Source organism: Mus caroli, unplaced genomic scaffold (genome assembly GCF_978045245.1).
Source record: "Mus caroli unplaced genomic scaffold, Mus_caroli_1 scaffold_34, whole genome shotgun sequence".
NCBI classification, from domain to species: domain Eukaryota; kingdom Metazoa; phylum Chordata; class Mammalia; order Rodentia; family Muridae; genus Mus; species Mus caroli.
Genome location: NW_028227289.1, coordinates 1,419,451 through 1,491,539, shown reverse-complemented (window position 1 = coordinate 1,491,539; position 72,089 = coordinate 1,419,451). Strand labels below are relative to the sequence as shown.

The window sequence follows — 72,089 nt, the reverse complement described above, 5'->3', positions numbered from 1 at the left end:
ACATATAAACTTAGTTTTGGATTTACTAGTCTGGGTTATCCTGGTAAAAATGTACTCTAAGAAACTCTCCACCCCCAAACATCCTTCTGTAATGATGGGCTGGCTATTTGTTAAGAAAGCAAAGAAGCCATTGTGAATACGGCATAAGTTTAACTATTTCTAGACATTTCTGCTCCACTTTTTGAGAATTCCTTCATGGAATTCATTTGTTCCTCAGTGTCCTCTACTCCTTTGTGTGTCCTTTATTCTTTTTCAAGATCACCATTAATTTGATCTTTCTTACCTTCTTCCTGGTCTCTTTTCTGCATGTGAATATTGGATTTCTTAAAAAAGGTATATTTATGGGACCAGAGAGATGACTCAGTGGTCAAGAGCACTTTTGCACTCCAAGAAGACTGGATTTGGTCCCTTAAATTCATATCCAATGGCTCACAATCATCTTTAATGCCAGCTCCAGGGGACCTGACAACTCATGTCTCTGTGGTCACCTGTACTCACAAGCACATGCCCTACACCCACCCATATAAGTAAAAATAATAAATCTTAAAAAGAGAGACAAGTTTCATTAGGCTTCATTATTTAAATGAAACCTGATTTTCTCTGATTTCTGAGTCTGTTTGGATCAGTTTTTTGGGTTTCGCCTTGTGTTCCAAGGTCACATTCCTTTTATCTGCCAGTCGTTCCCCAACTTTATGTTTCTCCCTCAGATTCACATCAGAGATTCTACTTATGTCTTGTCCTTCTCCCCTACTTCCTAAACATCCATCTTTTGCTGCCATCCCTGCTCCTCCAATTCCAATCTCCAATTTCTTGCTCTCTATGCAGAACAGAGAAGCTAAGTCCTGTTCATTTTAGCATGTGTGATATTAGATGTATGTACTGTTCCCAAACTGAATTGAAACTTTGGTCTTCCTTTGATGTTCCTTCCACCATAGGCTCTCTCTTCCACCAAAGTGTTCACTCACAGCATGTCATGTAACACGTTTTAATTTTTAGAGGCAAACAAATTTTATTGGCAAAGATACTGGGGTTGTCAAAGACCCTTAGATAACAAACACACTGGAAAACAAACATTTATTTTCCAATCCTATAAGTTTACGTATCTGTACATTGTGATTTTGACCTTAATGAATCTTTTGTACCAGATTATAGACATAGATATGGAGGTCACCATCAAATTTTATAAAGTACACAGAACGCTTGGCTAGAAGTTGGTTAAAAACCTTGCCGATTTTTTTGGAATCATTGTCTCTGGTGTACTGCACCCATTTACCTATTAAGATGTCACTGTTATCATCTGATATCACCTCAGCTGGAGGAGTCTCTGGAATGATGTGGAGGTTACCTTCCTTGTAGTCATCCAGGAACTGATAGACATAGAGGACCAGATCCTTCTTGTAGGTAATGTAAAACCAGTCCTTCATGATTGGCACATGGTCTAGTACCAACCACCTCTAGTTTTCCTTAGAGCTATGTTTGTCCTCAAATTTGTGTTCTTCTGCTCTGCTAACCAGGGCGCTGGCAAGGTGGGAATTCCTCACCTGAGGAAACACTACTTTGTGAGGCAAGACCTTAAGATTTAAAATCCTCAAATCACTGTGGAGCTCCTGTCTGTTGATGCTGTCAATTCCGTCATACTTCACCAAATAAAGAGAAGGGTTTGTTGGCAGTTGACCTAGAATGATGGCCTTCCATTGGGTGACAGACTCATTACCTTCCTTCCAACAATGAGAAATTCTGCAGCTGACAATATTCCTCCGGGTCTGGGAATAAGGCTTCCTCCTCCTCTTCTTCTTGAGGGATGTCATGCTCAGCCTCTTCAGAGGTATTGTCTTTTACATGGCTGTAGAACTGGTGTGGTAGGCCACAGCAACCCTGGTCCACTGTCTTGTGGCTATCACTCTGTGTTCAAGTATCATACTTGCCCATTGCCTGGGTTTGAAGATCTTGCCTGTTTAAACCAGACACAATGCTGTTCATATATATGAGTTCCTGAAGGGCAATGCGTGTGGGGTGGGAGAGAATGCTGGACCAAGGCTCTTCTCTGAGAGAACTTCTGAGCAGGTGAAGAAGGCTATGCTAAACAGGTTTGGGCTTCTACACTTAATTTTATCATAATGAGAAGTAAATAAGCCAGCCATTGTGGTGCACACATTTAATTCCAGCACTCAGAAGTCAGAGTCAGGCAGATTTCTGAGTTCAAGGCCAGCCTGGTCTACAGAGTGAGTTGCCTGACAGCCAAAGCTACACACAGAGAAACCCCATCTCAAAATAATAAAATAAAATAAAATAAAATAAAATAAAATAAAATAAAATAAAATAAAATAAACAAATAGATGAATAAATAAACAAACAAAAAAACAAGGGTAACAAGGAAATAAACATGTGGAAATTAAGAAGTAATTCTCCAGAGCTCGGTATAAAATACTCAGATACACATTTCTTCAGCTGTGAACTAATTTGCCTCTGCGGAGGAACCTCTCCTTGAATAAATCAATGTGGGAGTTGGTATGCCTTTCCCCCACAATGAGCTAGCAGAACAGAAAAAAAGAAATGAGCCAGAAAGGTCACCACATCTCTCTTCTACCTGCAAGCTCTGAGCTAGGTGGCCACATTCACAAATATCTTCCTAGGGACACAGCACACCACTGGCCTTCTGAATTGTGTCTCCTGACCCAGCCTCAGGATTATGTGGTAAAGCCATTGCATCTCCTACCTCAACAAGACCTCAAAAAGTCTAGGCAATATAAGCCATTTAGTACTAATATCTTCTAAAATGCACACAGACAAAGTGGAACTTTGAAATTTTAATGGAATTGTGAACTAGATATTGTGAGCAAGGGTAATAAACTCAGGAGATCGACTAGCCTCAACCATCCATCCCCCTAGCTCCCAAATATGGGAGAAATTAGAATGTACAGTTATTCACTGTAGGAGGGAAAACTTATAGCTTTAAGGAGCTATGAGGGTCTGAGTTACTCCAAAAATGTACATACCCCCCAAAAATGTCCTAGTCATCAAGATTCTGTCTTCTGAAACAGGCCAGGCAACAAAAGCCTCTGGAACAACTTTGTGGTTTGGGAGCTGACCTGGCTTTCACACACTACTGTGAAGATACTGAACTCACTTTCAAGGGATTCTAGTGCCTCCAAGTGGAATATATGTGCAACCTCTGGCCAGTGCTCTGTGACATCACCCTATCTCAGCTTACATAATAGAATCCCTCTCAGACTGGTTCCTTCCCTAGTTACACTCAGAAACTTTCAGCATCTGGGCTTTATCTTTTCCTAGAAATCCAAAATAAAATCCCTACTCAAATGTCCTGATGACCTGAGTCACATTCTGTCCAAGTAGATCGCTCTTGCAATCTTTTTAATTGTTTGTTTGGTTGGGATTTTTTTGTTTGTTTGTTTTTTTGATTTGGTTTGTTTTTGTTTTTATTTTCCTTCTGTGAAAGTTTTTGGTTTCTGACTCACCAACATTCTTGGTGGTTATTTTCCCTGTTCCAATCTTTCCCTTGGTTATCTTTAAGCTGTTCTTCTTATCAGAAATGTTGCCAGACTCTTTGAGGCAGCACATTGTATAGCACACCAAAATTCACTTTATGAAAAACCACAGTTGGAGGAGAACCATTTTTATTCAAACAAAGCTGGAATCTGACAGAATTAAATACCTTGTATTGAAGCCAACGGCAATCAGGGATTATGGATTCTTTGCAAAGTGTGAGGAAAAATTTGCTCTTGGGCCTGCTTACAAGGTTGAGATAAACTTAAACAAACCCGATATCTACCAGTAATATTTTAAAGGTCTTTAAAATTTACCAGCATTTATGGTTACAAGGAATTTCATAGATTAAATGCAGTAAAACAGGATGAAATAGATGAGGTAATTTTACTTTTGAAACATGGGTAGACAGAATACTGGACACAGGTAAGTATGGAATTTACTTACAAATTAGAGGGCACTTTAATTGTTCATGATAAATAGATCTTTAGTTCCTTAAAAAAAGCCTTTTTGGCCCCCTCCACCATCCCCACCATACTCTGTACATCCTCTTCATAGGGGATGACACTACCTATAGTGGGCTAGACCCTTTCACATCAGCCATCAAAAAGAAACCATTCCTTACAGATTTGGCCACAGGCCAATGTGATGGAGGCAGTTCTTCATCTGAGGGTCTATCTTCCCAGGTTTAGTTAAATTGACAAAAAAATCTAACAAGGACCACTAGTCATCCATATCATCAATGTCGATGGCCTCACTGTGTGAAATAAATGATCCATGGAGTAACTTTACATGTCAAACACTGGATGAATGGCTTAATAAATGAGAGAGAAATATTAATGTATTTCTCATCTATGTGTAATAGTAAAGAGTTTTGTTTTCAGAAAAAAATGGGTGGAACTGTAAAATACAATATGTTAGGTGAAACAAGCCAAACTAAAAATGACAACTGTGAAATTCTAATTTTAATAAGGGACGTTAAATAAAAGGAGGTATTTTGGACCCTTCTCAATAGTCACAAATAATATAATATAAAATATCTTGGCGTGACTCTAACTAAGGAAGTGAAAGATCTGTATAATAAAAACTTCAAGTCTCTGAAGAAAGAAATTGACGAAGATCTCAGAAGATGGAAAGATCTCCCATGCTCATGGATTGGCAGGATCAACATTGTAAAAATGGCTATCTTGCCAAAAGCAATCTACAGATTCAATGCAATCCCCATCAAAATTCCAACTCAAATCTTCAACGAATTAGAAAGTGCAATCTGCAAATTCATCTGGAATAACAAAAAACCTAGGATAGCAAAAACTCTTCTCAAGGATAAAAGAACCTCTGGTGGAATCACCATGCTGGACCTAAAGCTTTACTACAGAGCAATTGTGATAAAAAACTGCATGGTACTGGTATAGTGACAGACAAATAGACCAATGGAATAGAATTGAAGACCCAGAAATGAACCCACACACCTATGGTCACTTGATCTTCGACAAGGGAGCTAAAACCATCCAGTGGAAGAAAGACAGCATTTTCAACAAATGGTGCTGGCACAACTGGTTGTTAACATGTAGAAGAATGGGAATCGATCCATTCCTATCTCCTTGTACTAAGGTCAAGTCTAAGTGGATCAAGGAACTTCACATAAAACCAGAGACACTGAAACTTATAGAGGAGAAAGTGGGGAAAAGCCTTGAAGATATGGGCACAGGGGAAAAATTCTTGAATAGAACAGCAATGGCTTGTGCTGTAAGATCGAGAATTGACAAGTGTGACCTCATGAAATTGCAAAGCTTCTGCAAGGCAAAAGACACCATCAATAAGACAAAAAAACCACCAACAGATTGGGAAAGGATCTTTACCTATCCTAAATCAGATAAGGGACTAATATCCAATATATATAAAGAACTCAAGAAGGTGGACTCCAGAAAGTCAAATAGACCCATTAAAAAATGGGGCTCAGAACTGAACAAAGAATTCTCACCTGAGGAATACCGAATGGCAGAGAAGCACCTGAAAAAATGTTCAACATCCTTAATCATCAGGGAAATGCAAATCAAAACAACCCTGAGATTCCACGTCACACCAGTCAGAATGGCTAAGATCAAAAATTCAGGTGACAGCAGATGCTGGCGAGGATGTGGAGAAAGAGGAACACTCCTCCATTGTTGGTGGGATTGCAAGCTTGTACAACCACTCTGGAAATCAGTCTGGCGGTTCCTCAGAAAATTGGACATAGTACTACCGGAGGATCCAGCAATACCTCTCCTGGGCATATATTCAGAAGATGTTCCAACCGGTAAGAAGGACACATGCTCCACTATGTTCATAGCAGCCCTATTTATAATAGCCAGAAGCTGGAAAGAACCCAGATGCCCCTCAACAGAGGAATGGATACAGAAAATATGGTACATTTACACAATGGAGTACTACTCAGCTATTAAAAAGAATAAATTTATGAAATTCCTAGCCTAATGGATGGACCTGGAGGGCATCATCTTGAGTGAGGTAACACAATCACAAAGGAACTCACACAATATGTATTCACTGATAAGTGGATATTAGCCCAAAACTTAGGATACCCAAGATATAAGATACAATTTGCTAAACGCATGAAACTCAAGAAGAATGAAGACCAAAGTGTAGACACTGTGCCCCTTCTTAGAATTAGGAACAAAACACCCAGGGAAGGAGTTACAGAGACAAAGTTTGGAGCTGTGATGAAAGGATGGACCATCTAGAGACTGCCGTATCCAGGCATCCATCCCATAAGCAGCTTCTAAACGCTGACACCATTGCATACACTAGCAAGATTTTGCTGAAAAAAACCAAAAATAGCTGTCTCTTGTGAGACGATGCCGGGGCCTAGCAAACACAGGAGTGGATGTTCACAGTCAGCTATTGGATGTATCACAGGGCTCCCAATGGAGAAGCTAGAGAAAGTACCCAAGGAGCTAAAGGGATCTGCAACCCTATAGTTGGAACAACATGATGAACTAACCAGTACCCCGGAGCTCTTGTCTCTAGCTGCATATGTATCGAAAGATGGCCTAGTCGGCCATCACTGGAAAGAGAGGCCCATTGGACTTGCAAACTTTATATGCCCCAATATAGGGGAATGTCAGGGCTAAAAGAATGGGAATGGGTGGGTAGGGAAGTGGGGGGCGCTATGGGGGACTTTTGGGATAGCATTGGAAATGTAATTGAGGAAAATATGTAACAAAAAATATTAAAAATTTAAAAAAGGAGGTATTTTGGAAGAGTAAGGGGAGCAGCATGGGGGTGAGCAGATGGAAATGGAGGATAGTGGGGAGGATGAAGATGGTTAAAGGACACTATAAACCTGTTCAAAGAGTCACAACAAAGCCCAGTGACTTGTACACTTAAAGCACATTGGTATAAAGAAACAGAGCCTAAATAATGTTTATCTGCTCTAGTTGTCTTCATCTTGAATTTCCAGGCTCCTGAGAACAGAAGTCATACAAAATATGCTTCATTATATACTAGCCAATCAGTGTCATTCTGTTTGTCAATACAACTTGTATGATTATGCCTCAGAATCATGAGCAACTGGGCCATATGGGAAAAATAATTAGGCTATTTGTGCTTACTGAAGATGAGATGGGTTCAGTGTTTTCATGTATGCTCTTCATGAAAGAAAGCAGCATAGAGGGTGAGTATATTTCAGAGAGGTACAGCCCAGGAGGGACTCAGCCACCTACTGTTGGCCTTGGGGATATAAAGGGATACTACATAAGTGATCCCTAGGAAGTGTGACAGCCACTGCTTTTAGCTAGTGGAACCATTTTTAGAATCCCCATTTTCTAGGGTGTAAAAGAAAACAGTATTACTCTAATTTACTAAGTATGGTCAATTGATATATCCGTGATCATCAACAAGGTATACATGTGTAAACACAGGTTCGGGGATGCGGAAGAAGCCTGTTCTTGGAACACACTTTGCCTTCAAGGAATGGAGACTTCTGCCCAGCAACACTAGATAAACAATCTACATTTGTAACGGTAGCCCCATTGTGTCCAGATTAGTGGTTTTCAAATCATGGGTTGAGATGCCGCTGAGTGTTCAAACAACCCTTTCACAGTGTCTCATATCATATATCTTGTTTATAAGATATATGCATTACAATTCATGACTATAACAAAATTATAGTTATGAAGTTGCAATGAAATAACATTATGGTTAGGGAGCTGTGTTTTAAAGGGTCACAACATTTGGAACATTGAGTACCACTAGTCCCGACTCCTCTAAAGCATGCCTGTCAGTATGGTCCAGAGGAATAATGCCCTTTATTCAATCAGGCAAACCCAGAAAAATCAAAACATCACACAAAAGTTATGAAAGTTAAACAGCTGTGGTACCACAGTCTATAAGCAGGGCATGCTGACAAGTGAGGTCAAATGGAAATCACTGTGACACCATGACCATTCCTCAAATGAGAAGCAGAGGAGAAAAATCTCAGGGTTGTTTTGATTTGCATTTCCCTGATGATTAAGGATGTTGAACATTTTTCCAGGTGCTTCTCTGCCATTCGGTATTCCTCATCTGAGAATTCTTTGTTCAGTTCAGAGCCCCATTTTTTAATGGGGTTATTTGATTTTCTGGAGTCCACCTTCTTTAGTTCTTTATATATATTGGATATTAGTCCCCTATCTGATTTAGGATTGGTAAAGATCGTTTTCCAATCTGTTGGTGATCTTTTTGTCTTATTGACAGTGTCTTTTGCCTTGTAGAAGCTTTGCAGTTTCATGAGGTCCACACAAGCCATTGCTGTTCTATTCAAGAATTTTTCCCCTGTGCCCATATCTTCAAGGCTTTTCCCCACTTTCTCCTCTATAAGTTTCAGTGTCTATGGTTTTATGTGAAGTTCTTGATCCACTTAGATTTGACCTTAGTACAAGGAGATAGGAATGGATCGATTCGCATTCTTCTACATGATAACAACCAGTTGTGCCAGCATCATTTGTTGAAAATGCTGTCTTTCTTCCACTGGATGGTTGTAGCTCCCTTGTCAAAGATCAAGTGATGTAGGTATGTGGATTCATTTCTGGGTCTTCAATTCTATTCAATTGGTCTACTTGTCTGTCAGTATACCAGTACCATGCTGTTTTTATCACAATTGTTCTGATGTAAAGCGTTAGGTCAGGCTTCGTGATTCCACCAGAGGTTCTTTTATCCTTGAGAAGAGTTTTTGCGATCCTAGGTTTCTTGTTATTCCAGATGAATTTGCAGATTGCACTTTCTAATTCGTTGAAGATTTGAGTTGGAATTTTGATGGGGATTGCATTGAATCTGTAGATTGCTTTTGGCAAGATAGCCATTTTTACAATGTTGATCCTGCCAATCCATGAGCATGGGAGATCTTTCCATCTTCTGAGATCTTCTTTAATTTCTTTCTTCAGAGACTTGAAGTTTTTATTATACAGATCTTTCACTTCCTTAGTAAGAGTCACGCCAAGATATTTAATATTATTTGTGACTATTGAGAAGGGTGTTGTTTCCCTAATTTCTTTCTCAGCCTGTTTATTCTTTGTGTAGAGAAAGGCCATTGACTTGTTTGAGTTAATTTTATATCCAGCTACTTCACCGAAGCTGTTTATCAGGTTTAGTGTGGTTTCCCTTCCCCCACCTGCTTGAACATGCTTGCTCAAGGGTGGAGTTTCCTGCTCATTCGTTCTGCCATGCCCACTGCTGGACCCTGTCAGCTTTGCTGCTTGGAGGCACACACGTGTTTGTCCTGCTACTGGATCCTGAGTTACTTGGCGGGAAATTGGGATCCCTCCCCCTTCCTTTATAACTGAATGTTGAAATTAGTAAAGGTGGGCCTTGAACATGGAATCATCTTGGCCCCATTCTTTCTTCTGCCCCGTCTAGCTTCCTCTCTTTTCAGCTCGAACTGCTATTCTCAGTTGAACCATTCGTGTTGCGGACTGCGGGCGGGCCGCAACAGTTTGGCGCCAGAACTGGGACCTGAAGAATGGCAGAGGGATGCTAAGAGAAACGGCTGCTGTGTGGAGCTCCACAAGAAAGGAAAGGATCTTCGTATCGGGCATCGGAGCAACGGACAGGTGCAGGTGCTAGCGCTAGCTTAAAATTTCAGTTTTGTAAAATGTTGCTGAGAATGCAGTAGGATACGAATTAAGTTTGAATCAGTGCTAACCCAACACTGGTTCTGCTTGGGTCAGCAGCGGAACTAGATACGGAAACAGGTGGTGTGCTGCAGCTTTTTAGAAAGCTGCTTAGGTGGAAGAAGGAAGGGTTTAAAGTCATGGATCAGGCGGTTGTTTTTAGTTTTCAGGAGTTGTTTCAGGCCAGAGGAGTAAGGCTTGAAGTACAATTAGTAAGAAATTTTTTAGATAAGATAGATAGCTGTTGTCCATGGTTCAAGGAAGAAGAAATGATAGATTGTGGAACCTGGGAGAAAGTTGGTGAGGCCTTGAATATCGCTCAGACAGATAATTTTACCCTAGGCCTCTGGGCGCTTGTAAATGATGCTATAAAAGATGCAACTTCTCCAGGGCTAAATTGCCCTCAGGTGGAGCTTGTGGTATCTCAGGAGGAGTGCCTATCAGAGAAGGCCTCCTCAGAAAAAGATCTTCTTAACTTAAAAATTGATAAATGTGGAAATTCTGATGATGGACTGAATTTTAACAAAAATCACTCAGATAGAGGAATTGCCCATTACCTTAATGAGAATTGGTCCTCTTGTGAATCTCCCACTTCACCTATAGTCACCACTTCGGGAGGTGCTACTCATAGGGACACACAGCTAATCGAGTTAGAGTTTGAGATTAAGCTTCAGAGGCTGACTAATGAGCTTCGGGAACTAAAAAAGATCTCAGAAGCGGAGAAGAGTAACTCTTCTGTAGTTCACCAGGTGTCGCTAGAAAGAGTTGTGAGTCAGGCTCGTGGGAAAGGACAGAATTCATCTAATACGCTAGCCTTTCCTGTGGTCGAGGTAGTTGATCAGCAAGATACTAGGGCCAGACATTACCAGACCTTGGATTTCAAGTTGATAAAAGAGTTAAAGGTGGCTGTTGTGCAATACGGTCCTTCAGCCCCATTCACTCAAGCATTACTGGACACAGTTGTGGAGTCACACTTAACCCCCTCAGATTGGAAGACTCTTTCCAAGGCTACCCTGTCAGGAGGAGATTTTTTGCTTTGGGATTCTGAATGGCGAGACGCCAGTAAGAAAACTGCTGCTTCTAATGCTCAGGCTGGTAACTCAGACTGGGATAGCAACATGCTTTTAGGAGAGGGTCCATATGAGGGACAGACAAATCAGATTGATTTTCCCGTTGCAGTGTATGCGCAAATTGCAACAGCCGCACGCCGTGCTTGGGGAAGGTTGCCAGTTAAAGGAGATATTGGTGGAAGTTTAGCTAGCATTTGGCAGGGTTCTGACAAACCCTGACTTTGTGGACAGGATATTGATTTCAGCTAGTAGAATCCTTGGAAGTCCAGACACGGGTAGTCCCTTCGTTATGCAACTGGCTTATGAGAATGCTAATGCAATTTGCCGAGCTGCAATTCAACAACATAAGGGACAGACAGATTTGGCGGGATATGTCTGTCTTTGCGCAGACATCGGGCCTTCCTGCGAGTTCTCACAGGGAACCCACGCGCAAGCAATGTTCTCGAGGAAACGAGGGAATAATGCATGCTTTAATTGTGGAAGTTTGGATCATTTTAGAAGTAATTGTCCTAAGAACAAGGGCACCAAGGGTAGACAAACAGGCCGTACCCCAGGAATATGTCCCCAGTGTGGGAAGGGCCGCCACTGGGCAAAAGATTGTAAGCATAAACCAAGGGTTTTGAGCCGCCCAGTGCCGGGAAACGAGGAAAGGGGTCAGCCCCAGGCCCCGAGTTACTCAAAGAAGACAGCTTATGGGGCTATAAATCTGCTGCCCAGCCAACAAGATCAGTTCTTGAGCTTGTCAGGTCAAACCCAGGAAATGCAAGACTGGACCTCTGTTCCACTGTCCACGCAGTATTAACCCCAGAAGTGGGAGTCCAAACTCTGCCTACTGGAGTCTTTGGACCACTGCCCGTAGAAACCTGTGGCTTTCTCTTAGGACGAAGCAGTTCTATTGTAGAAGGCCTGCAGATTTATCCAGGTGTTATAAATAATGATTATGAGGGAGAACTTAAAATCATAGCCACTTGCCCTCGTGGTGTTATAACTATACCCACTAATCAGAAAATTGCTCAACTTACTTTGATCCCTTTACGCCAGTCACTGTATAGATTCCTTGGAAATGAGGAAGGACAAAATAACTTTGACTCCTCGGGTGTAAATTGGGTGAAATCTATCACTAATCAGAGACCTAACCTTAAATTGACTCTTGATGGAAAAGGCTTTGAAGGATTAATAGATACCGGGGCCGATGTAACGATTATAAGAGGACAGGACTGGCCCTCAAACTGGCCCTTGACTGTTTCCTTGACTCACCTTCAAGGAATTGGGTACGCTAGTAACCCAAAACGTAGTTCCAAATTGCTAACCTGGAGAAATGAGGAAGGGAAATCAGAAAAGATTCAGCCGTATGTTATGTCAAATTTGCCTGTGACCCTGTGGGGAAGAGATCTGTTGTCACAGATGGGTGTTATTCTGTGCAGTTCTAAGGAGATGGTGACTGAGCAGACATTCAGGCCGGGACTCCTGCCTGGTCATGAACTAGTAAAGAAAGGACAGGGAATTAAGACCTTTGAGGATCTTAAACCCCACTCTAACATGAGAGGTTTAAAGTATTTTCAATAGCGACCACTATCTTGCCTGCATCCCACTCCGAAAAAATTCAATGGCATAATGATATTCCGGTGTGGGTGGATCAGTGGTCTTTACCTAAAGAGAAAATAGAGGCCGCTTCTTTGCTAGTGCAGGAGCAGTTAGAAGCAGGACATTTGGTGGAGTCTCATTCTCCCTGGAATACACCCATTTTCATTATCAAGAAGAAATCTGGAAAATGGAGACTATTACAAGATTTAAGAAAGGTTAATGAAACCATGGTACTTATGGGAACCTTACAACCAGGGCTCCCCTCCCCAGTAGCCATTCCTAAGGGATATTATAAGATTGTTATAGATTTGAAAGATGGTTTCTTTACCATCCCTTTGCATCCAAAGGATGTGAGAGATTTGCTTTTAGTGTTCCTTCTGTAAATTTCAAGGAACCCATGAAAAGATATCAATGGACAGTTCTCCAGCAGGGGATGGCTAATAGTCCCACATTATGTCAAAGGTTTGTGGCGAAAGCAATTCAGCCTGTTTGACAACAATGGCCAAATATTTACATCGTTCATTTCAAAGATGATGTCTTGATGGTGGGAAAGGACCCCCAAGAATTGCTTTTGTGTTATAAAGGTTTACAAAAAGCCCTAGCTGATAAGGAATTGCAAATTGCTTCTGAAAAGGTACAAACTCAGGATCCTTATAATTATTTGGGTTTTAGACTCACTGATCAAGCTGTTTTTCCCCAGAAGATCGTTATTCGTAGAGATAACTTAAGGACCTTAAATGATTTTCAAAAATTGTTAGGTGATATTAACTGGCTTCGCCCCTATTTAAAGCTTACTACAGGGGAGTTGAAACCTTTATTTGATATTCTTAAAGGGAGTTCTGATCCCACTTCCCCTAGATCCCTAACCTCAGAAGGATTGCTGGCCTTACAGCTAGTGGAAAAGTCTATTGAAGAGCAATTTGTTACCTATATAGATTACTCCTTGCCGCTGCACCTGTTAATTTTTAATACGACTCATGTGCCTACGGGACTGCTATGGCAAAAATTTCCTATAATGTGGATACATTTGAGGATTTCTCCCAAACGTAATATCTTGCCATATCACGAAGCAGTGGCTCAGATGATTATCACTGGAAGAAGGCAGGCATTGACTTATTTCGGAAAAGAGCCAGATATCATTGTTCAGCGTAAGTCAGGACACTTGGCTGAAACAGCATAGTACAGATTGGTTGCTTGCACAAATAGGGTTTAACGGAACTATAGACAGCCACTACCCCCAAGACAGATTGATAAAATTTTTAAATGTACATGATATGATATTTCTTAAGATGACTTCTTTACAGCCTTTAAATAATGCTCTATTGATTTTTACTGATGGCTCCTCTAAAGGGCGAGCTGGATATCTTATTAATAATCAACAGGTTATCATAGAAACTCCTGGTCTCTCGGCTCAGCTAGCCGAATTAACAGCAGTACTAAAGGTCTTTCAGTCTGTACATGAGGCTTTTAATATCTTTACTGACAATTTATATGTTGCTCAGTCAGTACCCTTATTGAAAACCTGTGGTATGTTTAACTTCAATACGCCGTCAGGATCCTTATTTTCAGAATTGCAAAACATCATCCTTGCCCAGGAAAATCCGTTTTATATTGACCATATACGGTCTCACTCTGGTCTTCCTGGGCCTCTGACCTAGGGTAATGATCGCATTGACAGAGCTCTAATAGGAGAAGCTTTAGTTTCAGATCCTGTTGCTCTGGCCCAACGTGATCATGAAAGGTTTCATCTCTCTAGCCATACCCTAAGGCTCCGACATAAGATCACTAAGGAGCAAGCAAGAATGATTGTAAAACAATGTCCTAAATGTATTACATTATCTCCAGTGCCACATCTAGGAGTCAATCCTAGAGGCCTTATGCCTAATCATATTTGGCAAATGGATATAACCCATTATGCAGAATTTGGAAAACTAAAATATATACATGTTTGCATTGATACCTGTTCAGGATTTCTCTTTGCTTCTCTGCATACAGGGGAGGCTTCAAAAAACGTAATTGATCATTGCCTACAAGCCTTTAATGTCATGGGGTTGCCTAAACTTATTAAGACAGATAACGGCCATCTTATTCTAGTAAAAACTTTATTGCATTCTGTAAAGAATTCGGTATCAAACATAAAACTGGAATTCCTTACAACCCCATGGGACAAGGAATAGTTGAACGTGCTCTTAGCACCTTAAAGAATTGGCTTTTTAAAACAAAAGAGGGGCATCTATATCCCCCAAGGTCACCAAAGGCTCATCTTGCCTTCACCTTATTTGTCCTAAACTTTTTGCAAACTGACATTAAAGGTCAGTCTGCAGCGGACCGCCATTGGCATCCAGTTACTTCTAATTCTTATGCATTGGTAAAATGGAAGGACCCCGTGACTAATGAATGTAAGGGTCCGGATCCGGTTCTAATCGGGGAAGAGGCTCGGTTTGTGTTTTTTCACGAGATGAAGATGGAGCACGGTGGCTGCCAGAGAGATTAATTCGTCAGGTAAACACAGATTCTGTCTCTTCTCCTAAGTATCATTCTAAAGACCAAAATTCCTCTTGTGCTTAGAATTCAGCTGGGAATGGAAGCTCCCAGAAACACTGTTTTCCTCTGAGCCAAATCCCCTATAGGAGGCCGGAGACTAGCTTTAGCTTTACAATTTGCATCTGAATAAGTACCTGGATTTCTCCAAAAAGAAAATTTACATTGCTACTCTCTCGTTGTCTAGATCTCTTTCTTTTTTTCAAGTAGGTCAATCTACCTTCTCCGTGCCTTCCCCTCCCCCAAGAGCACACAGGTGGCTACTGCTATCTCCCTTCCAAGGACATTCCAGCACGTGGCTTTCAGTCTGAGATAGAACTTAGATTTACCAAGAGAGCTAGGGAAGTAGAAATTTCATATATTTACAGAGATTAGTTCTTATTTTGATAGACGGGCTTAGTCCCTTAGCTGGCCTCTGGCTTTTCACCCTTGCTGTTACTGCAAGGTGTCCTTAGTTCCTCAGGCTATGGGAATAACAGGGATGAGGAGGAAAGACTTCCAGCTCCTATTTTAGCCACAATTCGTGGTGTTACTAATGACATAATTCTTGTCTAGGCCTTGCTAAATCTGAGGTTGACAAGTCTCCACTAGAGACCGCGCAGAACTCAGACCTGTGTGTACTGATTCGTGATCATACGAATACAGTATGGCTACCACTTGGCGTAGGAGATTACTGCGGGGGAAGGTCCAGTTTGACCGTTTCTGAGTTCCCTGTGCGACACACCTGATTTGAAGGAGGTTGGTATCTGATTCCAGCTAAAAACCAAAAATACCTAAGGCTCTGCCTCCCCTCCCCAAAAGATACCAAGAGCCACAGATGTGGGTCCTGACAACACCCACGGGAGGAATCGGGTCAATGTCCACCCAAGCCAAGGTTAAAGGCCCACTCATCTACGGATGAGAAAATCATTTGATCACCTCAGTTAAGCATTGCCTATTTAGACTTAATTAATAGGGGGGAGAAAGGTTGGAGACCGTACTGTCCAAAGGGCAAGCCCTTCACTGCCTCCCACCCAAATAAAAAAGCCAATTGGCCTTGTGCTAAGGAGTCAGCCGGTCTTGCCCCTTCTCCCTGTTTCCCTGCCTGTCATTCAAAATTGCGGAGGAATATCAACTCAGTGTTATTCTAAATTTGTTCTGTCAAACTTAGCCAGGGTTCCAACGCCCTACTTAAAATGCAACCAGGTAGTTACCTATTCAGCACTAATTAGCATTATAAAGTCAGAGCCTACAGCTCAGCACTATTCTGTTAGTGGTTTACTAGGATAATAAAGACAGTCTTAGCCAGATACAGTTTACCATTAGAAAAGATAGGGAATCCCCCGGAAACAGGTTTTTTCTCTAGCCCTAAGAACACAGGCAGAACTATTTAGCATAGACAATTTTTTCTGCCTCAGGCCAGCCTTTTCTTTTTTTATTTTTTTGTTAACTAATGGGAGGAGATGTGGTTTCCCTTCTCCCACCTGCTTGAACCTGCTTGCTCAAGGGTGGAGTTTCCCGCTCATTCATTCTGCCACGCCCACTGCTGGACCCTGTGGGCTTTGCTGCTTGGAGGCACACACGTGTTCGTCCTGCTACTGGATCCCGAGTTACTTGGCAGGAAATTGGGATCCCTCCCCCTTCCTTTATAACTGAATGTTGAAATTAGTAAAGGTGGGCCTTGAACATGGAATCGTCTTGGCCCCATTCTTTCTTCTGCCCCGTCTAGCTTCCTCTCTTTTTCAGCTCGAACTGCTATTCTCAGTTGAACCATTCGTGTGGTGGACTGCGGGCGGGCTGCAATAGTTTAGGAGTTCTCTGGTGGTATTTTTAGGGTCACTTATATATACTATCATATCATCTGCAAAAAGTGATATTTTGACTTCATCTTTTCCAATTTGTATCCCCTTGATCTCCTTTTGTTGTCGAATTGCTCTGGCTAGGACTTCAAGTACAATGTTGAATAGGTATGGAGAGAGTGGACAGCCTTGTCTAGTCCCTGATTTTAGTGGGATTGCTTGCAGCTTTTCACCATTTACTTTGATGTTGGCTACTGGTTTGCTGTAGATTGCTTTTATCATGTTTAGGTATGGGCCTTGAATTCCTGATCTTTCCAAGACTTTTATCATGAATGGGTGTTGGATCTTGTCAAATGCTTTTTCCTCATCTAACGAGATGATCATGTGGTTTTTGTCTTTGAGTTTGTTTATATACTGGATTACATAGATGGATTTCCATATATGGAACCATCCCTGTATCCCTGGGATGAAACCTACTTGGTCAGGATGGATGATTGTTTTGATGTGTTCTTGGATTCGGTTAGCAACAACTTTATTTAGGATTTTTGCATCAATATTCATAAGGGATATTGGTCTGAAGTTCTCTATCTTTGTTGGGTCTTTTTGTGGTTTAGGTATCAGAGTAATTGTGGCTTCATAGAATGAGTTGGGTAGAGTTCCTTCTGTTTCTATTTTGTGGAATAGTTTGTGAAGAACTGGGATTAGATCTTCTTTGAAGGTCAGATAGAACTCTGCACTAAACCCATCTGGTCCTGGGCTTATTTTGGTTGGGAGACTATTAATGACGGCTTCTTTTTCTTTGGGGGATATAGGGCTGTTTAGATCGTTAACCTGATCTTGATTCAACTTTGGTACCTGGTATCTGTCTAGAAACTTGTCCATTTTGTCGAGGTTCTCCAGTTTTGTTGAGTATAGCCTTTTGTAGAAGGATCTGATGGTGTTTTGGATTTCTTCAGGATCTGTAGTTATGTCTCCTTTTTCATTTCTGATTTTGTTAATTAGAATGCTTTCCCTGTGCCCTCTAGTGAGTCTGGCTAAGGGTTTGTCTATCTTGTTGATTTTCTCAAAGAACCAGCTCTTCATTTGGTTGATTCTTTGAATAGTTCTTCTTGTTTCCACTTGGTTGATTTCACCCCTGAGTTTGATTATTTCCTGCCATTTATTCCTCTTGGGTGAATTTGCTACCTTTTGTTCTAGAACTTTTAGGTGCATTGTCAAGCTGCTAATGTTTGCTCTCTCTAGTTTCTTTTTGGAGGCACTCAGAGCTATGAGTTTTCCTCTTAGAAATGCTTTCCTTGTGTCCCATAAGTTTGGGTATGTTGTGGCTTCATTTTCATTGAACTCTAAAAAGTCTTTAATTTCTTTCTTTATTCCTTCCTTGACCAAGGTATCATTGAGAAGAGTGTTGTTCAGTTTCCACGTGAATGTTGGCTTTCTATTTTTTATTTTGTTATTGAAGATCAATCTTAGTCCATGGTGATCTGATAGGATGCATGGGACAATTTCAATATTTTTCTATCTTTTGAGGCCTGTTTTGTGACCAATTATGTGGTCAATTTTGGAGAAGATACCATGAGGTGCTTAGAAGAAGGTATATCCTTTTGTTTTAGGATAAAATGTTCTGTAGATATCTGTCTGATCCATTTGTTTCATAACTTCTGTTAGTTTCACTGTGTCCCTGTTTAGTTTCTGTTTCCATGATCTGTCCATTGGTGAAAGTGGTGTGTTGAAGTCTCCCACTATTATTGTGTGAGGTGCAACGTGTGCTTTGAGCTTTACTAGAGTCTCTTTCACAAATGTGGCTGCCCTTGCATTTGCAGCATAGATATTCAGAATTGATAGTTCCTCATGGAGGATTTTACCTTTGATGAGTATGAAGTGCCCCTCCCTGTCTTTTTTGATGACTTTGGGTTGGAAGTCAATCTTATCAGATATTATAATGGCTACTCCAGCTTGTTTCTTCATACCATTTGCTTGGAAAATTGTTTTCCAGCCTTTCATTCTGAGGTATAGTCTATCTTTTTCTCTGAAATGAGTTTCCTGTATGCAGCAAAATGTTGGGTATTTTTTGTGTAGCCAGTTTGTTAGTCTGTGTCTTTTTACTGGGGAGTTGAGTCTATTGATATTAAGAGATATTAAGGAAAAGTAATTGTTCTTTCCTGTTAATTTTGTTGTTAAAGTTGGCATTCTGTTCTTGTGGCTGTCTTCTTTTAGGTTTGTTGAGGGATTACCTTCTTGTTGTTTCTAGGGCGTGGTTCCCGTCCTTGTATTGTTTTTTTTCTGTTATTATCCTTTGAAGGGCTGGATTCATGGAAAGATAATGTGTGAATTTGGTTTTGTCGTGGAATACTTTGGTTTCTCCATCTATGTTAATTGAGAGTTTGGCTGAGTATAGTAGCCTGGGCTGGAATTTGTGATCTCTTAGTGTCTGTATAACATCTGTCCAGGATCTTCTGGCTTTCATAGTCTCTGGTGAGAAATCTGGTGTAATTCGGATAGGCTTGCCTTTATATGTTACTTGACCTTTTTCTCTTACTGCTTTTAGTATTCTATCTTTATTTAGTGCATTTGTTGTTCTGATTATTATGTGTCTGGAGGAATTTCTTTTCTGGTCCAGCCTATCTGGAGTTCTGTAGGCTTCTTGTATGTTCATGGGCATCTCTTTCTTTAGGTTTGGGAAGTTTTCTTCTGTAATTTTGTTGAAGATGTTTGCTGGTCCTTTGAGTTGAAAGTCTTCATTCTCATCCACTCCTATTATCCGTAGGTTTGGTCTTCTCATTGTGTCCTGGACTTCCTGGATGTTTTGAGTTAGGATCTTTTTGCATTTTCCATTTTCCTTGATTGTTGTACCGATGTTCTCTATGGAATCTTCTGCACCTGAGATTCTCTCTTCCATCTCTTGTATTCTGTTGCTGATGCTCTCATCTATGGTTCCAGATTTCTTTCCTAGGGTTTCTATCTCCAGCGTTGCCTCACTTTGGGTTTTCTTTATTGTGTCTACTTCCCTTTTTTAGGTCTTGGATGGTTTTATTGAATTCCATCACCTGTTTCGTTTTGTTTTCCTGCAATTCTTTAAGGGATTTTTGTGTTTCTTCTTTAATGTCTTCTACTTTTTTAGCCATGTTCTCCTGTATTTCTTTAAGTGAGTTATTTAAGTCGTTCTTGATGTCCTCTACCATCATCATGAGATATGCTTTTAAATCCAGCTCTAGCTTTTCTGTTGTGTTGGGGTGCCCTGGACTGGGTGAAGTGGGAGTCCTGGGTTCTGATGATGGTGAATGGTCTTGTTTTCTGTTAGTAAGATTCTTATGTTTACCTTTCGCCATCTGGTAATCTCTGGAGTTAGTTGTTATTGTTGTCTTTGTTTAGAGATTGTTCTTCTGGTGGTTCTGTTTACAGTCTATCAGCAGACCTGGGAGACAGGCTCTCTCCTCTGAGTTTCAGTGGTCAGAACACTCTCTGCTGGCAAGCTCTCCTCTTACAGGGAAGGTGCACAGATATCTGGTGTTTGGACCTCCTCCTGGCCGAAGAAGAAGGCCCAAAACAGCACCTTTCCCAGAAGCTGTTTTGCTTTGGCAGGTTCCAGAAGCTGTCAGCTTCTGTGGTGCACAGTCTCCCCTGTGCAGACTAAGTTCCTAAGTTCAGCGGAGTCCTGGAACTAAGATGGCGCTCCTTGCTCCTGAGGCAGAGGACTCCCGAGCTGTTCGGACAACTGTCCTCTGCCTGGGTGGGTGGCCGGATGTCTGTGGCCCGAAAAGGGTGCTGCCTCAGTGGCTCTGTGACTCCTGCCTGTCCCAGAAGCTGTCAGCTTCTGTGGTGCACACTCTCACCTGTGCAGACTAAGTTCCTAAGTTCAGTGGAGTCCCGGAATTAAGATGGTGCTCCTTGTTCCTGAGGCAGAGGTCTCCTGAGCTGTACGGACAGCTGTCCTCTGGCTGGGAGTGTGGCCGGATGTCCGAGGCCCGAAAAGGGTGCTGCCTCGGCGGCTCTGTGACTCCTGCCTGTCCCAGAAGCTGTCAGCTTCTGTGGTGCACACTCTCACCTGTGCAGACTAAGTTCCTAAGTTTGGCGGAGTCCCGGCTAACATTATGTTTTTGTTTGATTTGTAGGGTACAGCTTTTTTTGAGACAGTCTTACCTAACTCATGCTGGCCTCAAACTCACTATGAAGCTATGGACAGTCAAAGACCTTGATCCTCCTTGCATCCAACTCCCAAATGCTGGGATTATAGACTTACACTACCATCTCTATTAAATGATTTGCTATGACTGGTATAAAGAGGTGAGGATTTGACTTTAGAATTTCATTTTTTTTCTAATTGTAGTCATAGTTTACATTGAATAGAGTCATTAGGTGAAAGGGAAGAGAGAATCTGGTCAGTCAGAGTTCTACTTATTAGTAGATCAGTTAATGCACTTAAATAACTACTAAAACTGTCATGGCATACAGGAGAATAGCTGTTTAAGATCTTGACTAGGGAGGTTTCTGACTTTTAAAATAGTCAATAAATAGGAGTAGATTCATGAGTTTAACATAAATAAGCACATTTTCTCTAATTTGCCAATGCTATACATAATAATACAAAACATACATTTTAAGTTCTTAGAATTGTTTTCCTAAAAACATACACATTCATGACCAAATGAGCTACAATTACTCATAACAAATATTTAAGATTATAAAAAGCCTAAATTTATGTTGAAAGAAAATGAATCTTGATCTGTTGAATTATTATAGTCTGGTTTTTTGATCAGTATTTCTGAGGTTTTTAGAGAACTAAAGACAAAATATTCAGTGTCTTTTTAAGATAATTTCCCAGTAAGATAGGATACTGATAATAGGCTGGTAATCCCAACGCCCATACTACAAAGAGGTTATAGCTTTGGGTCTGTAAATGACTACAATGTTTTCTGCCATGCTATGAAAGTGGCTATGGGAGCAATTGGTGTAAGAATGCACTAGGTGTGCCCATGAAACCGACTAAGTCTGTTGGAAGAAGAGAAACTCCTAATTATCCATCAGTCTTATCTCGGTAAACACAAGAAGCTCCTTAAAAGTTATATGAATGCAGTTATACTAGGAATCTCAAGATGATAAGGCTTATTCTTTTTGAGACAGTCACACAGCATAGCTCAGGCTGAGCTGGATTTCTGTCTTCCAGACTGGCCTTGAAGTTGTGACAATTTTCCTGATTCACTCAGCCTTCTGAGTGAAAGGAAGATATCTTATGGGAAGAAAAGATGCTTTGTCTGCCCTGAAGTACAGTGGTTTACTGCTCTAGAATGAGAAAAGGGAAGAATGGTAAATGACAAATTGGACCATTATAGAAAACTGTAAAACGTCTATGGAAAAGGAATCTAAAAGAGGAACACAAATAGGCACTAAAATTTTGCCAAACCTGTTTTAGTCTGTGTATGTGTAAACAAAAGAATAAAGTCTTATTTGTGGTACCGCAGGTTAACTTACCAGTGTCTAAATTACTGAGGTACCTGACTTCCCCCTCCTGAGGAAGAGTTAAACACCTGTATTTCCTCAGGGAGGGGGAGGAGTGTTCATCCTGCTAAACTGCCTATAAGACCTCAGAGAGGGATCAGGCCTCAGGCTCCCTCCATGAGGAGATAGTGATAGACTAATCTTGTACAGTTCTTGTATCACAACCACTAAGAGTTGAAAAGGGCAAAACTAACTTTACTTGCATTAGGTTTATTGGTAAGACAGTCAAAAGACACATTTGGTGATTTTATTCAAAGAAACCTTAAACTGGTTGCCTTTCTGAGAAAATGACCGTTTTGAACTGGTTTTCTTTTTGTGAAAATGACAGTTTTGGGGTTAGTAATCTGCTCTTATCATAAAGTACTAAAACATAATTTATATTGATTTTCTATGACATGAAGTTAAAATTTATATTGTCATTCATGGCTAAACTTGTCTAAGATTTGCGAAGGATGCTTGGAAAGAAAACATTTGTTCTTTCAACTTGTAAGGGGCAATGTTAGAGAAATTAACTTTGCTACCTCAGTATTAACGAGTCACAGGGAGAAAGTCAAAGCAAAATAGGTGCTCAGCCTTATCTTCATTAATCTTAGTAGAGGAAACCATGCTAACATAAGTATGGTTATGATTCTTATGTGCAGGTTCTCCATCTACAATTCAACCACCTGCAGATTTAAAATGTTAGAATACTGTGTTTGTACTGTAGAAGTATAATTCTTTTCATCCTTCCCTAAACAATCAAAAAGAAAAGCTATTTACATTCCATTTACATTGTGCTGTTTATAAGTGACCTGTAGCTGGCATGAATTATAGGGATGAGCCATGTGTAGTGGTACATGCCTGTAGTCACAGATAATTAGGAAGCTGACGTAGGAGATCACTTCAGCTACCAAATATGATATCAGCCTAGGAAATATAGCAAATTCCTGTTCAAGTGACATATTAAGATAAAATGTAGGAAAAATGGGTGTATATTATAAGTAAATATAACACTACTCTATGTATTGGACTTAAGCGTGAATCATATCTCCATATCTACAAGGGCCTGAGAACCAATACTGGATACTTGGGAACAGATTATACAGGCCTACTTTTAACTATCAGGATCCTGTTGGATGGTGCCTTCACTCATGATATTAGGTAATAAAATTATGGTGTTGCCAGTTGTTATTTTAGTAAATTAAAAAAAAAAGACTTCAAATCTTCTCTTTTAAATTTTTATTAGGTACCATATAACAGTAATTTTTGGATGCATATTACACTTTTCTATGTAGCTTTATTAGCACATACACACCTAAAAATTATTGCATATGTCTTTGAAATGTGTCATTATTAGAGCTATTTTGGCCAAAATAATCTTTTTATATTAGTTTTGCTATCTTATTTTGCATATCAATTTTTCTATTCCTACTTCCAGTAGTATATTCAGATGTATTATATCTATTATGCTGTCTCACCTGATTGTTCACTTGTGAAAATTATTAGAAGTCACCAGTGAACTACAAGGACTTAGGTTCCAGTCTTTTGTCATTTTTTAAATCTATAATGAACCAACAAGTGTTTCAGAATCCAGTAATAATTGAGTTCACTGATTTTAGAGAATAGGATCTCAAGCACAGGCTTCTTATGTCATAATGTGAGTGCTTTTCAGACCATGTAAGTTGTCAGTTTAAGATCAGGGCCTGGAGAGATGACTGTGAGGTTAAGACCACGTTTAGAGGATCAGGCTCATTTCCCAACACCCACATAGCAGCTTACAACCAGCTATTAACTCCAATCAAAGAGGACATGACACTCCTTTCTTGCCTCCAGGAGTAATGTACACATGTAGTACACAGACTAACATGTAGCCAAAACACTCATATACATAAAACACATTTTGTAAATTGCAGAACAGTTTAATACTATAAAATTAGCATGATATTTAACAGAACAAGATTTTGGTTAACAAAGCCCAACTCAAGTTCCAGTTTCCTAACCTGTTGCGTCCCGCCCGTGGTCCACAACACGAACGGTTCACTGAGAAAGGCAGTTCAGGCTGAAAGAGAGGAAGCTAGACGGGGCAGAAGAAACAATGGAGTCTAGACAACATTCTGATCAAGACTCAATTTAATATTTCCAGACACCCAGTTTATAAAGGAAGGGGGAGGGAACCCAATTTCCCGCCAAGTAACTCGGGGTCCAGTAGCAGGACGAACACGTGTGTGCCTCCAGACGGCAAAGGCAGGTTCCAGCAGTAGGTAGGCGTGGCAGGACGAATGAGCCGGTAGCTCCACCCTTGAGCAGGCAGGTTCTAGGCTGGGGGAAGGGAGGCCACATTTCCCCCCATTAGATAACAAAACAAAAATAAAAAGGGGGTGGCCTGTGGCAGAAAAATTATATATGTTCAATAGTTCTGCCTGAGTTCCTAGGGCTAAAGAAAAAACTTGTTTCCGTGGGGTTCCCTAACTTTTTTAATGGTAAACTGTATCTGGCTAAGGCTGTCTTTAAAGCACTGACTGAATAGCAGCACTGGGCTGTAGGCTCTGACTTTATAATGCTAATTAGTGCTGAATAGGTAGCTACCTTTTGCATTTTAAGTAGGGCGTTGGAACCCTGGCTGAGTTTAACTAAACAATTTTAGAATAACACTGAGCTGAAAATTATCCACATTTTTGGGTGAAAGGCAGGGGGACAGGGAGAAGGGGTTAAGACCAGCTCTTTAGTACAAGGCCGATTGGCTTTTTTATTTTTTGGGTGGGAGGCAGTGAAGGGCTTGCCCTTACGACAGCAAGGTCTCCAACCTCTCTCCCCCCTATTAATTAAGTTTAAATAGGCAATGCTTAACAGAGGTGATCAAATGATTTTTTTCATCCGTAGATGAGTGGGCCTTTAACCTTGACTTGGGTGGACATTGGCCTGATTTCTCTCGTGAGCATTGTAACAACTCACATCTGTGGCTCTTGGTATCTTTTGGGGAGGGGAGGCAGAGCCTTAAGTATTTTTGGTTTTTAGCTGGAATCGGATACCAACCTCCTTCAAATCAGGTGTGTCGCACAGGGAACTCAGAAACGGTCAAACTGGACCTTCCCTCTGCAGTAATCTCTTGCGCCAAGCGGTACCCATACCGTATTCATATGATTATGAATCAGTAGCGCAATTCTGAGTTATTGCGAGGTCTCTATATGAGACTTGTCAACCTCAGATTTAGCAAGGCCTAGACAAGAATTATGTCAGTATTAACACCATTAATTTTGGTTAAAATAGGAGCTGAAAGTCTTTCCTCTTCATCTCTGTTATTCCCAGTAGCCTGAGGAACTAAGGACACCTTGCAGTAACAGCAAGGGTGAAAAGCCAGAGGCCAGCTAAGGGACTAAGCCTATATCTATCAAAATAAGAACTAATCTTTGTAAATATATATGAAATTTCTACTTCCCTAGCTCTCCTGTTAAATCTAAATCTTTTCTAGACTGAAAAGCCACATGCTGGGATGTCCCTGGAAGGGAGATTAGCAATACCACCTGTTTGCTCGTAGGGGCGGAGAACCGGAGAATGTAGATTGACCTGCTTGAGAGAAGGAAGAATTCTAAACAATGAGAGTGTAGCAATGTAAATTTTCTGTTCGGAGAAGTCAAGGTACTTTATTTAGATGCAAATTGTAAAGCTAAAGCTAGTCTCCAGCCTCCTGTAGGGGATTTGGCTCAGAGGAAAACAGTGTTTTTTGAGAGCTTCCACTCCCAGCACAAGAGGAATTTTAGTCTTTAGAATGATACTTACTAGAAGAGACAGAATCTGTGTTTACCTGACGAATTAATCTCTCTGGTAGCCACCGTGCTTCATCTTCATATCGTGAAAAAACACAAACCAAGCCTCTTTCCCAGATTAGAACTGGATCTGGACCCTTTCATTTATTAGTCAGGGCGTCTTTCCATTTTACCAATGCATAAGAATTAGAAGTAACTGGGTGCCAGTGGCGTTCTGCTGCAGACTGACCTTTAATGTCAGTTTGCAAAAAGTTTAGGACAAATAAGGTAAAGGCAAGATGAGCCTTTGGTGACCTTGGGGGAAATGCTCTGAATTAACTTTACTAGGTAATTTAGAATATAGGAATCTCTAATAATTGAACTGAATATTAGACCAGTCTAAGATTGAGTTAGAATGGCTGGTCACACTGAAGAAAAGTGAAAAATCATTATGACTCTATTAAATGACTAATTTTACTAAGTCTGAATATACAGTCTCTGATGTACTATTGCCATAAAGTTAAAAGGCTAGAAGCTAGTCTAAACTGGAAAAATGACAAGCAAGGATGGATCTAAAACATGAATTTAATCTTTTAGTCCTTTTAATTAGGACACTGAGTTAACTTACCTGTTGGCTCGGCACACGAATTACCAATATGCTTCTGTAGAGTTCTGTGGAGAGAACCTGTTTTTCTCTTTTCTAATAAGGTAGCTGTTTTAGGATCAATTTATAAGCCAATAAGTAGATCCTTTTAAGATACTAAAAAGCATTTATTAGATTTGACATTTTAATTTCAAATTTTGAAAATAAAGGTATGTTTTAAATAGTGTGCATGGAAATGCACTAAATAGTATATATGGGGATACAATTTCTCTCTTTTGTCTTTTAAGAGGTTAAAGTTTAAAATTTTACAATATCTAACCTTTTGAATTAATAACTTGTTGGACAAAACATTTAAATATTTGGCTGTAAAGGGGCAGTGACTAATTGTACTTTTAATTATTTTTTTTTAAGGAACGGTTGTAACTAGAAAGTTTGAAAAGTTATTAAGAGTCACACGTGCATAATTTATTTATTTATTAACTAAAAATATGTATAAGCAATTGTAAATTTGAGAATTAATAGTATCTGAGGGACGAACAATTTTAAGTAATTATGAGCTCAGAGATATAGCATTGACTATTAATATATAAATTAAGGTTTGATTGTTCAGCATTTTAAAACACCATCTACAGCACACAACCAGATTATTTGTGCTGGAATAGGGGCAACTGTGTGTCTTAAGACTCTGCCCCACAGCAGCTAGTTGGGCCCACGTGGCCAACGATCGGCTGGGAGGATGAGAAAAATGACTTTACAATAATGTTTTTTCTGGCCAAAGAATTGTCTTGGGCACAACTAATTTTTAATTACCAATTAACAACAATTATAAAAGCTTTCTTTATTTTTTGTAAAACCTTTTGTAGTAAACTAAAACACTAAGTAATAAAAGGATACTGTCTCTGAATCTTTTGGGTGAGAGCAAGGATTTAAGGTAAACTTCCCTTGAGAAGCATTAGTTAATAAAATACTTTCCACTTAGGAAACAATATATACTGAAAGATTAAAACTTTTGGCTTCTTGTAAAGAAGCAGAAACAATAAACATTTTTCTTACATAATGTAAAGCTATATTAGCCATACATAGAGGCAAAATTTTCTAGTGATTACCAGTTTACTAGAAGCAAAAATCTTTGAATTTAAGCATTATTTTAAACATCTGAATAGATTTGTAACACTGTTAAAAAGAAATTTTCTTGAACACAGGGAAAAACTTTTTTAGGCATTGTTTGCAAAACAAAAGAAAGGGCCACAAGCCGCTCTGGGACTGCCCAGAGCCCTGTATTGACTCAAAGGTAAAATACTTTTTAATCTGAGCATTAATCTTAAATTTGCAATCAAACTGCAAGCTGTAGTCAATGGAACAATGGCAGTTTTAACCATAATTTTTAAGTTTTTGTGCAAGGTTAGGATAATACCTACAACTTTGGGAAAGCAAAACCTATGTTTAAAACAATTTATCACTGTTAAAATCAATATTAGAAGCATTACTATCATATTACGAAGTTTGGATATCAATTAATACCTATGAATACCTATTAAGGCAAGCTTTAACGCTTTAATAAAGAGGCATTGCTTTATATCTTATCTTAAATTTTACTATTTAGGATAGAAACCACATTAATCATTATCTAAACTAGAAATATCTTAAGAGACTCAGCCTCTGAAGCTTAATCTCAAACTTTAACTCGCTTCAGGGCCTCACCAACTTTTTCCCAGGTTCCACAATCTATCGTTTCTTCTTCTTTGAACCATGGACAACAGCTATCTATCTTATCTAAAAGATTTCTGACTTTGAACCCTTCTTTCTTCCACCTAAGCAGTTTTCTAAAAAACTGCGGCACACCGCCTGTCTCCGTATCTAGTTCCGATTAACGAACTGCTGACCCCAAGCAGAAACAGTGTTGGGTCAGCACTGCTTCAACTTGATTCGTATCCTACCGCATCCTCAGCAACACTTTACAAAACTGAAATTTTTTAGGCTAGTGCTAGCATGTGTACCTGTCCGTTGCTCCGATGCTCCTCCGATACGAAGATTCTTTCCTTTCTTGTGGAGCTCCACACAGCAGTCATTTCTCTTAACATCCCTCTGCCATTCTTCAGGTCCCAGTTCTGGCGCCAACTGTTGCGGCCCGCCCTCGGTCCACAATACGAACGGTTCACTGAGAAAGGCAGTTCAGGCTGAAAGAGAGGAAACTAGACGGGGCGGAAGAAACAATGGAGTCTAGACAACATTCTGATCAAGACTCAATTTAATATTTCCAGACACCCAGTTTATAAAGGAAGGGGGAGGGAACCCAATTTCCCGCCAAGTAACTCGGGGTCCAGTAGCAGGACGAACACGTATGTGCCTCCAGATGGCAAAGGCAGGTTCCAGCAGTAGGTAGGCGTGGCAGGACAAATGAGCCGGTAGCTCCACCCTTGAGCAGGCAGGTTCCAGGCTGGGGGAAGGGAGGCCACACTAACCTATATGGCCTACCCCAATTAAGATATAAGTGTTTTTTGTTTTGTTTTGTTTTGTTTTGTTTTGTTTTGTTTTGTTTTGTTTTGTTCTTTTGTTTTCTTTTTGTTTGTCTGTTTTTTGTTTTGTTTTCTTTTGTTTTGTTTTTCGAAACAGGGTTTCTCTGTGTAGCCCTAGCTGTCCTGGAACTCACTCTGTAGACCAGAATGGCCTCGAACTCAGAAATCTGCCTGCCTCTGCTTCCCAAGTGCTGGGATTAAAGTTGTTTGCCACCACTTCCCTGCAGTTGTTCTTAAAAGGGAGTTCTTGAGTATGCCACCTCTAAGACAAGAGAGGGTGCTGATCATAGCTGGTAGTCCCAGTTCCCAACAGTTACCTGAGCATCAGGCAGAGCTAACTGCTCTTTAGAACGTAGCCAGAGCATGTGCGGACAGGGAAGAAAAAAGATGACATTGTTCTCTTTTGGATGGTCATTTGTGATTCACTTCACTCTAGATCCCCTGACACATATAGTGGAGGGTTTGTCGGATTGGTAAGTCCAGGTGCCTGGTTGTGTATTATCTTTTTCATGTCTATGTTTCTATTACTCAGTTAATTCTGTTTCCATTTTAATCTGAAGGCCAAGAGGAACAAGGGTGAGTTGTAGTTACCTGGCCAGGGGTAATGGAAGACTCTCCCCAGTTCCCTACCAGAAGCAGGAGAACTTGCTAGTTCTCATCTGGATCTGGATCTGGCTGTGGGTTTATGGGCCTCCCATGAGCAGGGAGGAAGACCATGTGAGATAGCCTTTTGGTTTTGTTTTTGTTTTTCTGGGAATGCCCTTTTCTGTTTGTGTGTATTCTGTTTGTGTGTATTCTGTTTGTGTGTATTCTGTTTGTGCTTTTTGTTGTCTTGTACAATTTTTTTTTAATTCCTAGGATAGAACAGGCATAAAGCAGTACACTGGACCTGATCCTGAACCGTTTCAAGGACATTGACAGAGTCATAGAAGACTCGGGTCTGGTTGGTTGTCCCTACAAACTAACCATCTTTTGGAGAAATGAATGGACCACCTATGGTCTGAGGAGGGGACTTTCCATCTCCCCATCATTTTCTGATTGAAGACTTGGGGCCACCTGCACCAAGTGCCATACATCACCATGTGGCAATACCTGGTAGAGAGACCCTCTATTTGGATGAGACCTTTTTTCTTATAGGCCTTACCATCTCACACACTTCTTCCTCTAAAGGAGGGTCAGCCTTGGCCCTTGTCCAACCAGCACAAGCAGAGGAAAGAACAGCCCCCTGACTCCTCTGACTCCACTTGGAGTCCACCCCACATACTGGCCCATACTCCCCCAAAGGGTCGATTCTACTAAGGCCTTATCCCTCTCACCTTATCCCAGGTGCTCAGGGGAGAAGGTTCATGGCATATGTGTCATTTTTCAGGAAGTTGCAGAACCCTCACCCCATGTTTAGATAGAGCATCGGCTCTCACAGGTCTTCTCGATTCAATCATGGTGACTTGAGATGCCAATTTTATTTTTTTAAGTTCAGACTCCTTTTTAGAGAACCTGACCTAAGTTTGAACTCAGGTAAATTAACAGGCTGATACCTAGCATTGGTTTCCAAGTTGTCTCCCAACAAAAACTGAGCTTAGCTCCAGTCTCTAGGCTAATCCCCACCAAGACCAGAGTTTCCAGGTTACACCCTCAAGAAGATCAGCATCTCCGGGTTATTTCCCTCCAAAAAAAAAAACCAAAACAAAACAAAAAACCTGCAGTCCAGGTTACAGGCCCACCCCTTGACCAATGATCACCAATGTAGAGGAGAGCAGAAATTAAGCTTATGATATAACTCCCAGCACCAGCACTGGATTTCCAGTTAGACGCTTGCACACGTTTTCCCAGCTTGCTGCTCCTCTGCTTGCACATGTTTTCCCAGCTTGTTGCTCCCCTACCACCAAAACTGTCCTGTGTGACAGTGATGCGTAGAGGGGGCCCGAGCTATTCAAATACAATAAAGACACTGCTGTGAGTTTCATCAGATCGGCACGTATGTATGTTTGGGGGGTGGATCACTAATATTTCCATGGCACAACAGTTTCCTGTCTTGCTTTGGGAATTACGGTTAAGTAATTGGATGGATCTCAGAAGAGACTTTGAACTTTGGACTTTTAACATTGTCGAGACTGCTATAGACTATGGGGACTTTGGAAGTTGAACTAAATGTACTTTTTTAATTATGCTATGACTAGATATGCCCCCTCCATAGACTCAGGTGTTTAAATAAGCCTATGGGGGCCAGGGAGTTGAATGTGATGGTTTGTATATGCTTAGCCGAGGGAGTGGAACTATTAGGAGGTGTAGCCTTGTTGGAGTGGGTGTGTCACTGTGGGTGTGGCCTTAAAACCCTCATCCTAGCTGCCTGGAAGCCAGTATTCTGCTACCAGCCTTTAGATTAAGCTCTTCCTGTAGCATGCCTGCCTGCATATTGCCATGTTCCTACCTTGATTATAATGGACTGAACCTGTGTGCCAGCCCCTATTAAATATTGTCCTTTATAAGACCTTCCTGTGTCAAAGTTTCTGCTCACAGCAGTAAAACTCTAACTAAGACAGGTGTGAACCATAAAATTAGCTTTTGTTAAAATGAAGAACTGAAAGGCAGAGAAGAGGGTATGGTCAGTTGAACTAGCATGAAGGTCCCATACCAGTCCAGTGGTAGGCTTAGGTACCAGGTTCCACTATTTATAGCATCCTCAAATGTCAGTGTAGGAGACAGTGAGGGAAGCAAGGTGGATAGGATGTAGGTCTGGGAACAGAGTTCTGGCTGCAGAATCCATCAGGATCTGCCACTGGAAGATTTCTAACATGGAATAGTTGATGAATTTAGGATGATAGATTTCACATAATGTCTTACATACACACACACACACACACACACAGAGAGAGAGAGAGAGAGAGAGAGAGAGAGAGAGAGAGAGAGAGAGAGAGAGAGAGAGAGAGAGAGAGAGAGAGAGAGAGAGAGAGGCTCATTGCTTGTTTTCAGACACATAACATGGAGTGACAAGAAGGCATAAGGTGAGAAGCTGGACAGGGAGGATCAAAAGAAAGTCAAAAATAGAAAGGGGAGGATATAGCAAAGAACTTCCTAAGTTTCTACTTCATACACCCCCACCCTGACCCTGCTTTCATTATACCCTCCTTCCATAATTGTACAACCTTATCTCCTGTTGCTTTTGTTTTCTTCCTTAAATGAATGGACCAACACTCCACTTTCTTTGAAGTTTAAGCATTTCCTACATAATGTACTAATTCAGGTATGCAGATTTACTTGAAGGAATCTTGATAATGGAAGACCGCAGAACACAGCACTTCTGCAGAATAGAACTCTCTTTGTGGTTACATACTGTTTGAGTCTGGGGTATCATTTTTCTTCAAATCATGGATGCTTACAAATGGACTGAGGGACAGGTACATTACACTATTTTGTTTGGTTGTTTGGTTGGTTTTTTGAGACAGGGTTTCTCTGTGTAGCCCTGGCTGTCCTGGAACTCACTCTGTAGACCAGACTGGCCTCAAACTTAGATATCCCCCTGCCTCTGCCTCCCGAGTGGGTGCCTGTGTGCATGTGTGCTTGTGTGCTTGTGTGCTTGTGTGCTTGCATGCATCCATGCTTGCATGTGTGTGTGGGTGGGTATGTTTCACACATTCTCCATAATGTAGCTAAGGCTAGGTTGGTTTGAATACAGGGGAAACCTTCTGCCTCAGCTTCCAGGATGGTGAGACCATAGCATGCCATACTTTGGGGGGCTTAACTCTTAATTTTCTTTTTTCTTTTTCCCCAACTAGGAGAATCCAGGGATTGTCACCTGCTTGGAGGACTCCAGGCATGGAGTTGAAAGTGGTGAGTTTGTCTCTCTCACAGAAATTCAGGGCATGAGTGAACTCAATGGCATTGGTCCCTTAGAGATCAAAGTTCTGGGTACAGGAAGGCTGGGGAATGAGGGTGAGAAATGGTAGCACAGAACAAAGGGAAGGTTGGCTCTGTGATATGGGCTGCCTCAGAAGAGAACCTTTCACAGCAGACTAGGCTGGTCTCCAACTTGTCTTAGTCCTCTTGCCTGAGTGCTGCGATTAAAGCCATCATGCCTTGACAGAACAGGGCCTAATTTGTGTCTCCCACCTCCAGTGCACCAGCCCTTTCTGTGACACTGGACTGATTCTGCAGTATTGTCAGGCAAACCACTTATTCCTTGGTTCATTCCATTTTGACTCGGCCCCACCCCCTTCCCCTGTTTTTGGTTTTATTTTAGACAATTAGATTTTTCCTTTTAAGCTCTAAAAGGACAGAGTGACTAGGCCCTTTCTAGTGTGTGTGATTGGTAAGCCGGTTTCTGGTAGACTAATGGCTGGAAAGATGGCTCAGTTTGTAAGAGCCCTTGTTCTGTGAGTGTTATGGCCGAGTTTGAATTTAGAATAACCATTCAAAATGCTGTTATACAGTCAGGAAGGCAGCACATGGAGGTAACCGCTACACTGGGGGTTGGAGGAAACAGATAAAGATGGTTCCTGATGAGGGCTCACCTCAGTCGTCCAAACTGCCTCATTGAGAAAATGTATGAAGACAGTGTGGTAGTGATGGAAGAGTTAAGGAGGGGAGTCTACAGTAATTTAAAACACAGCAGTTTGTGTGTTCAGTAGGCCAGTGAGTCCCAGCAAAGGTGTGAGATTAACCAAGCTTCTGTAGAGATGATATCCCTTAAATTAAGACACCTGCAGAAAACTAAATTGAGATGTGTGAGCTCAACCACAGTTAAAGTAGCATGATATTTCATAATCTGTTTGATAGAAGTGAGGTGCTTGTGAGTCTTACGTATTTGATGCTGGCTTCATTCGTCTTAGCATGTTGAACTTTACTCCTAAAAGTTAACCCTGGTATCAACTCCTTTGTATTGTCCAGACTTGATCGAGTGTGAAGCTGAGTACTCAAGGTGATGCCTGTTTGCTAGGAAGTCTTTCTGCATCATGAGCTGACACTGATCAATAATGAGAGGGGACCAAAGACTCCCCCCCCCCTTTTTTTTGGATGTTTGTAGTCTTCTACTCTTGGGTTCTGTCAATATAACCTGTGTGTAAGAAAGGTGCCATTGTGGATGACGGCATGCACCTGTAATCCTGACACTCAGAAGGTGGATGCAGGAGGATTAGAAGTGCAAGCCCAGCCTTAGTTATGGAGCAAGAGTCCAGACTGGGCTATGTGAATCCTTGTCTCCAAGTCAACAAGCACATGAAAAAGAACTGCTTTTATTTTCAACATGTACAGACTTTTTCTTCTCTATAGTCACTAAATATTAGTAACATATTGAACATTAATATAGCAAGTCAGTTGGTAAACTTCTTGCTGTGCTCTCACAAGTTCTTGAGTTTGATCCCCAGAACCTCTGTAAGAAAAGTTAGGTCCTATGGCTTGTATCTTTACAGAGCTTGTGCGTAATATTTGGGAGATAAAGACAAGTAGATTTCTTTTTGTCTTGTGTATTTATTTTGTTTGTGTGTGTCTATGTTTTGGGATATGTCTGAGAGCTGCAGACATTTTTGAGCTGCCCAGCATAGGTGCTGGGCACTTAACCAAACTCCTGCTTTCTGAGAGAGCAAGAAGCACTCACTCTCAGCCACTGAATCAGATCTTGGACAGAGGAGACATCTGTTCCCTACCCCAGTTTGTTTTTCTGCATTGAAACAGAAGCCAGATGTGGTGTCAGCTTCCTACCACTCAGAGTCTGAAGCTGAATGAGTGAGACTGTGGCCCTTTTGTTTGGTGTGGGTAGCCCTTGGCTAGCTTTGAACTCTGAATCCTCGTGAGTTGATTTCTGAAGGACTGGGATGAGAGTTGTGTACTGTACGCCTGTGCTTTTGATGGATATGATTTGGTTTGTTTTCTTTTCCTTTGTGTGTGATTTTTGTTTGTTTTTTGTTTGGTTGCTTGCTTGGTTGTCCCTCTCTGAGTAGAGCTTGCAGTTGAAAGAAAGCTGAAGTTTCTTAGGGTTGGACTGTGAGGTTTTTGTACTTGATCTTGGAAGGGTAGCAAAAACACAGATTGGACTTGGCAGTCTTCTCCATCTTTAGTAAACCTTTAGTATCTGTGATACCTCCAGCTTCTCTGAGGTGAGGGCTCACCTCAGTCATCCAAACTGCACATCCGTGGATGCACTGTCAGACAAGTTTTCAGTACCTCAGAAGATCAGTTTTGTGCGTAGGTGGTGAGGGGCTGTGAGTAGAAGGACTCCTGCTTTTGAGATTTATAGGTTGATCATATCTGGTCTTGTGATGCAGAGCCAGAGTTTGTGGTCACAGATTTTGCTAAGTGATGTCATCCTGCTCAGCTCTACATTGGCTTCCAGGCCCTGCATCAGTTCTGTACTCAGCACAGCAGGCCTCCTCAGCCCCATAATGAGGTAAATGAGTGGGAAGCTAGCCAGGAACCTCTGATTTGTCTTTTTCCTATCCCTGTTCTTCCTCCAGTAGGGCCTGATAGGCTCTATCCAGGTTCCTTTTGTCCAACCAGGAGGATGCTGAGGAATTGGTGACCTTAGCCCAAGCTGTGAATGCTCAAGCTTTGGCAGCAGTCCAACAGGATTGCCTGGACATAGACCTTATCCGGAAGTTGGCCTATGTAGCAGCTGGGGATCTGGCACCCATGAATGCCTTCTTTGGTGGTTTGGCTGCCCAGGAGGTCATGAAGGTCAGCCCTAGCAGGGAAGGGTGTGGCTGCTGTGTGTTTCTGATGCCATCACTGCCTTTTAGTCCAGTTAGGCTACTGCTACTGACAGCCTTCTTTCCCCAGGCTTGTTCTGGAAAGTTTATGCCCATTAGGCAGTGGCTGTACTTTGATGCCCTTGAATGTCTCCCGGAGCACAGAGTGGCCTTCATGGAAGATAAGTGCCTGCCAGTAAGTCTGTGGGGGCAGTGGGAAACTTTGGGATCGTCTTGAGGAATGTGTCGCTCTAACCTGTCTGTACTCATTCACATAAATCCAGCGCCAGAACCTTTATGATGGGCAAGTGGCTGTATTTGGATCAGACCTACAAGAGAAGCTTGGCAAGCAAAAATAAACTTCCTGGTGATTGACACTAATGGCCTCTGTTCACCCTTTCTGAAAGGATCTCTCTTTCCCTGATCCTTTTGGGGAGGGGTCTTTTGGTTTTTCATGACCTGATTACATCACCTATTCTGTTTTGTGTTTGGTTGAGAAAAGGCTTCAGGTATCTCTTTCTCTTTCCCTCCTCTCAGTCACCCATAGGAATGTGCATCCCTGTGAACAGAATGTTTGTTACTACACAATCTTGTGTTCAGTTGGTGTTTTCTTTGGGAGTAAGGAGTGGTGGGTTAGCTTATGCCATCCCTATTCACTCTGACCAGATGGTTTACCAACTTCTAGGTAGGCACAGGCACCATTGGGTGTGAGCTGCTCAAGAACTTTGCCATGATTGGCCTTGGCTGTGGCTGTGGGGAGGATGGAGAAATGACAGTTACAGACATGGACACCATTGAGAAGTCAAACCTGAACAGACAGTTTCTCTTCTGTCCCTGGGATGTCACAGTGAGTAGAATGGCAAGTCTTTCTCTCTCCTATTTGATTCTAACCTAAATGGCTCAGATATTTCTTCCCTCTCCTCCCATCCCCCTCTCCTCCCTTCCTTTTTTTTTTTCCTTTAGCTCCCTCCTGTTTTTCAGGCATTCAGGTGTGAGGTCAATAGACATTTTTACCTGTCACAGTTTTTTCATTTGCCTGGTTTTCTCTCCTTACCTAAGCTTGGATGCTGGAGCATTGAACATGTGACATTGTGAGATGGGTAATAGAGTCATAGCTGGGCATTCACTCCAGGTCAGTGTTACCTTGATTGTCTTGCTGAGATTTCATCTTTCCTTTGCTTTGTTTTTCATCAAGCTAGGATGCTAGATTTAGAAAACATAAGGTAACAAAAGAAATGTTCCTGGCTTCCTCTAATGTGAAGATCGGAGCAAGTGAGACACTTTCTGACTGCATTTTGGTGTCCTCCACCTGTAACACTGAGTCTGTAAGACTCAATAATAACTTAAATGGTATTAAATAATATTTGTCTTTCCTCTCCCAGATTGCTCTATCAGTGGAAAGGACAAATTTCTTCCATAATTTTAGGAAGCCAGTTCAGGGAAGCTGGAAAGCTGTTTTCCAGATAACTAGAATCTGATGACCAAAAAAAAAAAAAAAAAAAAAAAAAGGAAGAGAGCTGAGAGCTGCACATAGTGTATACGGACTAGTACTACTAATACACTAGGATCCCACTCGTTCCTACATGTACTACGCATTGTATATATGCTTGTGTGTGCCTATATACACCTGTACTTGTGTGTACACATACAGACAGACAGACACATACACTCAACTGTTGTAAGAGAGTATGTAACCTAAAACATATTTATAAAGATGTGAGTATGGTCTGAGTCCTCAGGGGTGTTCTGTACTGGAAGTATTTTTGCTGGTAAATGCTTATGCTTATGCTTATCTCATCTCTTCTTGACACAGTGTATTAAGTGAACTAAAACTTTTAAATATTCTGCTTAAGATACTAACATAGGAAGGTGTGGCACTTATGACCTATACTCCCAAAAGCTCTTGGGAGACTCTTCTTTGACCATGTTGGGCTACTGTTGCAGTAAGTGGCATATGGTTAATGTTAGAATTTCAAGTGTGTAAGAGAAGTAAAGAGGAACAGAAAAGTAGCAATTGGAAAATGTCAGGAGGGTCCTTGTTTTCAGTGCTTATGAAGGCTTTCTCCTAGGGAAATGGACCTATCCATAGTGAAACAGTACCAGTATGTGGGCAGACAGTTGACCATGCAAAAGTAATAGAAGCCTGAGGGAAGATATGACATTTGGGTGTGTGGTATTTAAAGAACAGAAGGTTCTGGTGGAGGAGGCCACAACCCATTTATATCACAAGTGAAAGTAAAACTAGAGGAAGTTCAGTCTTTCTCTGCAGATGTGGGAAATTGTCTCTCCCTCTGACCTCATAGTGTATAAACTATCGTACACTATGGAAGAACAGTGTGTACATCCCAGCAAGACATGTTTGCGACAAATACAGATTTGAGTTGGCCTCAGTTTATATTTGCTTGTCATAATCCTTCAAACCGTCATTAGCTGGGGTGGTTATCAGCAAACAATCACACAGGCTTAACACACACACAGCTGCCCTACATTCCCATGTGGAAATGTGCAGTGCATATTTGGGCCTGACCTCCACAATGATCTGCTAGCAAATATGGCTAGGAAACTCAGGGAATAGGCACGGCATGATTGGTGTACCTAGTAGACATCACAACTGAACATCTCAGAGAGTCTGAGTGTGTGTGTGTGTGTGTGTGTGTGTGTGTGTATTTACAAAGTGTTTTGTTTTGTTTTGTGTTTGAGTGCTTTGGATGTCATTAATTGAAAGTGGAGTAGCTGTTGGGCTATTTTGACCTCGTTTCTTGTTTCAGTATTCAAAATATTGTGTGGTACCAAATTCCATTCATAATCCTTTTTTAAAGAAAACATGATTTTATATATTTGAGTACACTGTCAATGTCTTCAGACACTCTGGAAGAGGTCATTGGATCCCACTACGGATGGTTATGAGCCACCATGTGTTTGCTGGAACTTGAACCCTCAAGACCTCTAGCAGAACAGTCAGTGCTGTTAACCGCTGAGCCATTCCTCCAGCCTTTCCTTTATAATTCTTAAAGCAAAAGAGGACAGAATTTTTATGAATAATAGAAATGTAGCTGTCATAAAAGAGCATTCTAATGTTCTTTATAAAATCTTTATAATAATAATTGGCACAGTTCCAGCTTGGTTGACTTTGAGCCTTATTTTGCCCTTCATGAGATAAATCAAGGGATATCTCTGAGGACATTTGTTGCATCAGTGCGTGAGAAACAACTCTGTTTTTCATATAGCCTACCCAGAAATTAAAGTCTGAGACTGCTGCTGCAGCAGTGCATGACATAAATCCACACATCAGGGTATTCAGCCACCAGAATCTAGTAGACCCGGAGACAGAACATGTCTACGATGATGACTTCTTCCAAAAGCTGGATGGTGTGACCAATGCCCTAGACAATGTGGATGCTCATAAGTTTGGAGTTGTGTGAGGAGGGCAAGAACAGGGTAGAGTGTATATATGAGGATCTTGTGTTCCTGTCTTGCCTTTTTTGAGACAGGTTTTCTCTGTGTAGCCTTGGCTGTCCTGGAACTCACTCTGTAGACCAAGCTGACCTGTGTTCCTGTCTTATGTCAGCTTGCCTGCTACTCATCTGCCATCTCCCTGAAGGATTATACGTGGACCTCCATTGTGTTTACTATCATAAGCCTCTGCTGGAATCAGGCACACTGGGCACCAAGGGCAATGTGCAGGTGATTGTTCCCTTCTTGACAGAATCTTACAGCTCAAACCAGGACCCACCTGAGAAGTCCATCCCCATCTGCAAACTGAGGAACTTCCTTAATGCCATTGAGCCCACCCTGCAGGTGATCAACCTTGGGAGGAATGGGAGGTGGAAGGGATAGGTCCTCGAGCCTTGCCAGTCTCATGCTACAGATTTCTAGTTTCCGATGCATTCTGTGTCCAGAACATGTCCCATGTCTTTATACCAATCCTATGTGTATCAGCCCACATGTATTATCTATGTATCAGACAAGGTTTCTTTGGGGTCATCCATTTCTGGTTGATAGCACTCAAGATTGTACAAGTTCAAGCCAGGCAAAATCCCAACACAAAGAAGGGGAAGTCAACACAAAGTTCCAGCTCTAACCAAGCTCATAAAAGGAAAAAATATCTCTTCTACAATGGAATGTTAATGGATCTATCAACCACATTCCAGGGTAGGCTCCATGCCTAGAAGAAGGTGGCCAGGTGGACCTCAGATTTTTTTCTTGTGCACTTCTGTTTTGGTATTACTTGTCTTGCTGGTGGTTTTTTATTTCTTTATTTCTTTTGGGTTTTACTTTTTATAGTGTTTTCTTAAGAAATGGCACGTGAGTTCAGTGACTGGGGAGTTTAGGAGGTTCTGGGAGGGGTTGGCAAATGGAAAAAATACAATCTAATTTTGAAAGAGTTAAAGAGAACATCAGTTGGACATGTGTCTGAACAGTGCGAATGATCTATAAATGATGCTTTTTGCTACACAAATCAGCTATTGTCTCTGCTGATTTTCTAAATTACCTGTAATAGTGAGTGCATTTTTGGTGTGTTAAACTCTTACCCAAAGTGTTAAGTTAAATAGCTGGTTTTTCAGTGTGGTTTCTGTCTGTGTTGTCAAGTACATAATCTTGTGTGACCTCTGGCTGGACAAAATGAATGATGCACTGGAAACTAAACCCAGAGCCTAGTCCTGCTTGTATTCTTCCAGTCTAATGGGGCCCAGGGAGGTTGGGTGGGGGGTTGTTTGGTTTATGTTTGCTCCTCAGCTCATAGTGTCAGTATTTTGAGGCCATGCCAAGGAGGTGGAGATCAGGAAGGAGTAGATTGGAGAGTTCCAACCGAATTACCTTATTCTGTTTCTTGTTCCAGGTTATAAAATGTCTCTGAGTCTGCACAGCAGGCAGAGAAGCACAAAAGGTTTTAGAATGTGTTCGGTAACTTTGTAGGAGGAGACCTGTCTGGTCCTCAGATTCCTCATGTGCAAAATGTGCATTGAAGTAATACCTACCAGGGAGATTTTGTAAAGCACTTAGGCTGGATATGGGCTGTTCATATACTTTGGTAAAATTCTTAGCAGTGGGTTTGTAGTTGGCACCATACTCAATCTTGCAGTATGCATGTGCTCAAACTCTAGCTTTGATGAGTGTAAATGCTAGTTTCATCAGAGACTTAAAACCAGGTATGTTTGAGAGTTAGAATTTAGAACTTGTATGCCCAGTGTCTTTATACACGCCCCAGACCATTTCAGCAGTGAACTCCTAGTTCTCAAAAACCTTGGTGGGGGAAAACAAAACAAAACAAAACAAAACAAAACAAAACAAAACAAAACAAAACACAAAACAAAACAAAACAAAACAACAGCAGCAACAACAACAACAACAACAACCAGAGGAATTCCTGTTGAGACCTGAGTACTGTTCTGCCCAGTACTAAGAGTAACTGCCAATGGGTCATTGTTCTCTTAAGTGTGACTTCTTCCTTTCTGTCTCTCTTTCTTATAATCCAAACACATCAAACCTGTATTGCCATGAACATTCCAGGTTCTCACACATACGTACTTGGCTGCAAAGTATGACCTCTGGTCTGAAACACCTGGGTATCCTCATTGTACAGGTTAATGAAATCTTCACCCAGAACAGTCTTTACTAACTGGTTGTCTCACTAATGTGTACAAAACCAGTTTTTTTTTTTTCTTTATGTTTTTCTTTTTTCTTTTGGCCTTTGCTGACATGCATTTGTTTTCTCTGTCTGTAGTGGGCTCGGGATGAGTTTGAAGGGCTCTTCAAGCAGTCAGCTGAAACTGTTAACCAATACCTCACGTAAGTAACAAACCAACAGCCAACAGAAGCCAATCAACAAAGGTGTCTGTGTCTGCTTTCCTCAGGCACATCTTTTGTGGATGCTTTGGATAACTAATGGTTGATTGAGCCTTATGCTGGTGGAGGATGATGGGAAATGGTCAGGATTGACATTTTCCCTGGAGAAAGAAGGCTTACCCAGAAACCTTACTTCTAGACCTCTGAAGTAATCCAGGTCTTTGTATTGGACAGGGGCCCCAAGTTCATGGAGCGGACACTGCAACTAGCAGGCACCCAGCCTTTGGAAGTACTGGAGGCCATACACTGCAGCCTGGTCCTGCAGAGGCCACAGACTTGGGCTGACTGTGTGACTTGGGCCTACCAGCACTGGCACACCCAGTATTCTCACAACATCCAGCAGTTGCTGCACAACTTCCCTCCAGCTCAGGTATTACATAATCGGTGGATGTATTTGGCTGAGCACATTTTCAGGAAATTGGATGCTTACTATCCTCTCTCTGGACATGGCTTCTTCCAGGCAGTCTAGCTGCCACAGGCACCTCAAGGCAAGGTGTAGGCCAGGACTTGGTGCAAGGATTTGTGTTTTCCTCCTTCTGTCAGCCAGGCAAGGGGCTTAGTTTCCTTCCCAGCTGCACCTGTGGGCTGAGCCACTGCTGAGTTCTCTTTGAGGGCTGTAGTTGTGAGAAGTTTTATAGTTAAGCATGAAGTAGGTTCAAGTCCCAGGTGTGTTGGACACTGGTTCGTGACATGCCTAAGGTCTTGGTAAGCCATATCTGTGAAGTAGGGGTGGCTTGTGGGCATTTAGAAAGGACTAACTTTCATTTCTTAATATTGCCTCATATAAATTAGTAAGTTGAACTTGCCATGTGTTTGACTCATCGTGAATTTCCCAAGAATGGTGAACCTAGGCTTCTTGGCCTGAGGACTGCCTGAGAGTGCTTCTCCCTCTGTCCTCTTCATACCTTTGCATTCTCCTAGCTTACGAGCTCTGGAGCACTTTTTTGGTCAGGACCAAAATGCTGTCCGCATCCTCTCATCTTTGACATAAACAATGTAAGTGTCCTTGGGATCTCCCAGGTGGGTATGTGGGGAGTGGGTCTCTCCACTCTTAACCTGTGGCTGTTAAGCTGACTTTCCTTTGCCATGGCTTTCTTTCAGCCCCTGCATCTGGATTATGTGATGGCTGCTGCCAACCTGTTTGCTCAGACATACGGACTAGGAGGGTCCCAGGACTGTGCTGTTGTGGCCAAACTCCTGCAGTCTCTGATGGTCCCCAAGTTTGCCCCCAAGTCTGGCATCAGGATTCTTGTTTCTGAGCAGGAGCTACAGAGTACCAGTGCCACAGTTAATGAGAATGCTTCATCATTCCTTCAGCGATCATCTATTTGTGTTCTGTCCTGCTCAGCCTTCCCTCTGGTGTTTGTCACTGGCCAGGATTTTCACTATATTTCTGAGATTACCTAGTCTGTGCTTAAGGATTGATGGGTGGACAAACAAAAGCTCTGTATCTCATTTCTCTGCAATACAGACTTATGGAAATGGTTCATTCCCTTCCTTGTGCGATGACATTATAGAACTCTCCTTCGTGTTTCCTCTTGATTTATTTACTTTCATGCAAAAAGAACCTGACTTCTCCCTGCCCTCTGGGTATCTTGATAACTTTGCTGCTTTGTCTCCTTGGTAACAGATCACCTCTATTTTCCCTCTGTGTTCCTCTCCTCACTGTATCTGCTTAAAGAACACCTAGATTTCTGCACTCCTCCTTTACACACTGTTTTCTCTTCTGATATCCTTGAAGAATCTATTCTCTTGTACAAATCTCCCAAGTTGATACAGTTCCTCTGTTTCCTTTTCAGAGTAGTTGTCTCCTTATGATTGATATTTGACCAACAATCTTCCTTTGAGACTTTCCCCTCCTTCATTCACTGTTTGTTCATAACAGTGTGTTTCTCCCCTGTACCCTTGTTTGCCATTTCTTTCCATTAACTAGTTTCTATATTCCTGTGAACCTAATCTAAATCACTTTGCCCAGCTCCATCATCTTCGTCTTACAAAACTAAATTCCTATGCCTCTTGAACAACTTCTCCCATTCTCTACCACCTCACCATCCTTGAAAACCTTTGTCTACATTTTTGTTTTAATCTTTTTGACCACTAGCTGTATCATATTGGTGGAACCACAGGGAAGCAAACTCAAAGCAGAGTTTTCTTCCTGTGTCCCATCTATTTTATCTACTTTATTTAGTGTAATGGTTGTACATTAATATAGTCCTGCAATTTTTTAACAAAGCAGAGAAAAAAAGTGGGAAGAGTACTGACAAAAACAGTTCATAGAGACCTACGAGGGATGTTAAATGAGGGAAAGGGAAACCAGGGCCTTAGCAGTGCATGTCCCACACTTGTAAAATACAAGTGTGGGTTGGAAAGAAAGTCCCCTGGAGAGCCAGGTCCTCTGATAAAGGACCTTATCTGGGGAAATGTATATAGGAATATCCAATAAAATATTCATGTTAAAGACCAGGCTGCTCCAGTGCTAGGCAGCCAGCAGAAGGGGACAAGTATGCTTCCCATAGGTTATGAGGGCCATGGGCTATTCTCATAGGCAGGGTGACCTGCAGTGGGCCCCTAAAACCGTGGAGTCCTTCTAGGCCACCAAAGGTTTAGATCAGGTGCTGCTCAGAAAGGTTGCATTAAGAGGATTTCCATACCATGCCTGATGGCCAGATCTTTGAGGTTCTCACAAATTCTGAGTGAAAGCAGGGTGCTACTCTGCATCTGTGCCAGAATTATAGAAGTGTTTTTTAACCATTGGAAGAGCCCACTAGGCTTAGTGATTCAAAACAGGCCCTGAACTACAAGAAATCAGCTCTTCCTTGAATGAGAAGGAAGGACCCTTATCCTAACTGATAAGAAAAGCCTCTGGCTTCACAGCTACTCAGAAAACTTCTCTCAGGAAGACCCTGGAACCCTCAGATTACTAAACAAGAATCCTAGCATCACAGACAGTAGAAGAGAGTGTGGAGCCTGGAAGTCTGTTCCGATGAAAGAGCGTTAGGAGCTTGAAGTGGGGGGTAGGACCCTGCAGCAGAGTTGACCTCTGAGCTGATTGTCATACACTGAGCATTACCCACCATTCCTCAAGGCAGCCACGCTGCAACCTCTGAAGCCCTTGGCATGGGGCACCTCAGCAGCAACAAGTGGCAACACTTGGGAGATTCAAAGCAGCCCTAGGGATGGAGTCCTTACTGCTGATGGTGGAAATCCAGGAAGTGGTGGAGGTGGACACCCAAGTGCAGGAGAAGCAGAGGCAAGAAGAGGATGAGGCCAGAGACAAGGCCCAGAAAGGCCTGGGGGAATAGTCTGGGAGTAGTCCAGCAAAACACCATTCCCCATGCAAGAACTGGAGCTACTGCAGTCCCAAAGAGGCTCAGTCAATGCCAAACTCAGCAGGTTCCACGAGAGGGTCAAGAGAAGTGTGGCTGAGATGAATAGTTCCCACCTGGGAAGCAGACAGGCTGTGATCCAGGGTATCTCAGGTTTCAGGGCCACATCAATATTCTCAGTGATGTTCACACTTCAGGGGAGAGCAAATGTGGAAGTCAGGGGAGAGTGAATGTGGAAGAAGAGACTGGGTAGGGCATCAGTGGAGTTGGAAGGTCACTGTGTATGGTTGGTCTATGCTGTTGAATGAGTGAGCCCAGTGCACTTGGCATAAAGAGGAGTTTCTCTGCAATCTTGAATGGCCTTGCATATCTTACAAGTGCCTGTGGGATAATCTTCTGTTCCTGTGTCTCTGAGTGCAGGCATGTTTGCTTTAGTGCATGCCAGTAGGGATGTATAGGTGGGTTTCTGTTTTTCCTTTTCTTATGTGTATGTTTCCCTCCCTCCCTCCCTCCCTCCCTCCCTCCCTCCCTCCCTCCCTCCCTCCCTCCCTCCCTCCCTCCCTCCCTCCCTCCCTCTTCCCGTCCCTCCCTTCCTCCCTCCTCTCTCTCTGTCTCTGTCTCACTCTGTCTCTGACTGTCTCTGTCTCTGTCTCTGTCTCTGTCTCTGTCTCTGTCTCTGTCTCTGTCTCTGTCTCTGTCTCTGTCTCTGTCTCTGTCTCTGTCTCTGTCTCTGTCTCTGTCTCTGTCTCTGTCTCTGTCTCTGTCTCTCCTCTCTCTCTCTCTCTCTCTCTCTCTCTCTCTCTCTCTCTGTGTGTGTGTGGGCATGCGTGTGTGCACACGTACAACTGTGTGACTGTGATTGTCATGTGTGCAATGAAGAAAGCCAGTGTTAGTTAGGGTTTACTGCTCTGAACAGACACCATGACCAAGGCAACTCTTATAAGGACAACATTTAATTGGGGCTCACTTACAGGTTCAGAGGTTCAGCCCATTATCATCAAGGTGGGAGCATGGCAATATGTAGGCAGGTTGGCACAGGAGGAGCTGAGAGTTCTACATCTTCATCTAAAGGCTGCTAGCAGAATACTGACTTCCAGGCAGCTAGGGTGACGGTCTTTTTGTTTTTGTTTTGTTTTGTTTTGTTTTCCTTTTTTATTAGATATTTTTTATTTACATTTTAAATGTTATCCCCTTTCCTGGTTTCCCCTCTGAAAACCCCCTATCCTCTCCCTAGGGTGAGGGTCTCAAGGCCATACTAGCAGTGACACACCTAGTCTAACAAGGCCACACCTCCAAAAGCTACTCCCCGGTTGAGTATATACAAACCATCGCAGCCAGGCCAAGAAAAAAAGATTCAGCCTTCCCAATGAAATCTTGGAACATCATATGGGAAATAAAGCCAGAAGCCACCTTTCCTGATTCCTTCTCCAACTTATGCCTGATCATAAAATGTTCATAACTAAGACCCTGCCACAATGTGAACTCTTCCCATCACTATATACTACATGAAGACAGTGAACTGCACACTCTTCTGGGAGCTTCTAGGGGCTTGTGCCTTTGCAAGTTGGACTTTGACTAGCTTGTTTCTTCCAAGAGTCATGTATCTTGGCCTCTCAAGCACCTGTCTTCTGTACTTGCTAACTCCTCCCACTTCAGGGAATGAAACACCTGCTTCTGTATAATTCACTGTAAGGAGCAGTGGTTCTTTGCAAAGCACACTTGTAGTTTACAATTCTGAGTGACCCTAGATAAACATGTATACCTGTGTTGTGAGGCTATGTGTGTATGTATTTGTGTATGTTTGTTACTGTGAAAGTTTGTTTATGTTTATTTTGCTCCATTTCTCCCAAAATGTTGCTTGCTCATGCTACCCAGGGAGTATGTGCTTTGGATCACTTTTGTTTACTGCTTTGAGGATCTATGTTCTCAACTTGTACCATGAGATCATCTTCTTCCAATAGTGTCCAGATTATGCTGCACATTTATCCAAACAAATACTGGGCTTAGGACACTGGTATTAGAAGCTGAATCCATCATTTCTGCCTTTACTATTGATTTTACTCTGGGTTAAAAATGACAGGACCTCATTCTCCTTATTGTTCAGCTTGCAGACTTGTTTCCAACGTCTTGGGATTTGTATTTGTATTCTTAGGTAAAGTGAGACTTAGGTTCCTACTGTTCAGACTATTCTTCAAACCAAGGGACCACCAAATTCTCCTGAGAACATGGTGGACTTGACTTGAAAAAAGAGGCTCTCCCAAACTGGCAGATGACAATGAGGTAAAACAAAACAAAACAAAACAAAACAAAACAAAGCACAACCAAAAACATTGTGTTTGTAACAATGTGCTTATACTAAACTCTCATAACAAAAGTTAAGCTTTCCTTGCTTGCAAAGGTCATGAAAGACATACATGAGATTCTCCCTGCAGGAGCTGGGGGTGCCTTGCTCACTTCTGACCCTGAGGAGTGCAGGTATTGGGACTGATCATTAAAATTCTGTCAGGGTACATTTTGGTCTCTAAGAGGAATTGGGTCTCCCCTCTGACACTACAACTCAGTGACCCATTCCTGATATGATACTGGGTTACCCATAATGTGTCCTTGTCAGCCAGTCAATATATTTCTTTCTGATGCAGGTTGGCTTGTGTTTGTTGGGTTTTCCTCGGAGACTGTATATATGCATCCCAGGGTGTTCTCCTGACAGTACCACAGTATTAGGTGGGAGGGAATGAGCGCCTTTTCTTCTCTTCAGGATCTTTTTGTATCAGGCACTCATAAAATTCTCAAGTTTTTGTGGGTGTGGTTATATCCTTAATTCTCTGCAGGGAGTCTTTCCTAGCTACAGGAGGTACCTCTTCAGGATCCATAACCAACCCCAGTGCTAAGAGTCTCAGAGACTCCCTGAGCCTCCCCATCCCAGATCTCTGGCACATCCTAGAAAAGTTCATCCACCCTGCTCCAATTTCTATTCACTCTCCTGGCCCTCTCATTCCAGATCACCCTACATCTAATCACCCTCTCTGTTCTCTTCCCCATCCCCTCTACACCTTCTTCCAGGATCCTCCTACCAGTAACTCACCTATGATGACAATTTATTTCCATTTCTGACTAAGATTCAAACATCTTCCCTGTTTTGAGTTTGTTTCTCGCCAGTAAGACAACCGGGTTCTTTTGTAGCAAGTTTTATTGTTTTATTGGGAGGAAGACACAGAACCCCGGAAAATGGTGCTGTTTTCATACACCTTGGAGTGGTGTGTCAGCACCTGATTGGTTGCTTGTCCATCGCCTCATTGTTACACCCTGGGATGGGCAGTGACTTGGCATGAAATCACTCTTGCACCTGTGCACATTGTTTGTTTACCAGTTAGGCACAGCAGAAGCCAGCACCACCTTGTAATGGCGATTGCTCACGGCTCTCCACATCTCCCCCTTTTTGTTTTATTAAAATGAGGCTAGACTAGGTCTGTGCAATTATGTCCATTCGCTGTGGCTCCTGACTTAGGTCGTTCTTCTAATGTCACAGCCTTTTTTTATCATAGGGTAACCCTATTGCCACCGGGCCCCGTGTCTTAGGTTGATCTGTGCATGAGGAAAGTTGTCTGTCACTGGATACTGCAGTGTTATGTGACAGTAACTACTAAATGACCTAGGGTGAACTCTACAAAAGAGGCCAGCCAGAAAGTGAAGAACTTAGATGTTGACTAATTTTTGAGCATAGATAGCCAGATTTTGCGGGGGGGGGGGGGTAAAATCTGTTTAATGGCCGCAAGTGTTTGAGCAATGACGACCTTGTCAGGTGTTTGTTGGGCTCTGAGTTTGTAAACTAACTAGAGCATGAACACAAGCCCACAGCAGATGGCAGCACCAAATAAAACTATTCCCACCCATTCTTTAAAATAAGAAAATGCAGAGGTAAGCCAAGAGGTGAAGTCTCTAAGGGTCACTGGTTTTACTCTGGTTCTATTAAAGTCTAGGATCTGTATCTGTAGCTTTGTCTGTAACCTTTTTAACTCTTGTGACCAGTTTCTCTTTAGATAATTTGATAAATCTGTATTTTTAATGAAAGAATTGTTAATATACCTAATGGGAGTAATGTACACATGTGGCGTTGATGCCACACAACTCATTTGTATGGCATCTATCATTTTTTCTATGTTATGTTCTAAAATATCTATTTTTTGATTCACTAACATTAATCTTGAGGCGATATGAGAATCTACCCTTTGCAGGGTAAGTAATGTCTCAGACAATTTTTTTGTTATCTGACTTATGGTGTTAGTAGTATTAACTTGATTGGCCATAGCAATTTTTGTGGTAACCGCTGATGTCACAGACACTGTAATGGCAGTAACAATGGCAGCTGTGATTTTAAAATCTCTCTTTTGTCGAGCAAGACTCATGATTGGAAACTTCTTTGGATCTGTCTCAACAGGGACAAAGGTTGGTAAATGTATCACTAAGGCTAAGAAATTAGTTTTATTTTAGCATTGCGTTAAAAAACAAGTGACATATGTACAATCTAACCATTTTGTATTATTTTGAAATTTAGCCAATATAAAAAAAATGGAGGATTAACACAGTCTTCTACTGGAGAAGTAGTCATATTTCTGATAACTCTATTAGATGTCACATTATCTAAATGAGCAGAGATATTGGAAAGTGTGGCAGAAACATTTAATATTTCATGAAAGGTCTTAGTCAGCAGTGTAAGGGCTGACAAACTGGTACTAGCACCTGCCTTATTACTTAGAATCTATTGGTAATATGGCCAAATATTTTTTTTGTAGCATCTCTTTTATCATTCATTACAGTAAAATCTAATGGAAGTGACAGAACAAAACCCTTTGTTTTTTTGGGTTTTTTTTTTTTTTTTTTTTGAGGAAAAATGTTTTGATTGACAAGGTGAAAAAACTATAGGAAATGTAAGGTCTGGATGACACCAAGGCATGTTTCGTATAGCAGTAGCATTGTCAACAGGCCATCGAGATCTTTTGGGAATAGTCACATTTCTCTTTATTATAATCGTGGTGACATTTATAGGTGAAGTTATATTATTTTTAACATCACTTGAGCCTGACTGTGTTCCTTGAGCAACTTGTGTTAAAGCATTAAATAACACTCTAGAGTTCACTTTATTTTCCTAATGGAATCTGCCTAATTAGAGATAATCTTTTTTAAAAAAATATTTAGTTGCCAAAAACAAAGGCAAGGTAGATGAATTGGAATGTACCGGTAAAGGTACCAGCCATGATCTTATTATGGCCCACAAAGGTATACTTATCCCTGTCTCAATCATTAGGAGTAAAAATAACAGGATCATCTTGGGATTTATCTTGATCTTTTATGGTCCTTGTTAGTCGCGTCAGAACCTAAAGTGGATTATCTTTACTCTGTGGAAAAACACAAATAGCTCCCCTGGAGCTGATTAGTATGGGATCTGGGCCATATTATTTATTATCAAGGACATTTTTTTTACTTGACCATTTTATTGGGCAGTTGAGGCCATTGTCTGTGCCTTTTACCTGGTGATCTCTCAGCATTATCTACTTTTAAGAAATTAAGAGTAAATATTATAAGGGATAGAGCCATCTTTGGCGTCATAGCCTCTATCCCCCCTTTTTGTTTTTGTAAATATTGTTTCAAAGTATGGTGAGCTCTTTTAATAATGTCTTGGCCCTGTGGATTATAGGGCAATTTAGTAATATGTTTTACTTGCATTTGTTTGTAAAATTGACTAAATTTAGAAGAAGTATATGTAGGACCATTGTTTGTCTTTAGCACTAGAGGCTTGTCCCATGTAGTCTAAGCCTCTAAGCAGTGGGATATGACATGAACTGTTTTTTTCCCTGCCAAGGGAGAGGCATGTAGGACACCAGAACTGGTATCAATGGACACATGTATATATTGTAATTTACTAAAATCTGGGATATGCGTGATGTCCATTTGTTAAACATAAAATTGTATCTCTGTTGGCTGAATCAGCAATTGCATTTTTCTTAACCATAGGTCTAGGTAATTAACTCAGAACAAAAAGCCAGTAGCTATCAACAAGGCGGAGGTGTCACTGCTAACTCTGTGGCCACAGCGCCCTCACCGCAGCTCTCAAGTGAGATTGAAAGCCTCATGACTCAAGGCTATTTTTTAAACACAGTAAATGGGATGCATGCATGTATGAAATAATTTTTTTTAATATTCTGTAATAACTAAATTAATGGCTGTTTGGAACAAGGAAAAGACACTTATACATGTAAGCAAACTCTGTACACTATAACTTTATATAAAGTAGGCAAGTCAAATCGTAATGTCCTGATAAATTTTACAGCCTGATTGACCTTTTATAAACTTTGAATTTAAATTTTATTTAGAACAACATCTGGCTAGGTCTGTAATAAGGCTCTAAGAAGTGCCACACAAGCTGAGCTGAGGCTGCTCTCTTTTGAGTTCAGCCTCAACCTAAATGTAAACTTATTTTAATCTGAACACTCTGTCAGAGTCCTGGCCCAAAGATTATCCCTATGTTGAAGTATCTTTAAAGACCTGTTTCTTTGTGTGTGTGTTTGTTTATGTTGTTTAGAAAGACTCTAACCTTGAGTTCCCAATTTTAAGCTAACTTTTTGTTACAAGCAAAAGACTGTCTGTCCCTTTAAGAGCTCCATTTGTAATCGGCCCTCAGCAGGGCTTTTTTAGCTGTACTTGGCTCCCAGCCACAGTTCAGCTAACTTATAAATTTGTGTTCTGTAAATTGAGACTTTTTTAAACAAGCCTGCAGCCAGCAGATAAAGTTTTAACAATTTATATTTTTCAACATGAAACACAGAACAACAATCATTTAAACAACAAAACAAAAACAAACATGAATTGACAGATATATGGACAATTTGGTGCACCAAAAACAGATAATAGACAGACAGGGAATAGAACTTGGTGTCTCAAAGGGACACAGCTATCCTAACCAGAGCTAAGAATATCTCTATAGGAACCAGAGAGGAAGCAGGACGTCTCCTGTTTTTATTCTGTCTCTAGGAGAGCTCTGAAATAGCTTATTTTTATTAATTTTTTCTTTTTTGCTAAAAGATCTCAAACAGGGGATAACTGCTTTTCTAAAACTTATTTTTTCTTTCTCTCATGTTTAGACTCTACTTTCTTATCTTTTTCTTTTGGGAATACTACCAGAGAAGGGAGAGGAGGCACAGTGGCCCTGAGAGCTATCTTTAAGCCTTTGCTGAAGGCTATCTCTTTAGTCAAAGTCTTTGAGAGGAGGGTAAATTGACTTAATTTTTAAAATATATTTTCCTTTGTATCTTTATATTTTATATTATCTTTTGTATCTTTATATTTTAGGGTTTTTTTTTTTTCTTTTTATATATTTTTCTTTTTCTCTCTCCCTTCTCCTTTTGTTCTCCCAGGGCATACTTTTCCTTATTTTTCTTTTCCTCGGGCTCTAGGTTCGTGGAAAGGCTTTTTGTTTAGGTGTACCTTGTTCTCTCTGAACTCCCAACCTCTCTCCCCGCTCTGTCTCTGATAGACTGTCTTGGACCTCCTCTAGGACCCTCTGCCCTGTCTCAACCATTTGCTGACAATTTTTGTCTTTTAAGCACAATCTTACCAGCTTTTACAACAACATAGTCTCTGCTTTAAGTTTGCCGTTTTGCTGTTCCCTAACTAGATCTCCTTTTAGTTTTTTCCAGGAGTCAATAGTTAATGACCCTGAGCACGCATACCATGGTTCTATGTGATCTATCTCTTTAACAAAGCCCTCTATAGTCTTAGTGGTGATTTTTAGGCCACACTGCCTCAAGACTGACCATAAGGCGGTCACCACGGAGTGGGAGGTTCCCATATCTAACTGTGCCTGACCTTGACTGAGAATGAGTCAGCAGTTCTACCGGTGAAAGCCGAATGCAACCAAAAGAAAAAGAACAATCCCTGTGAAAACAAACAAAAAAGCCTCTAATGCTGGAGAAAGTTTAAGACTGAACATACCTTACAGAGCTTATCTTGTCCTGTAGTTTTGAACCCGCCCCGCGAATGGGGGTCCCCTCGGTGCCTGGCAATGATATGGCTTTCCTGGGTTTCGGCACCACTTGTCCCGAGCTTGTGCCTCACCAGCAAGAACGCACTCGGACAACCAGGTTCTTCTGTAGCAAGCTTTATTGTTTCATTGGGAGGAAGACCCAGAACCCTGGAAAATGGTGCTGCTTATATACACCTTGGAGTGGCGTGTCAGCACCTGATTGGTTGCTTGCCCATCGCCTCATTGCTACGCCCTGGGATGGGCAGTGACTTGGCACGAATTCACTCTTGCACCTGTGCACATTGCTTGTCTACCAGTTAGGCACAGGGGAAGCCAGCGCCATCTTGTAATGGCAATTGCTCACGGCTCTCCACACTTCCGGTATACTCTTCCTGTTATTTAGCTTCTATGAGTCTGTAGATTGTAGAATGAATATCCTGTACTTTATGGTAAGTAAATACTTTTTGGGTCTTGGATACTTTAACCAGGATATTTCCTAGTTCTAATAATTTGCCTGAAAATTTCAAGATATCCTTGTTTTTAATAACTGAGTACTGTCCCATTGTGTAACTTGACCACTTTATTTTCTTGTTTATGTACACACACACACACACACACAGACACATAGACACACAGACACACACAAAGATGCATGAACTTGTGCGCATGGGTGCATGCATATGTGTGTGTGTGTACATTGTTCATTTGAGGACATCTAAGTTATTTCAAGTTTCTGTCTACTTTGAATAAAACTGCTATAAACATAGTGGAGCAGGTAGACAATTGTGGTATGCTGGGGCATCTTTTGGGTATATATATGCCCAGCGTGATATAGGTGGGACTTGAGGTAGAATTTCATATTTTCTGAGAAACCATCAAATTGACTTCTAGAGTGCTTTTATCTGTTTGCAGTTGCAGCAGGAATGAAAGAGTTTTCCCCTTGTTCCACATCCTCAACATCATGTGCCATCCCTTGAGTTTTTCATGTTAGCCATTGTCATGGGTGTAAGGTGGAATCCAAGAGTTGTTTTGATTTGCATATCCCTGGTGACTAAGGACTTTGAACAATTCTTTAAGTGCTTCTTGGTCACTCGAGATTCCCCTGTGATGAATTCTCTGTCTAGCTCTATGCCTCATATTGTAATTGGGTTATTTGATTTGTTGGTGTCTATTTCTTGAGTTCTTTATGTTTTAGATATGACCCCTCTGTCAGATGTGGGGTTGGTGAAGATTCTTTCCCAATCTGTAGGCTGTAGTTTTGTCCTATCAGTGGTGTCCTTTTCCTTATAGAAGCTTTTCAGTTTCATGAGCTTTTGAGTCCCATTTATCAATTGTTGATCTTAGTGCCTGAGCTGCTGGTGTTATGTACAGAAAGTTGTTTCTTGTACCAATGCGTTCAAGGCTATTCCCTGCTTTCTCTTCTATCAGATTAAGTGTATCCAGTTTTATGTTGAGGTCTTTGGCCCAATTGGACTTTTGTTCAACCTATAGGGGTGCAAACCCCTATGAGAGCTTTTTGGGTACTTTCTCTAGCTCCTCACTTGGGGGCCCTGTGTTCCATCCAATAGATGACAATGAGCATCCACTTCTGTATTTTCCAGGCAAAGCATAGCCTCACAAAAGACAACTATATCAGGGTCATTTCATCAAAATCTTTCTGGCATAAGCCATAGTGTCTGCATTTGGTGGCTGATTATGGGATGGATCCTGGGTGGGGCAGTCTCTAGATGTCCATCCTTTCATCTAAGCTCCACACATTACCTCTGTAGCTCCTTGCATGGGTATTTTGTTCCCGGTTCTAAGGAGGAATGAGCTTTTTACGTGGTTGTCTTCCTTCTTCTTGATTTTCTTGTATTTTGCACATTGTATCTTGAGTATTCTAAGTTTCTGAGCTGATATCCACTTATCAGTGAGTGCATATCAAGTGAGTTCTTTTGTAATTGGGTTATCTCACTCAGAATGATATCTTCCAGATCCAACCACTTGCCTAAGAATTTCATAAATTCATTGTTTTTAATAGTTGAGTAGTACTCCATTGTGCAAATGGAGTACTACTTTTTTTTTTTTATCCATTCCTCTGTTGAGGGACATCTGGGTTCTTTCCAGGTTCTGGCTATTATAAATAAGGCTGCTATGAACATAGTGGAACATGTGTCCTTATTACCAGTTGGAACATCTTCTAGGTATAAGCCCAGGAGCAGTATGGCTGGATCCTCCAGTAGTACTATATCCAATTTTCTGAGGAACCACCAGACTGATTTCCAGAGTGGTTGTACAAGCTTGCAATCCCACCAGCAATGGAGGAGTGTTCCTCTTTCCAGAAACCCTTGCCAGCATCTGCTGTCATCTGAATTTTTTATCTTAGCCATTCTGACTGGTATGAAGTGATGGAATCTCAGGGTTGTTTTGATTTTCATTTCCCTGATGATTAATGATGTTGAACATTTTTTCAGCAGCTTCTCAGCCTTTCAGTATTCCTTACATGAGAATTCTTTATTTAGCCCTGTTCCCTATATTTCAATGGGGTTATTTGAATTTCTGGAGTCCACTTTCTTGAGCTCTTTGTATATATTGGATATTATTTCCCTATCAGATTTAGGATTGGTTAAAATCCTTTCCCAATCTCTTAGTGGCCTTTTTGTCTTATTGACAGTATCTTTTGCATTACAGAAGATTTGCAATTTTATAAGGTCCCATTTGTCAATTCTCGATCTTACAGCACAAGCCATTGATGCTCTGTTCAGGATTTTTCCTATAACTATATCCCCTGTGACCATATCTTCAAAGCTTTTCCCCCACTTTCTCCTCTATAAATTTCAGTGTCTCTGGTTTTATGTGGAGTTCTTTGATCCACTTAGACTTGAGCTTTGTACAGGGAGATAATAATGGATGAATTCGAATTCTTCTACATGATAACAGCCTGTTGTGCCAGCACCATTTGTTGAAAATGCTGTCTTTTTTCTATTGGATGGTTTTAGCTCCCTTGTCAAAGATCAGATGGCCATAGGTGTGTGGGTTCATTTCTGGGTCTTGAATTCTATTCCATTGATCTACCTGTTTGTAGCTGTACCAGTACCATGCAGTTTTTTTTTTTTTTTTTTTTTTTTTTTAACCACAATTGCTCTGTAGGTCAGGCATGGTGATTCCACCAGAGGTTCTTTTATCCTTGAGAAGAGCTTTTGCTATCCTAGGTTTTTTGTTATTCCAGATGAATTTGCAATTTGCCCTTTCTAACTGTATGAAGAACTGAGTTGGGATTTTGATGGGGATTGCATTGAATCTGTAGATTCCTTTTGACAGGATAGCCATTTTGACTATATTAATTCTGCCAATCCCTGAGCATGGGATATCTTTCCATCTTCTGAGATCTTCTTGAATTTCTTTCTTCAGAAACTTGAAGTTCTTATCATACAGATCTTTTACTTCCTTAGTTAGCATCACACTGAGGTATATTATATTATTTGTGACTACAGTGAATTGTCTTGTTTTCCTAATTTCTTTCTCATCCTGTTTATCCTTTTTGTAGAGAAAGGCCACTGATTTGTTTGAGTTAATTTTATATCCAGCTACTGCACTGAAGCTGTTTATCAGGCTTAGGAGTTCTCTGGTAGAATTTTGGGGGTCACTTATATATACTCTCACATCATCTGCACCTCACACAATAATAGTGGGAGTCTTTGACACCCCACTCTCACAAATGGGGAGATCCTGGAGACAGAAACTAAACAGAGGCACATGGCAACTAACTGAGGTTATTGAGATAATTTTATATCCAGCAACTGCACTGAAGATGTTTATCAGGCTTAGGAGTTCTCTGGTAGAATTTTGGGGTCACTTATATATACTATCATATCATCTGCACCTCATACAATAATAGTGGGAGACTTCAACACCCCACTCTCACCAACGGAGAGATCCTGGAAACAGAAACTAAACAGAGGCACATGGAAACTAACAGAGGTTGTGAAACAAATGGATTTAACAGATATCTACAGAACATTTTATCCCAAAACAAAGGATATACTTTCTTCTGAGCACCTCATGGTACCTCCTCCAAAACTGATCATATAATTGGTCACAAAACAGGCCTCAACAGATACAAAAATATTGAAATTATCCCATGCATCCTATCAAATCACCATGGACTAAAGCTCATTTTCAATAACAGCATAAATAATACAAAGCCAACATTCATGTGGAAACTGAACAACACTCTACTAAATCATACCTTGGTCAAGGAAGAAATAAAGAAAGATATTAAAGACGTTTTAGAGCTTAATGAAAATGAAGCCACAACATACCCAAACTTAGGGAACACAATGAAGGCAGCCCTAATAGGAAAACTCATAGCCCCAAGTGCCTCCAAAAAGAAACTAGAGAGAGCATACTCTAGCAGCCTGACAGCACACCTAGAAGCTCTAGAACAAAAGGAAGCAAATCCACCCAAGAGAAGTAGAGGAGGAGGCAGGAAATAATCAAACTTAGGGCTGAAACCAACTAAGTGGAAACAAAAAGAACCATTCAAATAATCAACCAAATCAGGAGCTGGTTCTTTGAGAAAATCAACAAGATAAATAAACCCTTGGCCAGACTAACTGGAGGGCAAAGGGACAGTATCCTAATTAACAAAATCAGAAATGAAAAAGGAGATGTAACAACAGAACCTGAGGAAATCTAAAAGATCATCAGATTCTACTACAAAGGTTATACTCAACAAAACTGGAAAACCTAGATGAAGTGAACAATTTCCTAGACAGATACCTGGATTTTGTTTTTTCAAGACAGAGTTTCTCTGTGTAGCCTTGGATGTCCTGGGACTCACTCTGTAGACCTGGCTGGCCTCAAACTCAGAAATCTGCCTGCCTCTGCCTCCCAAGTGCTGGGATTAAAGGTGTGGCACCACCATTGCCCAGTTCTTAGTTCGGTTCTAATCGGGATGTTGGGCACCTCCTTGTTGCAGTAAATAAATCTCCAACCCCAATAAGGCCATGTGAAGAACACGCATCTCAGTTATAATATTTATAAGCTGCACAGCTAGGTTGGGCAGATTTACCACTATTCTCTTTCCCAGCTATGAGATCTCTTGCTACTTGTAGCTTCTCTAGACCATGTGGTTCTGCTCCATCTTCCTTTCACTTCAGTCTTCCTCTGACTGTTCTGTCTCTATTTTTTTTTTTTTTTTTTTGGTTTTTCAAGACAGGGTTTCTCTGTGTAGTCCTGGCTGTCCTGGAACTCACTTTGTAGACCAGGCTGGCCTCGAACTCAGAAATCCGCCAGCCTCTGCCTCCCGAGTGCTGGGATTAAAGGCGTGCGCCACCACGCCCGGCTTTGTTCTGTCTCTTTATCCCCTCTCCTCCTTCCTTTCTTCTCTCTCTCCACTACCTCCAGCCCCACCTTTCCTTTCCACTGGGGAATCATAGGCTCTAGCCTTTCTTTATTTGACCAGTTAAAATGGGGAGAAACTTCATATGAAGTCACCTGAGTGTGTTATCCACTTTTCCTTGGGGCAACCTATCTTGAGGAAACAGGATTAGCATCAAAATACCAACAGTACCAGAGCAATCCACAACATGCACCAACTTGCATTCCTTTTTATTGTTGTTGTTGTTGTTATTAATTTATTCACTTTATATTCCAATATCAGCTGCCCTGCTCCTCAGAGTGCCCCTAATGAGATTCTCTGCCCATTCTCCCTCCCCTTCTCCATTCCTAAGGAAGAACCCACCTTTGGGTGCTCCCCAGAGTACCCTCCCACCTGAAGCAGATCAAGTTTCTGCAGGACTAGGCACATCTTCTCCATCTGAAGCCAGACAACTCAGACCATTTAGGGGAACAAGATCCACAGATGGGCCACTAGCAGACTGAGAGACAGCCCCTGCTCCAGTTGTTGGGGGACATACATGAAGCCTTGACTGCTCATTTGCTATGTATGCAGGCAGCCTATGTCCAGATCATGTTTGCCTATTGGATTTTTGGTTCGTTAGCTTTTTTTTTGTGTGGGGGGGGTTTGATTGTTTGTTTGTTTGGCATTGGGAATTGACCCCTACCAGGGTCTAACTTTGTTGGTCTTCCTGTGAAGTCCCTGTCCCCTAAGGGTTCCTCAGCCCTTCTACCACTTTTTCCATAACACTTCCCAAACTCCATCTAATGTTTGGCTATGGGTCCCTACATCTGTTTCAGTGAACCATTGGGATTAACCTCCATGGGAGAGTTATGCTAGGTTCTTTTCTGCAAATGTAACAGAGAATCATTACTACTCAGGGATTGGTTCTTGTCCCATGGGATGGAGTTCAAGTTGGGCTAGTCATTCTTTGGCAATTCCCTAAGTCTCTGCTCTATATTTGTCCCTACACTTGTTGTCATTGGGATGAATTTGGGGTCCAAGGTTTTGTGGGTGGGATATTGTCCTTATCACTCTACTTCCTCTAGTGGAAGTAGCCACGTCTGGGTACATATTCCCCACTTCTAGAAGTCTCAGCTAGTTGCCCCTATAGATTCCCTGGGGTCTCCATCCATCCCAGGTCATTGGTATATCCTAGAGGTTGCACCCTCCCTCCACACACAGACACACACAGACACACAATACACACACAATACACACACATACACAGACACACAGACATAGGGATACACACACACACACACACACACGGATACAGACACAGACAGGGACACACAAAGACACGGACACACACACACAGACAACAGATTTGTCTTCTCTCTCCCCTAATCTCCCTACATCTGATCTACCCCTGCCCTCCTACACTCCTGTCCCCATCCCCTCTCCTGACCAGCCTCCTATATCTGTCTTGTTTCTTCTTGTAGGCAGCCGCATGCCTAAAAGATGGCGCCGACCTCCAGTACACTGGTTCTGTAAACAACGCCATTGCACAGGCGCTAGCCCAAATCTGATGCCAACCCCTCCCGAGGGGGTGTATACAAATCAAAGTGCTGACAGACTGACCAATCCCAGGAGGACACATAGCTCTCCCCAGTGCTGGGGTGTATATAAGCAGTCTTCCCAGGGTTTGCGGATTTCCCCGTAGCATGGAGGTGTTCCTAAAATAAAAAAAGGCCGTTGAGAAGAATCCGACCATGTTGCGTTTTTTTCTTGCTGGATGAGGTGAGTGGAACAAAGTGGTGGCCCATACGGGGAACGGAGGATCTCATGGATTCAGAACTCTTCAGCTGAGGAATGGCGGTACTGGTAAGTCTCCCAAAATTGATCCCTGGTTAAAAGGAGGGATATGTTTCTCTTGCCCCTAGACCCAGTGTGGGTAGCTCTTAGTGTTTTTGTTTTGTTTTTTGTAATTTCTGGCCTCTGCTTTTATTTGATAGGAGCAGTTAAGGCAGGTCAGAAAATTTTCATGAAACAACAAGAAAGTATGTCAGAGGAAGATAGGAAACATATAAGTAAAAGAAAGAAAAGGGGCGAAAAAGAGAGAGAAAAGGAAAAGGGAGAAAAGGAAAATTCAAAAGGAAAAGGAAATCATGAGAAAGGAAAGGAAATAGCAAAAAGATATACCTCATTAAAAGACTTAACAATAAGTTCAGCAAGTTCTGACTCCAGTGACTCAGAACTTGATAAAGATGAGGAAGCTGACCTAGAAGAAGAGGCAGCTTGGTATGAGAGGGGTAGGTATGATCCAAATTGGTCATACAAAACCAATCTTTTAAAAAAAGGGGGGTCGTCTGGCAAAAGAGTAAAATTGAAGGTGCCGACCGCTCCACCTCTTAACCCTGAGTATACAGGAAAAAAGGAATCCACAAAAGCTGGTAAACAAGGTACCTCATTGTGCCAGAGGTTTGGAAGGAAGCTGAACTGACTTTCCCTGTATTCTTAGATGGCCAGGGATGACAGTATCATGAGCCAATAGATTTTAAAACTATTAAGCACCTGGCTGAGTCAGTCCGTACCTAAGGGGTGAGTGCAGCTTTTGTAGTTGTGCAGGTCGAGGTGCTTGCTAGATATTGCCTCACCCCGGGGGACTGGAATAATATTACTTGGGCTTGTTTGTTGTCCGGACAGTATTTAGATTGGAAGTCCTTGTCCTATGAATATGCAAACAGTCAGGCAGCAGCAAATTTAGCTACAGGACAAGATCCTCAGAGACATTGGGATGCAGACATGCTTCTGGGTTTAGGATGTTTTGCTTTAGATCAAATAAATTATCCTGAAGCAGTCTATGCCCAAATAAATGAGGTAGCTACCAAAGCCTGGAAGGCATTGCTGAACAAAGGCGCAGTCTCAGGCAATCTTACGAAAATCTTGCAGGGTCCCACAGAATCATTTTCAGACTTTGCAGCACTCCTCGTTGAAGCAGCCGCTAGAATTTTTGGAGACCCTGATATAGCTATGCCTTCGGTAAAACAACTAGTGTATGAGCAATGCACTAAGGAGTGTAGAGCAGCTATTACACCCTATAAACATAAAGGTTTAGAAGTTTGGATGAAAGTTTGCAGCGAACTAGGGGGTCCGTTAACCAATGCAGGCCTGGCGGCAGCTGTGATGCAATTGAGTAGATCTAATAATGATACTTGCTATAAATGTGGCCAGAGAGGACATTTTAGAAGACAATGCCCCGAAAATGAGAAAAGTACTCCATTAGATAAACCTAGACAGCCAGGAATATGCCATAAATGTAGAAAAGGAAAACAATGGGTTAATGAGTGCAGATCAACAAAGGACATAGAAGGCTGACTATTACAAGCAGGATATAATGGCACCAGGCCAAAAAATGGACAATGGGGCCCATGTCCCCAGGGCCCTCAAATATATGGGGCTCTTTAGAAAGACCAGATGAGACCTTGGCCATCTCTCTGTCATCCGAGAAACCACGGAGAGCCACTACTGGCTTCGCAGGACCTCCACTTCACCACCAGACTCGTATTAATCCCACAGATGTAGATACAGATTTTAAAGGCCCCCTTCTCAAGGATACTGTAGGACTATTGCTTGGCTGCTCATCTTCTGCTTTAAAAGGATTACAAATTAACCCTGGAGTGATTGATCCAAATTACACGGGGGTTGTGAAAATCTTAGTGGCCTCCCCCAGTGGCATTTCAGCTGTCTCCCCAGGAGATAGAATTGCTCAATTATTACTGTTGCCAAGTTTGCATAAACATTTTCCAGCAAATAATAAAATAAGAGGACAGAGTGGACTAGGTTCTACAGGTCCTTGGTTCACTTTCTTATCAATGGAATTAGGAGATCGCCCCATGTTAACTTTGGAGGTTGAAGGACGATCCTTTCTGGGGTTGCTAGACACAGGTGCAGATCGCAGTATTATCTCCACTCATGATTGGCTGCCAAAATGGACTTCGCAAACATCATCTCAAAGCCTCCATGGTCTAGGTTATAAGACTGCTCCCCTTATAAGTGCCAAGGAATTGACTTGGAAACATGAGGAAGGTAAGTCAGGAAAATTTTTTCCTTATATTGTGGATATTCCTGTGACCCTATGGGGTAGGGATGTCTTAATCAAAATGGATTGTAGACTAACTAATGAGTATTCCCCACAGGCCCGAGAAATTATGTCTAGTATGGGCTACACTCCAGGAAAAGGGTTAGGAAAGTCATTACAAGGCATGACTAGGTCAGTGCCTGCAAAGTTCAAACAAGATAAAAAAGGGATTGGGTTTTTCCTAGGGGCCATTGAGGGTGGTATACCCATTACTTGGAAAACAGAGGAGCCTGTATGGGTTCCTCAATGGCCTCTTTCCTCTGAAAAATTAGTAGCTGCCAGAGAATTAATAGAGGAACAATTGAGATTAGGACATATTCAAACTTCCCAGTCACCTTGGAATACACCCATATTTGTGATTAAGAAAAAATCAGGCAAATGGAGGCTCCTGCATGATCTTCGAGCCATTAATAATCAAATGCAGATTATGGGTCCCATACAGAAGGGTCTGCCCCTTTCTAGTTTGCCCAAAGAGTGGCCTATTATAATCATTGATATTAAAGATTGTTTTTTCTCTATCCCCCCCTGCATTGTGTGATAGTGAGTGCTTTGCCTTTACCCTTCCTTCTGTAAATAATGAAGAGCCTGATAAATGGCATCAATGGATAGTTTTACCTCAAGGGATGGCAAACAGTCCTACTATGTGTCAACTTTTTGTAGGAAAAACCCTACAACCTGTCTGTGATGCATTCCCAAAATTAAGGATAGTACATTATGTAGATGATGTCCTTCTTGCCTCAAAGAATAAAGAAAGTTTAGATGAAGCCTATATTAAGCTAGTAAATGAATTAGAAATGAAACAATTATTTATAGCTCCTGATAAAGTTCAAATGGGAAATTTAGGAGAGTTCTTGGGTGCTTGAATTACTTCACATCTTATTACACCTCAAAAGATAAAATTACACAAACATCATTTAAACACATTCAATGATTTCCAGAAATTGTTAGGTGATATAAATTGGAATCGTCCATAAATGAGGCTATCAAATTTTGAATTAATCTCTCTTTTTGATATATTGAAGGGCAATCCACAGCTTTTGTCACCTCGTGCTCTCACCCCTGAGGCCCGAGTAGCATTAGAAAATGGAGAAAGGTGTTTAGAAAAGGCCAAGCTGTATAGATGGAAAGAAGGAGAGGACATCCTCCTATGTGTTTTGAAGACATTCTGTCAACCAACAGGAGTGTTGTGGCAGTCAGGTCCTCTATTATGGATTTATCCGCATGTGTCTCCCAATAAAACCCTTGAATATTATCCCATTGCTGTAGCTCAATTAGCGATTTTGGGCATTAAATTGTGTAATCAACATTTTGGAGCACCCCCTCAGAAAATCATTACACCTTATAATGCTAATCAAATACAGATCCTAAGTTCTTGATAGAGGATTGGGCCCTATTGCGCTGTATTTTTGATGGAGAATTAGATAATCATTATCCCAAAGACCCTTTGCTACAATTTTTTTGTGAACATCCAGTGATTTCCCCCAAAGTCACAGCATCTAAACCCATATCTGGTGTGGGTGCATTGGATATTTATACAGATGGTTCTAAAACAGGTGTTGGTGCCTATGTCGTTAATTCTCAAAAACCCTTTCTTTTTCAATATAATCCTGGCACCCTACAACTTACTGAATGTAAAATTCAACCATCCTTCCTTGGGCTCACCTTGTTACTGGGCTTCTTTGGGACTGTTGATTATAATGTGGTTATCCTATACTTTATTGCTAATATACACTTATCTATGAGTACATACCATGCCTGTGCTATTGAGTCTGGGTTACCTCACTCAGGATGATATCTTCTAGTTCCATACAGTTGCCTGTGAAACCCCTGATTTTCTTGTTTTTAATGGCTGAGTAGCCTTCAATTGTGGTAAATGAACCATATTTTCTTCATGTGTTCTTAAGTTGAAGGTAATCTAGGTTGTATTCAGTTACTGGTTATTATAAATAAAGCTGTTATGATCATAGTAGAGCACGTGTCATTGTGGAATGGTGGAGCAACTTTTGAGTATATGCCCAGGAGAGAATTATTCCCAATATTTTGAGAAAGTGGCAACTTTAATTCCACAGAGGTTGTACAAGTTTGTACTCTCACCAGCAGTGTAGGTGTGTTTCCCTTGCCCTACAAACTCCGCAGCCTGTGCTGTCACTTTGATAGTCTGACATAAACCCCATCTGTCTTCATATAAGGACCATCTCTGTTTTGAAAAGGAGACCACAAGGCACCTTTTCAGAAACAGGTGATAAAATCCAGGAAGAAATTCATAAAACCTCCTCCCAAAGGACAACTTGGGCATAACCACCAGAATCAAAAAATATCTTATCAAGCATGGGCCATCTCTGATGGGCAGTGCTATCTCATTCTGTGGTCTAAATGTTCATGACATTTGAATGCAGACCACTGGATTCACCTGGTACAAGCCAATCAGAAGCCATCCCCTGTGACACGTGTACCACCCACTAATGAAATGCTAGATTACCTAGTATTTTTACAAAATTCCCCTAATCCTTTAAGAAGGCTGCGTGCCTTTGTCTAGGGTTGCCATTTAACAGATGGTTGACTCAGGCCTGCTGGTTGTTTCTGCAGGAAACACTCTGTCTTTGCATACCATCTGAGTTTGGGGTCTTCCTTCAGTGATATTCAGACCCTGACACACTGAGTTTTTGATGTTAGCCTTTCTGATTGGTGTAAGGGGGAATATGAGTTGTTTTGATTTGCATTTCCCTGATGACTAAGGACACTGAACATTTCTTTAAGTGCTTCTCACCCATTCGAGATTGCTCACCACTTGAGATTTCTGTTTAGCTCTATACCCATTTTTTTTAATTGGGTCATTGGATTAGTTGGTACCTAACTTCCTGAGTTCTTTATAGCTTTGGATATTAGTCTTCTGTCAGATGTAGCATTAGTGAAGATAGATTCCCAATCTGTAGACTGTAATTTTGTACTATTAAAGGTGTCCTTAGATTTATATTGAAGCTTTTCAGTTCGATGAGGTCCTGGTTATTAAGTGTTTGCTGTAGTGAGTTGGTGTGATGCTGCTTGTATTCTAACACTAGTACTGATTCTTTAAGAGGTGGTTCCCTCGCCACCACCTCAAGAGCCGACCATCCAGTACTCAAGTGATACAATTCCTCCCCATTTTAACTGGCCAATGAAAGACTGGATAGAGCCTGTGCTTGGGCCGTGTAATAGAAAGGAGGGATTGGAGACTCTAGAGAAGCTGGTAGGTAGAGAGAGATGTGGGAGAGAGGAAGAAGACAGAGTAGGAGGAAGACCCCATGGACCAGAAACACATGGTCAGGAGAAACAGCAAATAACAAGGGTGGTATAGCAGTAGAATAAGCTAGTATAGTCCTAGATCTGCTCAGTCTAGGCATATGGGTTATAACAAAAGTATCTAGATTGTGTGTCTTTATGTGATCTTAGTAGGATGGTAAAGGCCAGTAACAAATTGGCACACCTTATGTCTGGCTTAGACCTGAGATAAAAGCAACCCCACTCCTGAATATAAACAACTAGGGCTGTGCTCTAAAGCTGCAGATGGTGGAAATCAAGTGTGGAGTGGGTCTAAGAGGTCTACAGAGAGATAACAGTGAGGCTCCCTCCCCACTGCCTATGCTCCAACAGGAGGCAGGACCAAGGCATGAGGTTGTGCCAGTGCCAGTGCCACAACACAGTCTCCGGTTGCCTGATCCTGAGAGAAGGACCAGGGACCCCGGGGCTGGCTGCCTGAGATGGCTTCACAGCTGAGGATCAACAGCTTTAAAATATGCAGCTAAATTTCCAATCCTTCTCACAGGCACAGGGGTCTGATCTGGGCATCTCTGCCACTAGTCAGGCTCCAGGCTTCTCTTGCCTGTTTTCCTTATATGTGTATAGGACACTGTGCAGCCAGATCCTTTCTCCTGACTGCTTGTGTTGTAGGCTGCCTACAACTGCATGTGTTGTACACATGCTGCAGGCAGCAGCCCAGACAAAAGATAAGCTAAAGCTCAGAAGTACAGAAGCCAAGGGTCTTTCTACACTCAGTTTCTGGCCCAGCATAAAAAGAATCAGTAAGGACTTCAATGTCCTCAATCAAACACCAGAGTGAGGCAGACAAAGGAACAAGAAGCTCCAGGTCCAAGAATAAGAATTCCACAATGATAGGGCAAGAAGGAGGGAGTGGGTAGGTGGGTGGAGGAACACCCTCACAGAAGCAAGGGGAGGGAGGATGGGATAGGGGCTTCCAGAGGGGAAACCGGGAAAGGGGTTAACACTTGAAATGTAAATAAAATAAAAATAATAATAAAAATAAAAGGAAGACCACTGGTGCTCCCCCCCTTCCCCAAGCAGTTCTCTCCTTAGTCCGCTGTCTGTCTGTCTGTCAAGGAGCTGCTAGTCCTTGTCTCGGAACTCGTGGACTAGAGCTTGTGGTAATAAGACATGCTTGCTCATAGTCCTCAGCAAGGACCAGTTTCCAGACCTTTATGTACCCACGGTGTTTGAAAACTATGTGCAGATATTGAAGTGGATGGAAAGCAGGTAGAGTTAGCTTTATGGGACACAGCTGGACAGGAAGATTATGACTGCCTGAGGCCTCTCCTATCCAGACACTGATGTTATACTCATGTGTTTTTCCATTGACAGCCCTGATAGTTTAGAAAACATCCCAGAAAAATGGACTCCAGAAGTCAACCATTTCTGTTCAAATGTTACCATCATCCTAGTTGTGAACATGAAGGATCTTTGGAATGAAGAGCACACAAGACAGGAGTTAGTCAAAATGAAGCAGGAGCTGGTAAAACCTGACTAAGGCAGAGATATGGCAAACAGGATTGGCACTTTCAGGTACATGATGTGTTCAGCAAGATCAGTGATGGAGGGAGAGAGGTTTTTGCAGATAACCACGAGAGCTCCTCTGCAAGCTAGAAGTGAGAAGAACAAGTCTGGGTGCCTCATATTCTGAAGCCTTGTGAAGCATAGCCTCTTGCAGTTAATTGCAAGTGCTGGTTATTAATCTTGGTGTCTACTTAGTGGTCTTTTCATTTATCTATAATTTACCTAAGATTGCAAATCAGAAGGCATCTTGCTACCAGTATTTACAAGCCAAGCATGATTATTAATGATGTCCAACTTGTCTGAGCAGACAGAGTCCTTCTGACACTGCTCTAAAAGCTCTCTCTGTACTCCACTTGACACTAGCCACTAATTCAAAGAATTTTTCTTTTATTTTTTTTTAAGTTTTCTTTTTTAATAGATATTTTCTTTATTTACATTTCAATTTTTATTCCCTTTCCTCATTTCCCTTCCAAAATCCATCCTATCCCATTCCCCCTCCCCCCTGCTCACCCACTCACCCACTCCCACTTCCTGGCCCTGGCATTCCCCTATACTGGGGCATAGAACCTTCACAGGGCCAAGGGCCTCTCCTCCCATTGATGAACAACTAGACCATCCTCTGCTACATATGCAACTGGAGCCATGAGTCCCACCATGTGTATTCTTTGGTTGTTGGTTTAGTCTCTGGGAACTCTTGAGTTACTCGCTAGTTCATTTTTTGTTCCTCCTATGGGACTGAAACCCCTGCAGCTCCTTGGGTCCTTACTCTACCTCCTTTAGTGGGGACCCTGTACTCCATCCAATGGATGCCTGTGAGCATCCTCCTCTGTATTTGTCAGGCATGGCAGAGCCTCTCAGGAGACAGCTATATCTGGCTCCTGACAGAAAGCACTTGTTGGCATCTGCCTAGTGTCTGGGTTTGGTGGTTGTTTGTGAGATGGATCCCCAGCTGGGGCAGTCTCTGGGTGTTCATTCCTTCAGTCTCTGCTCCAAATTTTGTCTCTGTAACTCTTTCTATGGGTATTTTGTTCCCCCTTCTAAGAAGGATCAAAGTGCCCACACTTTAGTCTTCCTTCTTCTTGAGGTTCATGTGTTCAAAGAATTTCTTAACTTCTTGCTTCTTTCTAGAGAGAGAAACAGTTGGTGACTTTTGTGAACTGGGCTGTAACTACTTTATAATAAACATATCCTGCCTGTTTTCTGTCAGCTGCAAGAACACTGGTGAGTCACTACTTCAGAGCTTTACTTCTGAACAGACTCCACCAGCAGAGCTCTGGGATGGACATCCAGTTTTTTGCAAACTTGCTCAGCCAGAAATGCACAAGACCACTGCAGCTGTAGCAGAGTTACACAGTTCTGTAGTCTCATGTCAGTTACCTTATAGTTACTGTGTAATTGTGCCACTTAATGTATATTACCAAAAAATAAATATATCTACCCCAGACAAGATGTAGTATTTTTTGTATAATTGGACTTCCTAATACTGATATTTGTCATTCCCACAGGAACTATTGCTGCTGCTGCTGTTTCTTCTCTTCCTTCCTTTCTTTTTCTTCCTTCCCTTCTTTTTTTCTCTCTCTTTCTTTCTCTCTTTCTCTCTTTCTTTCTTTCTTTCTTTCTTTCTTTCTTTCTTTCTTTCTTTCTTTCTTTCTCTCTCTCTCTCTCTTTCTTTCTTTCTTTCTCTCTTTCTTTCCCTCTTTCCTTCCTTCCTTCCTTCCTTCCTTCCTTCTTTCTTTCTTTTTTTTTTTTTTTTTTTTTTGGTTTTTCGAGACAGGGTTTCTCTGTATAGCCCTGGCTGTCCTGAAACTCACTTTGTAGACCAGGCTGGCCTCGAACTCAGAATTCCACCTGCCTCTGCCTCCCAAGTGCTGGGATTAAAGGCGTGCGCCACCATGCCCGGCTTCTTTCTTTCTTTCTTTCTTTCTTTCTTTCTTTCTTTCTTTCTTTCTTTCTTTCTTTCCTTCTTTCCTTCTTTCCTTCTTTCCTTCTTTCTTTCTTCCAAGGGCATTTGGAAAAAAGTCAGATGGAAAGTTAAGTTTTAAAATTCTCATTTTGTCACTTTCTTGGGTAAAATATGGCCATACCTCCCCTATTCAGCCCTATATATCATTCCAGTACACCTTTCAAGACTGGACTAAATAAATAGGAATTTGGTTTCACGCCTGAAGCAGTTATACTTTGGAGGTGCATAGCCCTTCTAAGGTGGACTGCAGGGTCTAGCTCTAAGTCACAGTGCTCTTTTCTCCACACTATATCCAAGTTGCCTCTCAGAGAAGCCACCAATTCTTATGGGTGGCTGTGGGTGGGGCTAGAGGGACCTCTTCTCTCCAGCTGACTATACTTCTTTCTGAACCAGTTAATTTTTCCAACTAATAGAATAAAAGCAGTTTTCTACAGAAAAAAATAAAAGACAGCAAAAGATGGCAAATTGCTCTTGGATTATATGTGATTCTATTTTGAATATTTGAAAAGGGTGGGTTTAAAGGAAATTGACATTTTGCCAGCTATCATTACTACTATGTTAAGTTTCAATTGTATCTTCATTTGCTATGTCTTCATAAAACGACAACAACAACAAAAACTGTGCTCTGGGGAAAAATCCAGGAGCCTTGGGAAAGGATTTAAAAGATTTTATAAAACAGAATGAGAACAGTCGTAAGGAGAAGAGGGGAGAATATTAATAAATGTTTAAGTCAGAGTATGGAGACTATTCAGATGGCTGGGAGACAGGAAGAGAAAAAGGACTGCCCTTCTCCAGGACCAGTGACTGGAGACCAGAGGACCGCTCCAGCAATTATCATGTTTGTCTTGTCTGTGCCTCTCTACTTTCTATGACTCTAATTGACCACTGATCAGCTTGGTTTTAGTTCTGAAGACTCCATGAAGGTGTTGTCTGTCAGGAGTTGCTAGAAGCAGCAGATAGACGTGCCATGCCAAGGAGAGTCCTGGAGGATGCTCCAGACTCTCAGAGGGAAGTCAGATCCTAGAGGGTTCAATTTCATCTAGGGTTAGTGGCAGAATCCACTACAAAGTTATTCAGTGTATCTTCTGTGGTGATCATGGCAGGAGCACATTGGTATTTTATTTTTCATTTCTCTTTTTGCATGTGGACTAGGACTGACGCTATTTTTGGACAGATTGGGACATGGACCTTCCACCCCTCTGAGATTTACTCTAGAATATTGGAAGGAGGTTAAGACTAGAACTCAAAATCTTTCAGTAGATGTAAAGAAAAATAAATGGATTACATTTTGCTCCTCAGAGTGGCCCACCTTCCAGATTGGATGGCCTCCTGAGGGTTCTTTCTCACTGTCTCTTATATTGGCTGTCAAGAGGCACATTTTTGGCTCTGGCTCAAAGAGGCACACTGAGCAGATCCCATATATCATAGTATGGAAAGATTTGGTTACCCATGCTCCTTTGTGGGTTCACCCTTTTGTTCCCTTTTCAGGACCAACAGCTGCACCAATCCTCACTCATCCTTCAAGACAGGCCCAAGAAAGAGGTTCTCCCCAGTACGGATACTGATTGTCTCCTTCTTGATCCCCATGTCCCTTATCCTCCCTCTCTCTGTCCTCAGGCTGCTCAAGCTGACCTTCACCCTCACCTATCCAGCCTGGGGAACTTGGGGATATAACGTCCTCGTCCCTTCTCAGGTGAGAGGGACCTGCCCAAGGGACTCAGAACCAGCGGGGTGGGGGTGGGGGGGAGGCCTGAGGGAACCCATATTCTCCCCCTCTGAGCCTATGGTCCCCTGATGAGAAGGGCCATCAACCCTTACAATATTGGCCTTTTTCCTTGGCCGATTTATATAATTGGAAAGCTCATAACCCCTCATTTTCTGAGAATCCTCAGGATCTGACTAGCTTAATTGAATCACATGGAATTATTGTCAGCAACTGCTTCAGGTTATTTTTACCACAGAGGAAAAACAGCACATCCTCTTGGAGTCCAGGAACAATTTCCCAGGAGAGAAAGGGCATCCTTCTCTCCTGCCTGAGGGTATTAATGCAGGCTTCCCATTGACCAAACCTAACTGGGACTTCAATACCCCATAAAGTAGGGAGCACCTGAAGTTCTACTACCAGGCTCTGATGGCAGGTCTCAGAGGGGCAGCCCGCCATCCCACCAATTTGACTACGGTAAGAGAAGTGGTGCAGGGGCTGAATGAGTCTCTCTCTGCCTTCCTAGAGAATCATGGAGGTCTTTTGTCAATTTCCCCCCTATGATCCTAGCAGTGAAGAGCATAAGGCAACAGTTACTGTTGCCTTTATCTACCAATCTAGTAGAGAGAACAGGAAAAAGTTGCAGAAACTTGAAGGGTTACAAGACAGGTCCTTGAGAGAGTTGTTGCAAGTAGCTGAGAAGGTATAGCATAACCCAGAGTCAGGAGAAGAAAGCTAAGTATTATATTCCAGGATTACAACATCTGGTAGAACAAATCATTCACAACTGGGTGCCTTGCCAAAAGGTAAATGCTTGCAGAAGCAAATCTGACCCAGATAAGAGACTACAAGGAGATAGACCAGGAGTCTACTGAGAAGTGGACTTCACTGAAGTAAAACCAGGCAAGAATGGCTGTCAGTACCTTCTAGTGTTTGTAGATACTTTTTCAGGATGGGTACAAGTTTTGCCCACTAAACAGGAGACGGCCTCCTTAGTTGCCAAGAAGATACTGGAAGAGATCCTTCCTCGGTTTCGAGTACCCAAGTTAATAGGGCCAGAGAATGGCCCTGCCTTAGTTGCCAAGGTAAGTCAGGGAGTGGCCAGGAAGGTCTATTGGAAATTACATTGTATCTGTAGACCTCAAAGTTCAGGGCAGTTAGAAAGAATGAATAGAACTCTAAAGGAGACCTTGACTAAGTTGACCATGTAGACTGGGGCAGACTGGGTGGTGTTCCTTCCCCTAGCCCTATTTAGGGTCAGAAACACCACTTCCCATTTCAGTTTGACTCCCTTTGAAATCCTGTATAGGACCC

General features: G+C 41.7%; 1 protein-coding gene and 2 pseudogenes across 1 annotated transcript; 2 read left to right on the top strand and 1 right to left on the bottom strand.

Annotated features, from left to right (window-relative positions):
- Positions 1-1,124: 1,124 nt before the first annotated feature.
- Positions 1,125-1,919, bottom strand: LOC146999827 (Y-linked testis-specific protein 1-like). The gene has a single exon (XM_085834413.1). The coding sequence runs from the start codon at positions 1,422-1,424 to the stop codon at positions 1,125-1,127; it is 300 nt and encodes a 99-aa protein (XP_085690539.1). The 5' UTR covers positions 1,425-1,919.
- A 30,401-nt stretch (positions 1,920-32,320) lies between these two features.
- On the top strand, positions 32,321-42,886 carry LOC146999826 (ubiquitin-like modifier-activating enzyme 1 Y; annotated as a pseudogene).
- A 1,769-nt stretch (positions 42,887-44,655) lies between these two features.
- LOC146999825 (transforming protein RhoA pseudogene) lies at positions 44,656-67,237 on the top strand (annotated as a pseudogene).
- The last annotated feature ends 4,852 nt before the right edge of the window (positions 67,238-72,089 follow it).

Excerpts from the sequence above, each read along its gene's own strand:
- LOC146999827 (XM_085834413.1), bottom strand. The coding sequence starts at position 1,424 with ATGAAGGACTGGTTTTACATTACCTACAAGAAGGATCTGGTCCTCTAT.